Below are 60,948 nucleotides of genomic sequence, written 5' to 3' on the forward strand. Positions count from 1 at the left end.
TTTGAGTTGGAAACGCACCCAAACGGCCTTTTGTTAGGGAAACCATCACACCGTTAGCCCATTGACTGGGACGGGATGAGCACTGAAACACGGGAAGAGCCCACTTTCGATGGGGCTTTCCCAGCCTTCAACCCACCCCCTTCTGCTCTGCTTACACAGAAAACAGCCGCGCGTTACCTCTGCTGCTGTAATTCGAACGGCAGAGCTCCCAAGCGCAGATGCGTTTATGCCAGAATAAATGTGCTACAAAAATAGAGTTTTTTGACACGGGGACGAGAAGGAACATCGGGGGGCGAGACCCGCCTGCCCTTGGCCGGCCACGGGCACACGGCGCAGGGCAGGGGCAGCGCTGCGAGGTGCCTCGATGGGGGGAGATCGTCGTCCCCCTCGGCTCCAGGTGGCCCCAGCTCCGGACAAATTCGTCCCCAATTTCTCCAGGGCTGCCGTCGGACAGCGCTGCAGGTCCCCGCACACACGGCTCTGCTGTTGAAGCGCCGCGAACGCGGGTACCCGTGCTGCAGGAGGCAATCGAAAAGGAAAAAAAAAAAATGAAAAACGATTGCACCGAGCTGAAAATCGATATGTTAGCACCAAAGCAGCGTGCTGCCGAGGCTCGCTGTGCTCTCCTCCCGGCCGCTCACCCGCCGGCCGGCGTCACCGGGGCGAGCCCCGAGCCCCAATGGCCATCGCGCAGCGGTGTCCCCGGGCTCTGTGCGAGGGGAGGCGGCACCCGCCAGGCCGGGCCTTGACCGAGACAACGGGGGAACTCATCAAGAGAGCAAGAACCCACACCGAACTAAATAAGTATTTTACAAGGCAAAAAAAAAAAAAAAGAAAAAAAAAAAAAAAAAAACAAATCAAGCATATTTTCGTTTTCTTCTGACTTGTCGTGTGATTAAGAGGATTTTTTTTTTTTTCGCATCGGTGCAGATGCCCTGGGGGCAGTCAGTCAGCACACACATAACCCGTGGTGTGAGCAGCTCCTTCCAAAAGGAAAGTTTGTAATTAAAGTCGTTACTACTAAAAAAAAAAAGCGTTTATCGGCAAGCGGCTCCAAACATGGAGCCCGTTAATGTCGAGGTCACAGCACGGCGCTGGAGATACAAGGTTTTCATTCACACCGTGTTTATGTATCCAAAATCCTCCTCGCCCTTTGCTTACAAACACGGTGAGCGCATCCCGGGGCCGCCCGGCCGAGCCCTGCCCGGGGGGCTGAGGCTGGGGGGCTGCGGGCGCCTCCGTTCATCGCAGGAGGCGGCTCCCGGGCATCTGCTACCGGCTCCGCCGAGGCTTTTCGTGTCGTGGTCCACCGGAAAGGGAGAGAGAGGCATCCCCAGGGTTCCGCGGAGGAACCGCTGCGAGACCCCCGGGGGGAGACCCCCGGAGCCGGCGGGCACCAGAGGGCACCGGAGCCGGGCGGCGGCGGCCGAGGCGAGCCCAGCCCCGGGAGCCCCGGGAAGGGCCGCGGCCCCGCCAGGGAGCCGCTCCTGCCTTCCCTCCGCCTTGTCTGCAAGGGAAGAGTAAAATACGTTTTCTCATTCATGGTCTGTGAAAAACAATCACTTGTGCGCCACTTACTCAGATGGGGAAAGAAAATCTCGCTGTCCGTGGGTTTGCTTAGGGACTACGGTAGGGAGGTTATTACGGTACGGAGGTTGCATCGCGGCTGTAACAGCAATAAACTGACCCCAGCCGCTTCCGAAGCTCTGCTCAACACCGCTCGTCATCCCGGTAATTTGGGTAAACGCACCCGCGAATCTACCTCCTAATTAAGAGCGGCTGCTCCTTCCAAGCGCTGTGGGGCGGCCAGAGCCAACCGCCGGGAGCCGAAAGCCGCGGGGGACAAAGCCCAAGCTCCGCGCCGGCCGGCCCCTCGGCGGGCAGCCCTCCTCAAAACCGCCGTGCTCGCCCTGCCCAGCCCTAATCCCCATCCCCAGGTTAAATAAAACAGCTCGAACTATTTGTTTGTTTAAATCCAGAAGTCATTTTAGCATAAGAATATGAGCTGGCTTCCTGTTTGCTCGGCACGGGCCGCGTCCCGTGCTTACAAACACTCCATCGCTCATCCCGGGTTTATTTAACCCAGGGCACGGCTCCGCGAGCAGGAGCCGCCCTCAGCCCCCACCGAGCCGGGCCGCAGCGGAGAACCGGCCGAGAGGGACCCAGGGCTGCTTTTATTTTTTTAGGGCCGTTTAGGGCTTTTTACAGCACTTCGATGCCCTCAGCACCGTTCCTGCCCCACCGTCGTGCCGTTTAACGAGAAACGGCGGCATTACCGAAAGTTGGAGCTCGGTGTGGGCTCGTTTACCCGGCACGGACCCGCTGGCACCGGCACGGCACTGGGGACCCGGCCGCCACCGCCGCGGAAGCGGCCCTCCCCGCGGCCCCGGGGCACAGCCTGGGAAGGGCTCAGCCCGGCCCCCGACGGGACGAGAGGCAGCGACTGTACCCTGCACCCGCTGCAGGACCTCCCTTCAGCAGCCTTGCATTAATCACCGCCTTTAATTAATTGGGAGGCCCGGCCAATTAGCACCCCGCCGCTGGGGCTCAGCTCCGCAGCCGGGCTCCGCTGCCCCCGTCCTGCTCCCTCTTCCCTCCCCGCCGCCTCTCACCGCTTCCTGCGGCGCTTCTGGGTTTTGGTGGGCATTTTTTTTTTTTTTTTTTTTTTTTTTTTTTTTTTTTTTTTTTTTTTTTTTTTTTTGCACGATGATGATAATTGCACGTCTCTGTAGATGCTCTATAATTTGATACCTCAATGGAAAAAGTACAGCGAAGACCGAAAAAAAAAAAAAAAAAGCCACCGTTTCTTGCTACGTCGCCGCAATTAGCAAAGAGCCTCGGGAAAGGGGCCGTGACCCGAGGCAGAGGCGGGCAAGGAGCCGGGGCTGGGGAGCCGAGAGGGTCCCGTACCCGGCGTGCCGAGCCCCAAAGCCGCTCCAACCAGCAGCACTTCGTTCCCTGTTTGTACAGTGCGAAAGCATCGCCTCGCTCCTGCCCCGCTGCGCTCCAGCAAACCCGGGGGTGCTGCCCCCGACCGGGACAGGCGGCCTCGGGCCTCGCGTCTGAATCTCAGACAGATTAACTGCTGCCGAGGGAAAGAAAAAAAAATAATAGAAAAAAATAGGAAAAAAAAATAGGAAAAGCATGACGCTACTCAGAGCAATAGTTCATAAAATACTTTATTGAAATAAAGTAAATATCTTCGCATTAATAAAACTGATCGTAAAATGCAGTTTTCGAGTAACTAGGGGCACCACAGGGTTTCAGACAGCGAGCGGACGTGAAGGTGGGGTCCAGTGTCCTCCTCCTGGCCCCTCGGGGCCGTCGCACAGCGGGGGCCGGGGCGCAGCGCCCCGCGGGCGCGGAGAGGAGCGGCGGGGCTGGGGCCAGGGACGCGGCCGGGCCAAACGCTGGATTCGTCGGAAACCGAAGGCGACAGCAGTCCACGAACCGCTTGGTTCCCCCCTTCCAGCCCTCTTCCCCCTGGGTCGCTGCCGGCGGAGCGGGGAGGTGCGGGGCCGGTGGCTCCTCCCGGGGACCCCGGCCCGGGGCGGCGGCGGCGGCGCTCGGTGGCCGCGCTCCCGGCCGGGCGGAGCGGCTCGGGGCCGGCGGCGGTGGGGCCGGGCCGTGCCGGTCACTCCTCCTGGCTGACCTCAGCCGGCGAGCCCAGGCTCTCGGGCGGCTTCTCGGCGTCCCGGGCTCGTTCCTGCTCCGAGAGCTGCTCGCTGCTGGGGATGGAGTTCTTCTTGGGGCGGCCCTTGGGTTTGGTGGGGGACTCCAGGCCGCCCCCCTGCAGCACCTGCGAGGCGGGGAGGGAGCACAGGGGGGGACAGCCGAGTAAAAGCGGTTCTCGGGCGGCCCCGCTCGGGAGAAGCCTCCCGCGGCCCCGCTCCGAGCCGAGCCGAGCAGCCCGATGGGGGCGGCAGCAAAACCAGGAGGGCCCGGCCCGGGCGATGCTGGCCTCACAGACCGCGGGCACACAAATAGATCACTTTAAATATTAGAATAGAACTTTTTTCCCCCCCGTCGCATGCATTTTTGCCCTGGGCATGCAGAAGGCCGAGGCGGCAGAGCTGCCCCCGTACCGCGGCGGGGCGCGCAGAAGGGTCAGAGGCGGGCACTTACTATTTTCTTCCATTTCATGCGCCTGTTCTGGTACCAGGTTTTCACCTGGAGCTGGCTGAGCCCCAGCGATTCGGCCAGGTCTATTCTGCGGGAGAGAGACAGGCGGTGAGACCCAGTCCGGCCGGCCCGCGGCTCCTCTCCCTCCCCAGCAAAAACTCCCCCCGCGCCCTGCCCCGCTCCGGAGGGCCCGGCCTGCCCTACCTGTCGGGCGTGGAGAGGTATTTCTGCTTCTCGAAGCGCTTCTCAAGCCCCATGAGCTGCAGCTCGGTGAAGACGGTGCGGCTGCGGCGCCCCTTCTTGGCCTTGCCGCCCGGCTCGGGGGGGCCCGGCTCCAGCTTGCCGCGGAGGTGCAGCTCCAGCGGGAGATGGGGCGAGGCGGAGCCGCCCTGCAGCCCCGAGCCGGCGGCCAGCAGCGCCGAGCTCAGCCCCGAGCAGCCCAAGGGAGCCAGCGGGAACTTGAACACGGCCGCCGGCTCCGCCTTCAGCACGGCTGCGGGAGAGAGGGGCCGTGAGAGCCGGGCAGACCCCGCGGGGAGCCCGCACGCAGCCCCCCCGGGCCCGCCCGTCTCCCCGAGGACGCGGGGTCACACTTTGCCCTCCGGCCGGCAGCCGGTGATTACCGGGTGATTCCCGGCGTACAGGTGGAAACGCTTTAAAACGATTCCCAAAAGATTCCCAAGCGCTCCCCGCCGATGCTCCCGAGCAGCTGCCGCAGCCGCGGCCGCCAGCTCGGCTTCGCCCCCGACGTGCGGCCGGGGCCGGGCGGGCAGCCCCCCGCGGGTTTCCCTGCCCGGAGCCCCTCAGCGCGATTTCAGTCCCCGAACAATTGAATCGCATCTTCCCCCGGGCCCCGCAGCGCGATTTTAACCCGCAAACAATCGCATCTTCCTCCGGGACCCACAGCCCCCGGCTTGGCTGCGAAAACGCGCTCGGGAGCACGGCCGGCAGCTCCCTCGATGGCACCGAGCTGCGAGCCCACCCCAGGGCCGGCACAGAGCGGCTCAGGCCCCTCTCGGCCCCGGGAGAGCCCTGCAGGGCCCGGGGGCCCCGGCCCGGTCCCGCAGCCCCCAGCGGGTTCCGGGCGCGCCGGGTGCGGAGTCGCCCCCCGCGGACCCCCGGCCCTAAAAACCCGGCAGCAATCCCCACGGGTGGGCTGTAAGGAACTTCACTGCGGGTTCCTCCTCCTCGGCCGCAGCAGAAACCCCGCTGCTGCTCAAAGCCGCGTCTCGCCGCCCGGCAGCCTGAGAACTGCGTTTTAGCCGGACCGGTGCTTGAAACCGGTACTTAAAGCAACGCAGATTTCCGCATGTCCTAATCTATGTTGCTCCCTGACTGTGGGGCTCGACGGTTTCCAATTTCTCTTTTAAAAGGAAAAAAAAAAAAAAGAAATCGGGACGGTCCCGTTCCATTCGTTCGTACGGGTGAAAGAGCGGCCTTTCTGCGGTGGGACGGCTTTGGAAACGAAAGCTTCTGGCAGCGCACCGAAACACTCGCCTTTACAAAAACCAACGACCAAAAAAAAAAAAAAAAAGAGAGAAAAAGAAAACAGAAAAAATGAAAAAATGAAAAAATGAAAAAAAAAAAGAGAGAGAGATATGTCATTAACGTTCTGCATTTGTCCTAGATGCTGTAACAGAGGGGACAGATCGCGCTTTCCATCCATCGCCCTGTCTGTCTGTCCGTCCATCCGTCGGGCTTCCAGCTGACGCCGTGTCCGCGGGGCTCCCCGCAGCCCCCCGGCTGTGCCCGCCGCGCAGGGCCCCGGCACTTGCACCTCACCCGAACCCCCAAAATCCCCAAATCCTCGGGGCAGCCGCCCTCTGCCCGGGACCGTCAGTGGCAGCCACGCAAAGCTCCGCTTTAGGCCCCAAGCGCTACACCGCGGCGCCGGCCCCCAGCCTGCCCGGTGTGCAGGGAGCCCGGCGGCTGCTCGCTGCCCAAATTAACGGGGTTTGCTTCCGAGGAGCGGCTCGAAGCCGCGCTCTGCCCGCCAGCCCCGGGAGCCCAGCGGCGCCCCGATGCAGCGCGGTCCCGGCGAGCCGCAGCCCGGAGCCTGCTCCCTCCCCGGCCCCGGGACCCCTCGGGCCGCGGTGCCCGGAGCTCGGAGCCCGGATCCCGGAGGCGGCCCGGCCCCGCGGCAGCACGTACCTAGGTGGTTGTGGTAGGGCCGGGCCGAGAGCAGCGCCTGCACCCCGAACTTGAGGAGCTCCCCGGCCGGCGCCGCGCCCTTGGCGTCCGGGGGGTCGGTGAGGATCTCCTCGATCATGAAGCTGCGGTAGCGGTGCGAGCGGTGGTCGGGGAAGGCTTCGGCCGGGAAGTAGTGCGCGGCCCCCAGCTCCAGCGGGTGCTGCATCCTCGCCGCCCCCGGGGAGGGGGGGGGTGAGCCCCGGCCGCGGGGCCGAGGCTCCGCCGGGCCGCCCTAGCGCAGCCCCCCGGCCGGCACCGCTGGGAGCCGGGCAGGGGGGGCTCTGCCCATCGCCCCGCCGCCGCCCCCCGCCCTGTCCCTGCCCCTGCCCCTACCCCCGGGCAGGGCTCGGCTCGGCCCCCCCAGCTCGAACGGCTCGGCACCGGGCCGCGAGCGCTGCCTGCACCGGGGCGCGGCACCGGGCAGCGTTTCTCCGCCCCGGGCCGCGGGGCAGCCGCCTATATAGCGCCCGGCCCGGCGGGGCTGGCGGCGCGGCGGGGGAGGGCGCGGGAGGGGCCGCGGAGGAAGGAAGGGGCCGGGGCGGGCGAGTACCTGGAAGCGAGAGGTTAGGGCAGAGCATTTGATCCCCTGCCATAGAAAGCAAATTACCCACGGTTCTGCCTGCCCGCCGCGGGACAGCAGACACCCAAACAAGCGCCGGGCCCTTCCAGCGCGGCCCCGACCCCCCGACCCCCGGCCCCCGGCCCCGGGGCAGCCCCCGGGCGCCGCCCCGCCACCTGCCCGCCCCCCCGGGCCGGCTCCCCCCGGGGCTGAGCGGAGGAGGAGCCGCCGCCTCTTCCCCCCCCCACCCCCAGCCGCGGAGCCCGAGGCGACCCGGGGCCGGCCCCGACGCCCGCAGCGCGCTCGGGGGGCTCGGGGCTGTCGGGACCCCCGGGCTGGCCCCGCGGGGTCGCTCGGCGAGCAAGGGGAGAGGTTGGGAGGGTTTCCCCGCGGTCCTGGGGCCGCGGCCAAAATGCCCCCGCCACGTCCTTCCTCCGCCTTTCATTGCATGCGCCCAAAGCCAGGTGCTTCTTGAATTCGTTTCTGCTCGGTGCTTTTAGGACTTCCCGAGGTAACCTGTCCCATACCCTCGCTGCCACTTGTACCAGGCGGCTCCGCTTGGATTTGCTGCTTGCCCCGCGTCCCTTCAGCTCACAGCCGTGCCCCTCGTTCCTCGCAAACGCCGAAAGCCGCTGCCCCTGCCCTCCTTAGGGCCCCGGCTGCCGCTGCCGTGTCCCCTGCAGGCAGGGACGGGACGGGACCGACCGGCACCGACCCCCCGGGCCGCCCTCCGAGCTCGGCGGAGCCCAGCGCACCGGGACGGGACCCGCCCGGTTCCCTCCGCGGCCACTCGTCCGTCTGTCTGTATTTTGTCCGTCTTTATTTAGAGCAGGAGCTACTCTCACGCCAAGGTACCGATTTCTAACGGCCAAGGCAAAAGAGGCCGCTGGTGAATAACGAGAAGAATAATTTACGCGTAAACTGGGGAGAATTTGGGGCCCATTCAAGCGAGCGGACACATCCACAGCAGCCTGAACCAGCCTCCCCTCCGGGAGCGGCACACACAGCACACACCGCCGAGCACCCGTCCCCGTGCCGCACCTCGCTGCCCTTCCCTCAGCGCCCTGCGGGCTGGACGCGCTGCGCCCCGCAGCTCAGCGCCAGCCCCGCACCTCCCTGCTTTGCCCAGGGCGCAGCCTGCGGGACGTCGCTACCGAGCGGCAGAAATCCGCTGCGGAGCAAATCCTGCTGCTACGAGGACATCGGGCGGTGCTTTATTTTATTTTTTGTCAGTGATTCTTGAAAGGACCGAAATCGCCTAACTCCCTGCGCTCTTACACACGGGGTTTTGCACCCTGCGCCCTGCCCCGCCGCTCACACGGCCCCTCGGAGCCGCGCTGCCCCGAGCAGCATCACCTCGGAGCTCGGCGGGGTTTGGGGACGAAAGGGACGTTTCTGCAGGCCCCAAATTGTGTGCACTTCGTTTTCCATCTGCTAGAAGGGAATCACCTTTTTTCCTTAAAAGGAAAGAAAGAAGGGTTTATTTTGCTCGCACCAAGCAAAGGGTCTATCGAACTGTTAGAAATACAAATTATTTCGACAGTTACCCACTTTTTAGCATTTTTTTACGCACGTACGTCATTAGTTTCAGAACCTATCAATACCTCTGCCCTGTTCAGGAGCTCTCCCGATCTTTATTTTCTATAAACGCGGAGCGTTTGGAGCCTCCTTTTGCTCTCTTCTGCACTTGGGGCATCCCGGCAGCCGTCTGCTCGTCGGCCGGGGCTCGGGGCAGCGAAAGCCGCGCCCTGAAGGAGGAGAGGAGCCCGCTCAGCGCCCCCAAACCCTTCCCCTGGCCGGGGGCTTTCCCCTCGCCGACTGCTGCCCGTTTGGACGGGGAAAGATTTTTTCCGCCGCCTTTTCCACGCGACTTCTCGGGGCGTCCTTCTCCCCTGAGCCACAGCAAGGAGCAAAAGGACCAAATGCGCGCTCCCTGCCCCTTGCAGCCCGCAGCCAGCTCCCGGCACGGCGCCGTCACCCCGACGGCGATGCCCCGACGGGTGCCCCGGGCTGCGGGTTGAAGGACCGAGCACTGCCACACGCATCCCTCCCCGGGCGGTTTGCTGCAGCCACCCGGGCCGAGCAGACAGCCCGGCTGCTCCGGAGCCTCAAATCCTGCTCGGAGACAGCCGGAGGTCGGTGCCGGGGCTCCCCTGCGGGCACACAGCGACGGAGGGCACGAGCGGTGAGTAAGGGAGCACCGGGAGGGATGCTGAGCCTTCCTCTCTCTTTTCTCAGATAAATGGGACTTGTAAAAGAGGTTTTGGTTTGGTTTTGGTTTGGTTTTAGTCGCTGTTGTTTTTTTCTTTCAGCTTTCATTTTGCCTAGTCCCCAGGCAAGGGAAGCAATGCGTGGAAATGCAAACCAGGAGCTAAATGCAAACGGTGACAGATTTCAGGCCGGACATATTTCCTGTAACAGTGTCTCCTCTACAAACTGTCCTCTACTGAAGGCTTACAAAGGTCTGTAGGATCAGGGGCTCATTCACCAGCCCCCCAAAATGCTGTCCCAGCTAACAGACAGCTGCAATTCGCTTTCCCTCGTTGACAGTGTATTTATAACCCTCCTTCCACCTGGAGCTGCTGTCAAAACAAAACAACAACAAAACCCAACCAAAACCAAAAAACCCAACCACCCAAGAAAACCATCAGTGGAGTAACCCGTTGGTGGCATGAGGGAGTCTCCTGCAATACCCTTCTGGGGCCGTGGCCTTCCTTCGGAGCGAGAGCACCTCTGTGGCTTTTATAGGCACTGTGTCGATGGTGATGCGACGCTGCATGCAGCCCTTCCCTGTCACACACAAACCTGTGAACACATACACGTACAAAACAGGGTTTTGATGCACAGGTTCAGCACGGGAAGTGACAGCCCAGTCCTTCAGTGATGGGTGACAGTGAGCACAGGGCCCCAGGCTGCCGTTGACATAAACCCCACAGTCCAGGGCTTCGGAAAAGCCAAGCTGGGCTTTGAATCACACCAAAGCTGATCACACAGCACTGCTGTAACCACTCGTGGATGTGGAACTGAGCACACGAAGCTGCTGTTATCCGTGTTGGGACTACACTGCAAGCAACAAGTGTGGTTTGCAAATGGCAGGATATACATAAAAGGGTAAGTAAAAAGCAGGTACTTAAAAGTAGGTAGTTCAGTTAATACCTTCAACCTTCAACAGCAGCTACAGCTGAACTACCCATTTCTGGGCGCTAAACTACCTTCAGACAGAAATCAATGACTTGTCCTTATCACCCGCGTTTTAGTTTAAATTCAAGCAATCCCTGCATCTGTTGCAAAATTAGAGACGCCCTTAATGATATCACATTAGCCCCTGTGCTGTAAACACTTAAACGTGTGCTTAGGTTATTCACTGCGTACACAGTTGACTGACTGGACTAGGACTGTTTATAGTTCATAAAATTAAGTTAATGACTACATCTGTGTGGAGCTGGGGCCTTCAGTTTTTAAAAGTGAAGTGAAGAAACAGAATAAAATCCCTACATTCTTCAGGTTTACGGCTAGCCCGCAGTCAGTTTGGGTTTCTTGTTCTCAAGTGCTACGTCAGATCTGGATGGCTTGGGTTTATAGATCAGCAGGGAGATGTTTAAGTCATTTAACACAATAATGGCTAATTGAAACATTTTATTTTTAAAATAACAAGATGTTTTATACATATTAAAATCATATTAAAGCTGACTTCCCGGCCTCTCACGAGCACCACCACAGCTAGTTAAAAACCCTGTTAAGAGAGCCAATTACATAATTTAGCTTTCTTTAAGAGCCAAACAGTATAAAACAATTAAGCAACGAAGGGTTCCTTTCTGCCAGCTTATTTCTCAGACAAGCTTTTGATTTGTACGTGGATCTCGTTTCAAAGTCCAGGCACAGAGGCACCGAAGCGCCCCCGTGCCGGACGAGGGCCGGGATCTCCCCTCACTCCCGCAGAGGTGCAACCCCCTGGCACGGAAGGTGCCGCAGAGCGGGCTCAGTGAGACTTACCCAAAATTACCCCGACCAAAAACACCTCGGGAAAACAATCTTAAAGCGAGCAGCCAGGTGCCTGACACCTCCCAGACATCTTCTATTTTCAGACGCTGCCCAGTGCAGCACGGACTGCTGCACATACACCACCTGCCAGGGCAGCAGCACCGGCACCGAGCCTCCCGTGGGCTCCTCCTCTGGAACGAGGCCTGGAGCTCCGCCGGCAGAAGGCTGCACGTGGGGTCCCAGGCTTGGCACGCTCAGGAAGTGAGGACGATTTACCACCTCTGGCTAGAATATTTTTTTTTTCTTTTTGAATAACATTGTGCCACGTGGATTAGGATTTCTCTATGCTGTTTACATTCCTAAGAGCCTTTATCCGTTTTAATCTCTATAGCTTGGCCGAGACTCAACGGGTTCTTAAAAATGTAACTTTGGCTGCGGGAGGCTTGGTCATGAGTTGGGAGCCATGGGAGAACGGCCGGGGGTCAGCTCTGCAGGGTACCTGAGCGGGGGAACCTGGGCAGCCACTCAGGGGAGCCTTGTCCATAGGGAGCTGTGGGTGCCTCACTCTGGTGGGCTGAATTTAAACCCACCAAAAGCCCCAGGACATTGGCCATCATGCCTCTGGTTCAACCACGGCAGGACCTGGTTTAAGGGAACGTGATTTTCATGAGGCGGCAGGCAGCTGATGGCACCGGGTTGTCACAGACAGGTGGGGCTCACGGAAGGGTCATGTTTCCAGCAGCACGAGTGTCCTGCCAAAAGCACCTGCTAAGCTCTAAGGCCAGCCTGAGTAAAGTCCCTGTGCTTCCTCTGTGCACCTGCAGGAGAGATCTGCCAAAAACCTTTCAGGGCTTTGCTTTGTGCATCCCACTCTAAAGCTGATCCGGCTCACAGAGGACTGCAAGTAAAATCCAGCCCAACTCTGCCCCCAGCTCTGCCCCCAGCTGAGACCCTGTCCCCTGCAGCAACCCTCCTGGGCTCGCACAGCTGCCTTGGGACACAGAAACCACTGCCTGGGGGCCAACTAAGAGGCGATACTTACAGCCATGGGAAGGCTGTCCCGTGGGTTCACTTCAGTGGGGGTAAGAGAGGGAAAGTACAAATGTTTCTGCAGGGCTACCTTCCTCCTCCTGCATCCTGCTGCTAGGGGAATAACCATGTTTTTCTTGCTCCTATTAATGGATCCATCTAATTTAGAATGAAATAGGGGACTAGGAAGGTCAGACTTCAGCAAAATACTTTAAAAGGAGACATGTTAATAAAGGCCAATCGGTACACAGGAAATTCCCTTTTCCCTTGAAGGTGTGAGATTTTGGGAGATGAATTGCTTTGTCTTTCACACAAACACAACTATCTGTATGAGAAAAGTTAATTACTCTGTGCACAACAGGCCTCAGCGTAAACCCGGGGCCCATACACAGGCGCCACCACCACCTAGAAGGCTGCAGCGATCCTGCACATTCCCCTGTGCCAAAACAGACCTCCCCTGCCTTCTGGGAGGTGACTAACAGGGGTTGTAGGGCTTCCTAAAACTACTTTTGCGAACGAATGACGTTCCTACACCGCCGGGGGAAGCGTGACAGCCCCTGACCCCCTGCACGACCCTACGGGCCCTGCTCAGTCCAACCCTGCGCCGGGCTCCCCGTGCGCCCGGCCCGGCCCCGGCCCCGGCCCCGCGCCGCTGCTCGTGCCGCGGGTGCCCTCTGCCGGGCCTGGCCGGGCCTCGGCAACATCCCCTGAAGGAAACGGCGGGACAGAATGCTGGTAACGAGGACAAGAGGAATTAGGAACGGCCTCGCCCCCGGCCATCGCGTTTTCGCCTGTCGGGGAGCCCCGCAGAAGAGCGGACTGGCAGCAACGCCCCGGTGCTGGCAGGCAGCAGAAACGCTCAGCCGGGCCCCCCGGCAGCCAGCAGGTCTGTGGCAGGCGGGGACGGAGCGTTTTGTCTCCTCGTGGCTGTTCGGACAGCTGGGTGACCTCTTATCCAGAGCCGGATCAACCTAAAGACTCCCAAGCACGTGTACTAAGCCTTCAACACTGAGGACAAGTGAGGCTCTCACCTGGAAAGGGGCTTTTCGCTCTGAAATAAAAGATTAGTGTTAGGCTATGAGCACATTACTCAAACAAGGGACTCCAACCTCAAATTTAGAGGATCTCACTGCTTTCTTGTCCTCCTCAGGTCTCACAGGGACAGGCAGACCAGCACAGAGCCTGCTGCTGCGGGACCGAAGGGCAGCAGTTTTCCTGCCCCAGCCTGTCGGTGCTCCTGGAGGGAGCAGAGATGCAGAAACATCCCCTCCAGGTGCACAAGAGGAAGGACGAAGCTCTGAGAAGCAAGGCAGCATCTCCTTGGTACTGTATTTATACAACACTGAGCACCAAAGTAAACAGGAAAAAAGTGTAAGCACTCCAACATTGAAAACAGATTCAGCGGTACAACACTGGTAACAGAAATCTTTCCACTAGTTTTCATAAGATAATTGGGGCCTTAGCTTACTCAAAAAAAAAAAAAAAAAAAAAAAAAAAAAAAAAAAAAAGCTGTAGAATGCAGCTTATTCCCTTCAAATCACAAATGAAGTTTCAGCAAAATGCTTTCTAAGCTGTTAATATCACAAGATTTTCCAGCAAAAAGGGAAAGTTCCACTTTTGCTTTTCGTATTTTAGTTAAAAGCAACATGAAAAAACAAGATTTTCACCATGACTAATAAACGAGAGTCATTGTTTTGGAGAAGCTGCTGTGCGCAAGCAGCAGTAGCGATGCCTCCTCAAACAGCTGAGACCTCAGCACCAGCAGACCAGCAGCAGCCTCGGCAAAACAGCCGATGGGTGCGGAGCAGCCTCCCCCAGCGCTGACAGTCCCGTTCAACTTCGCAGACCTCGGTGCGCCCTGGCACTGAGAATTGATATTTCAGCTGTACCAGAAACAGGGTGCCAGAAGTACACAGGGGAGTCCCCGCACACCCGTTTCTGCTCCTTCTCCCTTACACAAATCTGCCGCTCCACTCACCAGCTAGTTCTCGCTGAAGCTCCAAACACTATTACCGCAGCATTCCCTCTCCGATTACTCTGTCTCTCTCACCCCACCTCCCAGCCACAGCAGTAATTTTGGTCCTCCTAACCCCTACTTCTGCCTCCGAAGGCTCTTTGAGATCTCTGTACAAGAGGCAATCCCAGGGAGCTCACATTTTTAACTGAGATAGTGGTTTCCTAAGTCTTTTGTTCTTATGCAGCTCCTGCGTAATCGTTCTTTTTCCCAAACCCACGCCATACACTCCAGCTATGCTCTTTGCTGATGCTTTATGTGATCACAGGGGAGGAAGCTGATCAGTCACTGCTGGGACTGGGATTGGGCCCAGCAACTTTGGAAGCTCTCCCGTCCTGCCCTCTGGGTGAGCATTGTCTTCCAGCACAGACTTTGACCTGCAGGCAAATGGCACAGAGGTGTGACAATCCTTGGTCTTTTATTCATTCCTCGTTTGTTGCCCTGCCAGCCTGTCTCTGGAAGAGCAACAGCTCAGCTGCAATGGAGAAGTTCACCTTTCAACACCTTGCAGCATCAGGCAGTTGCACTAATGCCAACTGCGTGTACTCGGAGCCATTTACCTGCTGGTTTCATACTGAGCTTCTAAGCAAAAAAACAAACAACAGAGTGACCAAATGCTACGGCCTGCAGAACTGAACCATCCCATAGCCATTTTCTGATCTTTCTAACCAAATTTCTCCTTTCTGTATGCTTACTGCTCATTCTCTTCTGAGGGATCAGACTAGTAACTCATGAGTGGAAAATCAGGATTACCTTTTCTCTCTGGAGGACTTCTTGAATGACTGGGCTTTGAGTGTTAAATGATAGCAATCCTCTAACAAGTTATGGAAGAGCCTTTGAGTTTGACGTTTTTATAAACACCAACCTTTTTATCCTCAATGTTTGTTGTTTAAGGAAATCCCTTCTAGCTCTTACGCATGTATAACATATAAAACAATTGAATTAATACCATATGAGGGTAGAGGGGTGAAAAATCATGTCTATAGCCAAAATAGTTCAGAAAAACTGTACAGCTGAGGTTTAAGATTGCCTATAGTGACTTTGTATTTTGTTTAGACATTGGTGTTAATTCTTCATATGGATTATGTGCAGATTACAACAGCATGTGCTGTGTGCTGTATAATTTATGAACTGTAAACTTCTTATGTTTTGGGGTTGTAAGTTATAACTGAACAGAATCTAAACTACCACCAAATGGAGCATTTTTTTCTTTTTCTGGATTAACGTAAAACTCTTTTGTGGGTTTGGGGCTGAGTGGAAAGCTCAAGGCCAAATACTTGCATACTCATTCTCAGCAAGCTGGTAGCTCAAGCTTTATAAATTTAAATATCTTTTATGCTCTTCACATGTATTATCTGTACTGGTAGAATTCCAAAGCAGGATCACCTGACTGGGTTTGTGCTGTACATGAGAGGAGGAAAACAGGAATGGAGGACGGCAGTAGGGAAACACTTCTGCTTGCTCTGAACTACTGGGATGCCGGAGGAAGGGCTTGTGGCTGTGTGGCAGAGCAACGTGGGTGCCTGAGTTCATAAAGGCCACAGGTAGCCCAGCAGCACTGACTACAGGTCTGTGTGAGCCTCAAAAACAGAGCTGAAGCATCTTAACAGGTTTTTAATAAAAATAAAAATCTCAATTAGACACCAGAAAACTTGTAACAGCCCAGGGCTCAGGGCAAGCCCAGCCTTAATGCTCACCCTGCTTCTTTTTATGCAGTCAAAAGGTCTTATAGCTGTCTCATCACAGTTCTCACACGCCAAGAGGCTACCCGATGCTAGACTGCCCCAGACAAAATTTCTCATGGAAACACCCCAAACCGTTTCAGTCCATGGCTGGCATAACCACAACCTTTCTGTCTGCCCCCGCTCTGCAGCAAGCCCCAGAAGCACCTGAGTGAGGGCTCCCACCCTGGGCGTTCAAACGACCGAGGAAAGCCGTGCTGCTTTGCTTGAGCTCTCGACAGTGAGTGATATTTCTCACTCCCATGCCTGGAGTTTACGCAGCAGAACTTAAACAAACAGCTTTACGGGAGAGGAAGAAGGAACCCAAATAAAGAGTAAACCTGGAAATCCTGCAGATGAACAGAAGGTGAGAATCCTGCCCTCTGGGCACGTTGGCAAAGGCTGTGAAGACAGTCCTGCTCCAGCTGTATGCAGCTGCTGAAGTAGCCAGCCACTGCCTGCTCCCTTGCCTGTATCTCACCCATCTATCGTCAGGGCTCAGAAAAAATCCAAGTCTTGGCCAGATCAGTCCTTTACTCCTCAGGGATATTCAGCATCTGGGGCTCTATCCAGCAGCTGAATCACCACAGGGACATTTACAAATTACACTTTTCAATAGATTGTATTTTACTTTGACACATTTTATTGTTTACAAGGTTTACTCGGGAGATAAAACAAAAGTTAATTACATCAACTGATACATCAGGCAAATGGATTGATTTGATATCCCCTCCAGATGGGCTTCCTTTGCGTGGCAGCACACATACCACATCTTAAGGAAGGGAGACAGAATACGTTAGGAAGGCACATTTGAGCCATCAGACTGACACTTCTTTATTACAGTGTATTTATTTTTTATCATGTGCTTTGACAGAAGTCTCATAAAGTGTTATGCTCCTTCTGTAGGGTCAAAGTCTTGTGACCTTCCATGATTTTAGAGAGAAGGAACATAATTTTAGAGGGCATGTTTATTATTTCTGTAAACAGTCTGTTTTCTATGCCAAGAGAACAGTTTTTCTGTATGTGCTCAGATGACAGCTCAACTTCACTGGCTTACTTTCCTGACTGAGTCTCGCCTGCCAAATGTTTTTGATCATAGTCTGGCAAACAAAACAATATTAATAGTAGAGCTGAGCAAATAATCTCCAGAAAACGGCTGATTTTTTTAAGCCTCTTTTTATTGCCCGCATAATATTCCTGAATCAAATGTGGTTTCCTCAAGTCTAACTACAATGCTAAGCACTCTATTTTTATTAAAAACAAAGTAAATCAAATCCGTGGAATTAGAAAAGCTGCTTGCAAAATGGTTAGCTGTGATAAAGCAGGTACATCTCTCTGTGCTGTTTACATCCCCTAAGAAGTGTCTGTGCCCTTCAAGCATGAGTGCCTGCGCTTGTCGATTTAAACTCTGGACACGTGGCTTCCAAAGCTGTTTTTACTGGCACAGACATTCACGGAAGGGGTGACAAGAACACAGCCAAAGCAAACGTGTTTTAAAATCTCACTGAGTAGTCCACTTCTGCCGTATATACTGTTTTCTGATAACTGCACTGACATAACTTATTTTCCCAGCGAGTGGTGAAGACAGACGTATTTCAAATTCACCTTTCTGAATGCCCTGCACTCAGGCATGCCTGGTTATGTGGTCATCATACACCACGTGCTCTAAACCCTTGCTCTACTGTGGCCCACAACAATACTCGCAGCACACTGCAGATGCTGTGAGCTTGAAGCAATCTGATGCCTCAGGTGGTTTGGTTTGGTTGATTTTTCTGAGTGGCACAGAGCTGGTAAAACACCTGTGTTGTCCCACTATCATGTCAAGAAAGGTAGAATTATGGACTGTACTTTTGACTGTTGTCTATGGAACAGCCTTCTGGATAACACTGCAGCTGAACGTACAAAAGCTTTAAGACACGATGATGGCACTTATGGCACTTACCACTTCATATCACGTTTTCACTCCTGTTCCCACAGAGAGAACAGCATAAGAGAGATGGAGAATCTGGCTCACTGCTGCCTCCAGGAGCATTCGAGTCCCTCTTACAGGGATGGGTTTATTCAGGGACTTGGACTGGAGTTACTGAAAGTGCTAGCTAAACGTATCACACAAATTCCCAGGCAGATGCACCTGGAACAACCCTTCGTCCAAGACAATCTGCAAGACAGCTCTCAAGCAATACTTCCATATCTACCTAGAGCTGTCCCCTCCCCTCTGGATACACAGCTCCAGGAGTGCTAGTGAGCTATATTCCTACAAATATCTGCAGTCCTTTTTGTCAAAGTCTAATCCTGAGGTCTCTGGGTTTTGTTTAATGCCTTAAAGATCATAAAACACAAGGTTTCACCTCTGCAGCTCAGTCTTCCTGATCTGCATTTTTTGTCTTCCCGCACAAATCTTGTGACAGGTTGCTCTGTTTTGGCAACTAAAAGACGCACACTGACTCACTGCTTGACTCTGCTCCTTGGCCATTCCAGATGGTTTATTAAGATGTAGTTCCTACTCCCTACCCTTCTTTCTTTTCCCAACTTTCTTTCCCAGGCTAACACAACCATAAAGGCCAAAGTGCATTTTTAAGGTCTTGAAGCTAACAAATGTAAAGTATATACAAAAAATCTGGAAAGATAAATAGATGGATACTCAATAACATCCCATACAAACACTCGATTAAAAGAGAAAACAAACAAACCAAAAAACAAAACAGTGAGAATAATAAACCAAACCCTACAGAATAGGAAGACCGGTAACATGACAGAGAAACAGTTGCACGTTTTTAAAAGGAATAGGAACCAAATCCAGATGAAACCGAGTGAAAGGACAAGAAATGGGTGAGACGGGAAGAAATGTGTCTGCTGCACTTGTCCTGCTCTGAAACAAAACCCACCCTGGCCCGAGGAGTTCCACCCTCAGGGTGCTGCACATCAGAGGATGGGAGGGAGGAGTGGGAGGTGTCACCAACACTCTGCCCAGGCAAAACGTCGTGGAAAACCTGTGGCAATAGTCATCATTGTCTGCTCCAGGAAAAAGTTGCAAGCCAAAAAGGTGAATGAGTTCCAAAAAAACATTCGCACGGTATCTAGGAGATACACTGGCTGCAATGGATCTGCAAACTTGCTCCTACTTAAGATCCACTCTCCAAACTAACAACAGCATTACCACATTCCACTGCGGACTGCTCTAACCTCAAAAGCGGCCTTTCCAGCTATTTTTTCTTGCTACTGGCATTGTTTCATTACATCTGCTGATTATCTCTGGCAGTCTTTTGTTCTCTTCCCATAACACTGATGCTCACTGCAAACAAGACAGACATTGTATAATCTGTGATACGCCTGCATAAACACTGCAAATGAGAGGCCTGTAGCGAAAACCTAAACCCTCTTTGTAAAGGCTGTGTTTATGCTGGAAAAGAACAGTGATATACCCAGTGAGCGAGTGGGACCTAAGAAAAAAAAAAAAAAAAAAAAAGAGGAATAATGTGTTTAAGTCCAGTGCTTGTGCCAGAGAGGTAAGGAGCAGGAATGATTTGGGTGCAGAAATCACAGTAAAAGTTTAAAGGCAGGCGCCCAGTATTCTTTGTGATGCTTTACTCTCCAGATTAACTAACTACAGCTAGCTGCTATGGCTCTGAATTGGAAAGTGCTCAGAAGGCCCTGCTGAAAAGCACACGTTATGTTGGCAGACCATGTGATCAAGGTACAAAATATCACCAAATTGAGTTTCCAACATATGCAGGAACTACTGAGATGAAGCAGAAGATCTTCTGCGATGAAACCCAGCTTGGCACCACAGCAATCTGAGCCCCAAAATACAAGGAATATAAAAAGAAGCAGTACCTTAATAAAGAAAGAAACTGTTGCAGAGCTGAGGGAAAGAGGAAAAAAAAAAAAAAAAAAAAAGGAAAAAAAAAAAAAAACACACACACAACAGATGCACGATGTTAATTTGCCACAAGGTGGCATGTGCTGATCTAAAATAAGTTCCAGCCAGGTAAAGTTTGTAAAATCTGAACAGCAGAACGCAGATCTGGGGTTGGTAGGTTTGGCTTCGCGGGAGTTACTCCATTTGTGTCAGGTTTGAACTGGGCCCTAGACTATTAGAGAATCAGTATGTACCTAGAAGTATCACCAAACCTGAATGCATGCCTCTTCCTGGGAAAACAAAAATTGCCCTTTTCCTTTTTTCACTCCTTATATTCTATGGAATTGCTCTAACTAACTAACCAAAATAACGTTTCCTTGTCTGTGTCTGAGAGCCCCCCACTCGTTCTTGGTGAGTTCTCTGCTCTCTTAGGCTCATTCTCTGCTGGAACACCCCTGTTTTTTGAAACCAGACATTTCTGAGCGCTCCTTCCTCACGGATCAGTGCTGAGAGGGGCCCTTCCCTGTGCAGCCTGCTGGGAAGCACAGAGACAGAGGCAGGCTTGTCCTGTGCACACACCGTTGTGCTGGCACAAGTGTTTGTGCAGCTGCACGACGAGCGGGATCAAGGGCGTGATGTGGAGAAAAACTGATCTTCTTTCCTCATTTCAGACAGAGGAGCAAAGCCAGTGGCTATTTTCAAAAAGCGTGGTATGCCTCTGTGGCTGTATCTTTACAACAAAACAAAGAAAACGTTATGCTTGCTTTTAGGAATAGTACGAACTTTATAAATTCTTTCTGAAGCATGCAGGAAGCGTGTTTATTCACGTAATTATGTAACGATAAACACAACTTTAGGGCACAGCTATCACACGGCACGCTCGCAGCCGCGCTCAGCACACAGCGAATTACAACTCGTGGCGAGGGCACACATCGCACACGCCCAGTAGCAGATAATTTAACAGATAATTTACAAACCGAAGCCTGTAAACGCCAGCTGCAGTTGCTGCTGCAGCAGGGGAAGCGCACTGGGTGTCTGAAGGGAGGCAGAGGTAGGGGCTGCACTCGCGGCGTTGCTTGTTGAGCGCCTACGGGTGCTGTAGGAAACGGGGAAGGTGAACGCTGCACGCACCGAGCCGCGCTGAAGCCGCCCCAGATTTACACAGCCTTCGGGCCCCGCCACCCCGAGCCGGGCCGGGCCGCCCCACGGCTGCCGCCCCCCCTCAGGCCCCGCGCCCTCCCCGCGGCCCAGCCCGCATGCGCGGGGCCCGGCGCCGCCTCCCCCGGGCCGGGCGGCGGCGGAGCGGCGGCGGCGGGACGCGGCGGGAGCCCGGCGGGTCCCAGGTGGGTCCCGCGCCCCCCTCCCGGCCCCGCGGGGAGCCCTCGGCCTGGGCCGCGGCCCCGCTTTCAGGCTCGGCGGCGGCCGCTGGCAGAAGCTCGGCCCCCCGGGGAGCTTCGCAGCGCCGCTCCCGGGGGGTGGTGGTTTACAGCCGCTGCCGGTGCTTTGGGCCGGAGGCTGAAGCCGCGCTCCTCGAGCAGCACCGAAAAGAAGAGGGTACCGCGAGTGTTAGCGACCCAGGCTTAAATGCTTCCCCTTTGTGTGCCTCCCTGGCTTCGCCCTTCTTAGAAAGAGCCGTGTTTCGGGGAGGCCTGCGCCTCAATTAGTGCAACGAAGCACCACGTCTGCGAAGTAATTAATCCCAAAAGATTACGCGCAACACAGACACGAGTACTTGCAGTTACGTGTGGCTGGAAAGCGTTTTTCTGTCTCTTTCTCATCAGTAGTTTACGTAAAGCATGCGCAGAGCCACATGTGTGGCAGCCCGAGTTCGGGGGCCGGTGCTAAGGGCGCTAGGGCAGGAGTCCCAGGGGTACGATCAGCAGCCTGATCCACGCCCTGCGTGACCGCTTCAGTGGCAGCATAAACCGCTCTGCAGGGCGCTTCTGCCCCGTGCCTGAGGAAACATTTCACTTAAGCATTGTAAATCAAACGATACCGCTGATACATGGTGTTATAATAGGAGTAAAGTTACACATGAGAGGAGCCACGGGTAGAAATCGTGAAATCTGAGTTGGGTGGAATTTCAGTGGCTGGGAAGGGGGGCTCTACAAACACGATGAGAAAATTAAATGGACTGCAAGTGCTCAGGTAAAGCACAGGGTGGTTTTACAGGTGGCAAAACACTCCCAGTTTCTGAATGCAGACTACAGCTTGCTGGCTTACTTTGATTTTGCTTCCTGCTAGTATATCACTCAGAATCACAGACAGGCTTGTTCAAAGATGCTCAGTCCAACAAGGCAAGGCACGTTTCCCCTTGCTTTGCAAGGCAACCCAGAAGAGCCCCAGGTGGGTGTTTTGTGCTGTGCTGCAGGGCTGTGCAGGGCTGGAGGGCTTGTGCTGACTGCCAGGCTCAAAGCACTCAGTGGCTGCACAGCGTAGGTAATTCCTGTAACTCCTTCAAACCAGTGCATTGCAACATGAAGTCTGCCCTCGCTGGTCACCACCACGTGCTGTTGGTGACCCGGTGCCTGACAGGTTATGGAGAGACCCTTCCCTCCCTCCGGGGCAAGGTGCTGCCTGAGCCACCGCAATTCCCCGCTCTTCCTCTGATACAACTACCCAGGCAGGGGTCTCACTAGGTTCACTGCTTTACAAAACAAGCTTCAGACTGCAGAATTGCTTAAGCGCATACACAACAATACCCAAGTAACTTCTAGCTTTGCATTCTGTGGTTAGTTTTCAAGAAAGCGTAAAAATTCCTAAGCATTTTTGCTCCTGATTTTGGGTAGTCTCTTAGTGTTGTAAATTAGAAAAGTACATTAAAAACATACCTGTTTTCTCTGCACTGGAGTGTTTCCTAGCCTTAATCCTATCACAGGAGCAAGAAGGAGGTAACACATCACTTGCAGGTGGCTGTGTCTCTCACCTGCACCTCTTGCCACTTTATTAACTTGCTTTGGTTCTTCGCCCAAACAGTCCCCTGTGCTACAGAGCTTGACCATTCTGTTCCTTAGGAAAAAGCACATGATAAAGTGCCTAAAAGGAGTGGCTACCTTAGATCTACTTCATTTTCTTAACATTTCCTCTTTACTGAATCTGCCATTTCTGAACACCTGAGCTTACCTGAGCTTTATCGTGCATATCCTCCACAACTGCTCTGCATGCTCACAGTAGGACCAGCGTTTCCTAGAAACCACACATACATTAAGCAGTGCTTTTGCAAGGGTCTTCACAAGTTGGTAGCTCTTCAGAAGTTACAAAATGTATGAAAGAAGGAATTATTTTCTTAATTTCTCTGTTTTCCAACTACCTGACATTTGCTGGCTATTTCAAAGACAGAGCTACTAACCCAAAGTATACTCGATGTGGGCTCTGCAGCCACCTGGGTGCCACTGTGTGATACAGCCAGAAAACAGGCCGTCTCACAAAGGAGAGCTAAACTGGGTTGCTCTAGCCCTATGACACCTCTCCTTTCCTTTTTAAATCTCTAGTTAAAGTCGCAATTTTTCTTTGATTTCAAAGCCTGAGGCTAAAAAGAGGTTCTAGGTTATTTCCCTGGGCTTGTTGTCACCTATTACATTGCCAGTCCACTGAAGGACCTTTAAGTAATGCTTGATGCAATTCCTCAGTTTCAGAACCGTCTTCTGAATTGAAATCTTCATATTATCATGTTGCTCCTTCGTAACACTTCACCACATTTCCATTTTATCTTATTATTGACAATTTTAACTGACAGTGGAACAGAACAGGAAAAGAATGAATGTAGGAAGTACAGGTGATGAAAGAGGGTGGGGATCATAGGTGGGCTGTTGCTCTGGGATCTCATTAAGGATCTAAACATGTATTTGTCTCGCACCTCTAACACTGCCGGTGTACTTGAGGTCTACAAATGAGAGGTTTTGATCCTGCTTTTGTGATTGATTTGCTGTGTGATACTGCATGGTGCTTAAGGGACAGAAAAAAAAAAAAAGTCTAAAAGCAAAGCTTCTAAAAAATCTTTAATAAAATTTCATACAGTTTTTAAGTTACACAAAACTAAAGCAGTCCCTGCACAAAGCTAAGGCATTCCGTACAGTGTTTTAATGCAAGTCAGAAATAATGCTTCATTAATTGATTTTTATTACCCAAACTACAAGAAGAGGAAAAAGCAAAGATGAAACAGAAAATGTACCAAGCCAGCTAGGAATCTAAATATGTAATTTGTGCTAAAGTAAAATTAAAAACAATTAAGTTTTATTAAAGCTTTAGGATAATTTAATGTTCTTATTCTATGTAGCAATGAAAACACTGCAGTCTAAACAATGATCAAACATCCCAATTGCATCCAGATCACTGTGAGACACTTTTCTACCTGCCTAATCTGATAAATTCATACCTAGGGTCACAGGACACGTGGATTCACCAAGTCCACTACAGAGTAGCCATGAGACAGCCCGAGAAATAAACTGCCAGAAGCCTGGCAACCCCATTCTACTTACCTAAAAAGCTCATTAATATCTTTAAAGAGCAATCATAGTTCAACAGAATTTTCCAGAGGATTTGGGATTCTTCAATTTAAGTAGGAAAATGCCAAACCTAGAGAGAGAGAGAAAGATTATTAGTTTAGTCACTAGCTTCCCACCTACTCTTTGTATTCTTTCTTTGGAAATGGCAAATTATTTCAGCCTAATGGTTAACTCCCCCAAAAAGTCATCCTCAGCTAGCACAAAGCCTTGTCTTGACAAAAATACGATGACAAGCCTGTTTGAACAAACATGTTTGGCACCAATTCCTGGAACTAGCTAAACTTCGCAGATCACTGGAAAAAAAATCAGTTCTTCAGCTGAATAAATTGCTGCTAGTACCCAGGAGTACAAATGCAGGAACAGCTAGAAGGGACAGCCAAGCGAATCTCTAACACCTACAGACGGACACAGCCAAGTGGCAGGCTGATGCACCAAGATCTGAAAGCATCCAAGACTGAGCCCTTTTCCAGAATCGCGTAGGTAAACAGTGCGGTGGTGTTAGCCACAGGAAAACAATCACCAAGTTATGTCAGAGACAGCCTCTCAAATGTGAGCATTTAGTAACTTTCCAAAAAAAAAAAAAAAGAGACTACACTTTTATTAAAAATTTCAGTTAATTAGTGCTCCTTAATTATTCTGAACTGCTCTTTGTTCTTTAGTCACCTAAAAAATCTGCTAACTTCCTCCGTTTACTCCTACAAAATATTTTACCAGATGCTCCACTTGTTGAACACATTTTTGTGTGCTAACACTTGAAAAATGTGTCCTCTTACTCCCAATTCTTAGATCAGGATTTCTAGAGCCACTTCTATAATGTGGACAGACAATGGGTGATGAAACCAAGAAGCGATGCTGCTGTTGGAGTGTTACTTGGGCAGGGCTCTTCAGAGAGGGAAACTGGCATTTCTTGGTCTGATCTGGACGTCAGCCCTGCCTTGAGCAGGCTGGATGACCTTCAAGTCTTTTTGACCTAAATTTTCCATGATTGTAACACAGCTTCCTTCCAAAACTCTCTATATCCCAGGAACTTCCCAGGCCTCTAAAGCAGTGACGTGCTTTGGTTTCTGCCTGGGTCCACAAGATACCAAAGTGAATGTGCAATTCCACGTGCTTACAGCCGGTCATTTAACTGCTGGAGGCCATGGGGCTGCTGGCTGGTTCTTGTCTGTAAGGACAGCGTTGGGAGGCTTGGAGCTCTCCTGTTCCACCTGCACGCCAGGGAGGCTGCGGGTGCTGCACCCGTGGGACTGAAACTGCTACCAGCCATTAAAGAAGTGAATGAGTAAAATTGTAGAATTTTGAAAACTTATTTTGTAGTGGAAGAAAACATTCTTTGTATTGGTTGTCGTTGAAGTGGCGAAACTCAGTTTTGCAGTATTTCAGATACAGCTCCCACGTTTCTAACCTTAAAGTTCAAATTAGTGAACTTCAAGTTTTTAGCAATACGCACTCACGTTATAGGTTACAGAAGCAGGAATGCGTGGCTACATAATATGCCTTAGTTAAAATAGTTACAGGCTGTTATTAAATAATTTTAAAATAGTCAATTACAAATAGTTATAGGTTTGTTTTTTAAAAAAGCATTTCCATTGTGTGCACGTATCATGCATTTTCAGCTACAAAAAGGAATATAAACACTTGGAAAAACTAAAAGAATATCATGCAGGTGGCACTGAGATCATCTTAGGTTCAATTAGCATTCATTTTGGGAGGTGAATCTGTTGAAAAATAAAACAGATTGAACATAGCACTACCTGGTTTCTTCATGAGGTAAAATTCCTCACGAAGCTTTGTAATTAAAAAATAAAACTGCAAGTAGAATTTCTTAATGACATACTTGGGCCTTGAAAAAAGCCTGTTTTCCCCAGGAAGATGCTTTTATGTGGCTTTTGTCTCATTTTACAGTCACATTTACATTCAAACATATGTAAATATTTCTAGTGTTTACAAAACATTGGTTTTGTAAAATAAATATGTAGCAAACAGTAAATGTAAACTCAAAAATCTAACTGAAGATAAGTGATCAGAGAATAATCGTCAACCATATTTTCTAAAGTACCTGTCCTGGTTTCAGTTAGGACGGACAGTACCCCAGTGGTTTCCAAAACTGCATACAAATCTTCTGAAGCCCCATTTTTAGTTAAGATTTTTTTTTTTTTCACAAACGCCCTTATATGTGTACATATATGATGTTTTCTCTTTAATAAAATTATAGTCTGCAGTTTATTTAATGCCCATGATTTTTTTTTGTCCCTGCAGCATTAGTAAGAAACTAGATGTGTAATCTTAAGGACTTTTAAATTCATTTCTCTCTATTCTCAGTACATTAATTTTTCTATACAAAAGTAGTCGGATTCTTTTTCATTCTGATTTTTGCTGCAATTATTACAACAATAACGGTGAGATTTTGCTATAAAATTATTTTTGAAAATTAATGAAACGTTATAGTCCTGTTATATGCCCTGTCTCTGCTGGCCAAAGTGAGGCAGGGGGTCAGTTCAAAGCACAAGTACGTTGGCATTAGTTGTCTCCTGCAGCTTGCTGTCCCTGCTTGTTTAAATAATACACACACCCCATTCACAGAAGCTTGCACTAGTACTTTCTTTTTCTCTAAGTAATTGGGAGGTATTTTTAATGACAAATAGTGAGTAAGCACTTAATTAACACTAGCCTTTTTTTTTTTTTTTTTTTTTTTAATGTGTAGGTAAGCTGTGGAAATAGACAAAAGCCTTTCTTGTCAGATAATATTTAGTAGTTGAAATTGTAGTAAAATAGAATATCATATCCTATTTTATTTATCTTGTTTTCTTACTTTATTTTAGCTCACCTTAGTTAAATCAACAAAGTCCTTGTGTGTGTGTGTGGTTTTGTTTGTTTGTTTGTTTGTTTGTTTTTGGTAGATCATATCCTCTCCATTCATAACTTATTTTTCTTCTTTTTGCTTATTTTTTTTTCTTTCTGCTTTTGAGGTGTTCATTTTAATACAGTTAATTTACACTCAATTTACATACTTTAATGATAGTATTTGAAAAATAGTAAGTTTTGTTCAGGGTGCAAACACAGGTACAAACAAAAGACAGTTTCTTTCCATGTTGTTATAAAATTACTGTATCAGTTTAACTGCAATTAAGGTACGTTCCCCAAATGATTTTTGTAACTGTGTGCTTAGTGGTCTGGCACATGTAGACACACATATTTACTTGTGGTTGATAACAGGAAAATTAGGTGAATGGAAAGGATGAAGCAGAACGATACGGAGGGTTCAGTTATTAAAACAGGTTGGTGTGGCCTGTTTGCCTCAATCCCTTTAAAATCAAGGCAGACACAGAAAGCAGTTTATGGGACGATTATCTGCATCGCCTGTAAGGCATTCCTCATACAGTCTTAAGTTAAGAAAAGATAGTTACAGGCTCCTCCCAGATTACCATCACGAATCCAATTAACTCCAGGAAATACTGTGGCAACACCATTCAGCATCTCTTCTGCAAAGGTGAATTCCCTACAATATATTTCTTGAAATTGATACAGCAGCAATGAAGGGATCAACACTAACTCACTCTTTTTGCAGGGTAACAGGTAAGATGTTCAACCGAAATTACTGAAATTCTATATTAAAGGTCACGTAAATTTGCTGGATTTGACTATCTGCAGTATAAAAATATTTTAAGTCGTAGAGTTCAGTTTTAAAACTTTTCCACTTATGAATGCTTTCAGTAGCATTCAGCTGTGCTGACAATATTTCATTCTTCTGTATGTAGTCTGACAAATCTACTAGTCTTAGTAAACATGATATTCATGATCCGTAATATCTGAGTCACTCATTTTTCTTTGTAGAACAGTTAATTTATTCATTTTTACACCATCTACTTTATAATTCTCAATAGTAATTACTGGTTGCCAACCTGTTCAAGGTAGTTTAAAATAACTTCTCTTAACTACTGCGTTAACACTATCACAGAAAGCTGACGTGACTTAATGAGATGAATCAAGTCAATTGGTAGACCTGTCCATCATCTTAGGTTGCAGTTTCTTGCTATTTATGTCAAAAAAACTATTAATAGCAAATACTGAATCACCAGAGCAACACCTACATAATTTTCTAACGGATTATATTCTTTTGTCTCTTTTGTACATGAAAGGAGCTGTAGTCCTTTGTAAATATCATGCTTAATGATTAAATGACATTCACCTTTAATTAAAACAGATGATGATTTTTTTTTTTTTTCCTAAAGGAAAAATAAAAGCAACAACCCAACTCGTGGAAATAACAAATTAGTTTTTGTTGCATTCCCAGTGAAATCACCAGAGTTTGACAACAGCTGTAGTATTGTTCTGCTGTATAAATTCCATATAGCTGAACAAGCATTCAAGTTATTACCTTATCTTCCCTTTGTCCTATATCTCTGTGTTTATTTTCTTTTTATGATTTTCTCATGTTTGCTCATAGGTAGTAAACCTTTCAAATTTCAAGCAAGCCTAGGGAAGTGAGGTGTGTGCCTATTGAAATAGGTGTGCTAACTGCCTTCAAGCCTTTTACTTGTAGCTAAAGTATTTGTGATATGGCTTATCAGTGATTTTTTTTTTTTTTTTTTTTTACTGCAATAAGTATTAGAACAAGAAACTGAATCATAATGATCAAGTTTAAGGAAAAAAGTTATCTACTATTTTTCTAAAACTTTAGAAATAAATGTTTTGTTATTTCTGGCAATGTTCAAAGTAGATAGTGTGTTGTACTTTTCAGTATGATTTCATTTACCAGTGCTTCTTGTAGAAGTCACTAACTACCCCTCAGTGTACTTAGATTTTTCTATCAAAAATGTTAATGATCTGCCTATATTATCAGATGTAAAACCTGAATTTAATGACCAAGTTATAATTTATTAGCTCTTAACCACTTTAGTATCTATAAAACAGTCCTCAGTACATGATCATATTTTTGCTTAATTACCTGAGTTATCTTTAGTTATGTAAAGTAATTAGTGCAGTTTTCATAACTTTGCATTTTGGCAATGAAACTTTATCCCATACAATCTTCCATTTCGACAAATACCCTGTTGACTTCTATGGGACTGCTCACAAAAGCAGAGCTACTGAAGATAAGTACTTACAGAATCAGGCCACAGAGTGAATTTTAATGATGTTTAATTTTAATGGTGGGCATAGGTGCTAAGCTAATATGGCCACTGCCTGCATCTGCAGTTGACTATCTTGCTTTAAAAATTGGCCACTGGTTAGTTACTTATATGTGAATACAACAGGGGAGAGAACAATTCATTTCAAAAGGCAAGAAAACAGTAAAAAACAATCCCCGCATTTTATATGACAAGCATAAGCATCAGCATTTACCTCTATTGCATGAATATATTTGAGGTTTAAAATAGCTTTTCTTATACACTGACATTAAAAAATTGAAAGCTTATCCAAGGTTTCTAATGTTAACATAAAAACTAATCTTTTGGAATATGTGGTTTGCTGTCATATTCTAGTTACCAAATCCATATAAATCTGAAGAAATGGGACTCCACTATTAGTAAACAGCTCCACAGAAATGCGGAGAGGATTCCTGTTTGTGCTGGCAGCTGAACTGGCACAACTGTAATCATTCCAGTCTCAACTACAAGCTCTTCTGTTTTGAAAACATGTTCTAAAGATAGTAATTGCATTTATTAAATAACCATATTAATTGCTAAGGTCAGCTGGGACCAGCCCTTGTCTTTGCACTTTTTGGCTTTTCTGGCTGCTAAAACATGAGACATTGGACATAGTTCCTTTCTTTCATTTCATTTTGGAGCAAAAAATCAGCCCAGTGACTGGAAACCACTGATTTCCAGGTCCTGACATTCTACGAAATAATCCTTTTTGCACGCTCTTGTGAACCAGGAAGGCATGCCTCCTGTATGCTCCTCCTGGCCAAGGCTGCCCACCAGTTGGTTGCAGATCCCTGATCTCTCCCTTGCCCTCCTTGCGGTGTGGCATTTTGCTGCTTAACCTGTATCTCCACAAAGAGAAGCCCTTTCATTCCAGAGGAAGTGGATGTAGCCCAGAGGCTGCATCACTCCCTAAAATGCACGTGGGAGCACAGACTGGCCTCACCAAAGGCACCACAGTGTGCCTATACTATTTCCTCTGCAAGAAATTCACCTCTGCGTAGATGATGCATATTTGACAGCTGTCATTTGTTACCAAATGCAACAGGTGAATCAGCAGTGCTACCAACAGACAACAAAAGCTGATCCATCCCTTCTGTTAGGGATCGGGCTGCTCAAAAACAGAGAAAAGAAACGAGGTAAAGAGACACCAAAACATGTAAAAAATCCATGCCTCAGAGGGACCTGTTGAAATATCCCCTGAGGGCTTGATATCTGATTTCAATGTACGCTTGTTTTCCTGGGCAATGGGGTTCTGCTGTTTACTTCAGTCAGCCATCATCAGTGTTATTTTTTCTACATTTTGGTTGCATTACCTGTGGCGTTTATGCAAGCTTAATGACATTGCTTCCCATGATAAAATATAAAGAGATGGAACATCACCTAAGACACCGTTCCATTTCTTAAATTGTGATAGCAGGATTAAAAGGCCAGCCTCTTTGCTGTCATGGCAATAGAAATGCATGTCACCCAGATAACAGAGGGGATCTGATTAAGGTGGTGTCATGATTGCCACAAGGCACGTGACCCAGTTCCCTCAGGGAGCTAATAAGGAACGTGACCTGGAATAACATTTGAGACTTGTTTTTTCTCTAGCATCTGTCAAGTGTTAACATGATGAACAAAATGCTGAAAAGGACCTTTTTAAAACTAAAAAATGTACAGAGAAAAAACAGGAGAGTTGTTTCTTTTACCCAACCACTATTTTAGCTTTTAATGCTGTTCTTATTTGCAGGACAGTAATAGCCCTCTCTGTAATAACAACACGGAAATAGTACTGCCTGTCCCAAAATAAAACTTTTTACCTTTGTTCAAGGGAGTGCATCATTTCTTTGTAAACTCTTATCACAATCTTACTTAACTTTTTGTTTGTTTGTTTCAGAAAAATATACAACAAAACAGAGAATTGGAATTGCCTGGTCATACAGAACAGGAAATAGAGATTTGGTCTACTAAAAAAATTTGAGAGAGGTCTAATTTGTTAAAAAAGAAAAACAAACAAACAAACAAACACATTGTTTACATCTGCCATTTTGAGCAATCTTGCTAGTATTTTGTATATTGTAGATATGTCGTCTGCATCTCTTCCCTCTTCTGTAAAGGCCTGAAATCTGGTTGAAAAAAAAAAAAAAAGAGGAAAGTAACTTTGATTAATAGTAATATCTGTACTGTTTCATCTCACTTCTTCAGTCTAACACTGGGTACAAGCAAATAGGAAAACTAACAGGCATACATAAATGTCTGTGAAATACAGTAACTAACAGATGATGTTCGGTTTCATTTATTGTTCCGAGTAGCCTTATTTTACCAGTAAGTTGCAGGTAATACTGCTGTAGCATGTAAGTCTTCATTTTTGAATGGAGACTTTCTATAATACAGTATTCATTCTGACACATCCTGCGATGTATGTCTGGAAAACTCGGTCTCTATTTAAATAACATTCATATTCTTTATTCCATATTTCAAGAAAATTATTTGCATTTACTGTTAAGGATATTGTTCAGACAGGTGCAGCACAAATATTACACGAGTCTGTAGTCTGTGCTGAGCAACCTATTAGTTTGTGATTAAATAACTCTGTAGTAAATTCACTTATATTTTCAAACAAGTCACAGTGAGCTGTTTCACTTCTTGCAACACAGACTATGGAAAAATATTAAAAAAGCAATGATTTCATGGAACTATAGATTCAGAAAGAGTTGCCTGAACTCAGTCCTAGCATACATAAGAAAACACTGCCTCCGATAAAAGCTCAAGAAATCAAATTCTATTTCCAACAATTTCATGAAGTGCTGTATACTGCATATCCAAAACTTTGTTAAAAAAATGTGGTACTTTGTAAATTCAACTACAAATGTTAGAAATGCCAGATTTCCAACTTAGCTTGAAGCTTGAATTCTGGAACATTTTAGGGAAAGATGATGGCCTTTTCAGGATACAGGTGTTTCACCCACATTCCTTCCCATGGGGGAATCATGCAGAGAAGCTTGAGCTGTGTCCTGGGTTAGTGGGGCACAGCCTTACTGGACTGGGTTTTCTCTGGCAGCTACCGTTCATTGTCAGAACAGCGTGACTGGTGGTGATCCTGCTGCCTGTATGATTACATCGGACTTTTTCAAATGCTTGTATGTTATCTGGAAAAGCTATTAAGATTTTTGAGAGAAATTTCCGAGAAATAGAAATATTTCTTTAGCTGCTGAGTTTCCTCTGATCGTGAAAGCCATCTATTACTGATTTCAAAGTCCATTGGGGAGGGAAAAAAAGAAAAAAAAAGAAAAAGGTAATTAAGGTAATTAGAGCTCAAAATAGAATGCAAGTTGTGCCTGTATTCCTGCTTACTTATTAAAGGCATTGACTTGTAAAAGTGCAGCCAGATGGTCAAGTAGCTGAGTAGAAAATGTTCAGGATACCCTTTAGTCTAGTGTAAGATTCATCTGAAAGATCTGAATGAATATTCTTAATAATATACAGATGTATATTAGAAATGCATTCCTTAACTTCACTTAAATTTTGAAAGGCCTCTTGGCTTTCACAAACACACACAATTCTTGTATTTTTGAGGCCACTGATGTAGCGGTATTAAAAGGCTATTAATGGGCATGTATATTCAGTTCCCACCTTCAAGCATCTCGAAAAGGACAGAGTTGTACTAGGTGACTTTGATATGGAATAAAATCCATAAGCATGGTTGGAAGAATAATTTCAATTTATTCAACCATGTGGCAGATAGTGTAATATGAATTAATGAAATTTTATGTGCCCCTATTCAGATACTTAAAATAATTATGCAGTATTATAGATAAAGAGTGGACAGTAAGCAGCAAGCAGTTAATACCTCTTTTCAACACAGCACTGGATTGTTTACCACATAATCCCTGCATTACTTTTTATTATTTTTTTTTTTTCCAATATTTTTAGTAAATCTGTTAAATGCTATTTATGCTGCTAAATTCTGACACTGGTTTTCCAAAACATGGCACAGAAGGTTCGTCTATATAGAAAAGTTTCAATCGTTACAGCAGAGACCTACTTAACTTGGTATAATCTTTATTTATTTTTAACATTACATTTGCAACTATTTTACTATTGAGATAAGAGGAAGAGATCTTTTAACGGGTAAAAATTTTCAGTTAGCATCCATGTAGTTGGTTTACTTACACATCACAGTGACTGATGTGTTTCTGTTTACAGCCTTCCTTTAGTTCTCTTTGTCAGACACAGTCTCTTCAGAAAATGACTTGCTTTGTATCAGAAATTGTATTAAAATGTGTTTTCTGCTTAGACAAAGTCTTGGGTTCACTTTTGTTTTTAGAAGAGAATCTTCATATATGTGATTTCAAACTTGCCATCATACCAGAAACAAAGAGTGGAGGGAGGAGAGCAGAGAAAGCACGTACCTTGTGGATAGTCTGTTGGGCAAGCATCAGCTAAAAGTATGAATGGTATGATTTAGAAATAGTGCTGCCATTCTGGTATCATTAGATTTGCTGGAACTGCCCCTTGGAAGGTTCCAGTTAGACGTACAGTTGTATGGTTACCTTTACAAATTTGAGAAAATCAAGATGGAGGCATCTAGGTGAGTGCCTCCTGTCCATATAAAGCACACACTTTGAAGTACACAGTCAGCCAGACTCTGGAGCTGGAAATACACAATTAACTAAACTTCAAATTGCTGGGGCAGACAGTGAAGCAGGTGAACTTTAAGATGACTGCACATCAAAACCCAAGTACCGTCCATGTCTGACTGCCCCAGTCTTAAGCTTGGGGCAACTTACAACCACGTGTCAGGTACTCAACTTTAACTCAGCTTTATTTTGCCTTTTTTTAATGTATTGTAGATTTACAATGAACACACTACTGTTTCAACAGGTACTGCAATGGCTGCAGGAGTTTTGCTACAAAATGAACTCCCATATTCTTCATTGCTAGAGAGCAGCGTACATCTTGCAAATATGAGTTCAGGTAATAACTTCCTCTGATAATGCCATTCATAAAAAGTGCTTAAAGAAATTATGATTTTTTTTTCCATAGAGAAAAGATGCATTATCAAATTATAATCTTAAAAATGTCTCTAACAAAAACAAACTGTGTAACATTATCACCGTGATGTGTTTTTAAGCTTTTATGTTACTTCCATATTGTCAAGTCTCTTAATTAAAGAACCTGTGTCATTTCCATGTTCAGAAACCGCCTTGCTCTCTGAAAGTATAAACAACTCTTCAACAAAAAGAATTCTATAATAAAATATCTTAAGTCTTACTTTGGGTGAGTATTTGCAAATCATGGTAGATTCAATGGAAAAATATGGTGTGCAGCATTTTATCTTGCTCATTTCTGACTCCATCATTTAATATATCCTGAAGAAAAGATTCTGAGAAGAGAAAGAATAAGAATTAAATATAAGAAAGCCATATAATTAACTGGAAAGCATTTTTTTTTGCATTTGCTGGATATAGGTAGCACTTGAAGTAGCCTCTTTTTCTCCTTCCTTCTTCTTCAACCTAACACGCCATATGAAAACACATTCAAATATTTTCTTATCTCCTAATATCAGCTTTATTAGAATACTCAGATCTTTGAAACGACAGCTAACAGTCAGCTTTAACGTTTTCCTTTTCTCATACCACATCACTACCGACAATTAATGCCTGGTATCTACAGAAAACCTTACCATGTCTGAAGAGCTGGGGAGCAGTATTCAAAATTCAGTCACTCTGTTCCTGTTCAGTACCTAGGAGAAAACAGTACATGTTTACCTGAGGAATGTTTATCAAGAGAGCTTTCTCATACGCAATTCCTCTTTAAGAATTCCTGGTTTCATAATACAAAAGAAAAAATCAAACACTGACTGACGATAGTATATATCCTTAGGAAAATGCAACAGCATTTATTTGTCAGGTGACCAAAGCTGTGGTGACTTTTCTTCATTATTTCCCCAGGCTTTCTCCTTTAACATCCAGTCTAATGCACAAACAATGGGAAGGTTTATTTTATTTTATTTTAATTTTTTTTAAACATTTCTGTAGTTTGTTCTCCACATAGTTGCATAACAATTTTGTGCTTTTGAAAACAACAGTCCTGTTTTCGAGCAGTCCTTCTGGCCAGCTCGTTCTTACCACGCTAGAAGCAAAGAGGGAGGCAATTTGCCACCTAATATCTACCTTCATAAGCCTAAAGCACTCAACCAATGCATCTTCTCCTCCCCATAATCTGCTTTATCTCAGTCTGTAGGGCTAACAGCTTTGGTTAATAAAAGAGCTGTGCCCTGAAAAAAAATAAGCCTTTTGTTTTGAATAACAAATTGTGTTTTGTTGAAGATATGAATGGTCCAGAGCGAACAGTCTACAATTCATCATGTACTGAGCCATTTCAGTAGGAACACACTAATCCCAATCATTACAGAGCTAATGATGCATTTTGGAGCAACTAAGCGGAGGGAGAGAGGTGGTTGTGGAATGTTAACCCAAGAGGTGGGGGAGTATAATGTACTTACAGATTTCTCAGGAAGCAGAGCCCCCAACTGCATTCTGATTGTTCTTTTGAATATACTATTTTGTGTCTTAGCAAGTTCTGAATGTGTGTTATTTATGACCAACTAAAATACTCACATTGTTTACGGAAAATGTTTTGGTTGTTCCCCGTCCATTTCCAAAATTATCTGCTTGAAATGCAACTATTTTCATCGGCGGCGGAACAGCTTGTCCCAACCAGAACCAGCCCCTACAGCATCTCGCTGCCTCGGGGCTGGCTGCGAGTTACTATGGTGACAGCTCAGCCCCTGCCTTCTGGCTGCCGGAGCAGGCGGGAGGATGCTGCACATCCCTGCAACTTCGGCACAGAACAACTGGGGTGTTCGATCAGCGCGTCCTCAGCACCCTGCCACACTGTCACTGGGGCCAGGCAGTCATGCAGGGCTCACCCCGGAGGCGTTCAGCTGCGAGTATTTTTAGCAACTTTTTCCAGGGCCGGAGGCATTCGTCCTCCGATCCCCTTCTCCGCATAATCCAGAGGCGCCGGAGCTCGGTGGTGGAGGTACTGTCATCATCAACTCAGCGCGTTATGGTGGCGATATCATCTCTGAGCCCCGAGGAGCTGGATGCAACTTTTCCTGAAAAAAAGAGTAAAGTAGTTTTCATTCAAACTGTTGGCAGTTCTGGTTTTGTTGCTGTTCTTGTTGTCCAATTCAAATGCTTTTGCTCTGTTGACTGTATTACATATAGATGCATAAAATACTGTTTAAAATATTTTTTTTCTGTATTTTATATTTCATTCATAGATTCGTATTTGAGTATTAATACATGCTTTTCACTCTAACAGCTCAATTACAGAGAACAGATAAAACAGAAGCACACCTTCATACATATACCAAGTACACGACTAACTATTTTTGATTTTAGGTGGAAGATGACAGTGACATTTGTTCTGCTGCACAGGTTATCACACACCTATAACTTCATCAGAAAAAACAAATTTGCTATGAGAAAAAGCAACTTTTTGCTTGTAAAAAGCTTTTTAAATCAATGTTTTTTTTCCCTTAGAATCCTTAAAGTCCATGTTTAAAAATGAGTTGTAAATTTACATATTTCATATCTGTATGCTCTTTGTAACTTTGTTGACGTAAGGCTGAACAGATGCTTTTAAGGTGGAAATGAATTTGAAAGCCACCTTACTAACTACTTTTGCTTGTGTTATAGGAAGTTCAAGGCGTCCAACAGCAAAATACACTAAAGTCGGGGAGCGCCTTCGCCATGTCATTCCTGGTCACATGCAGTGCTCCATGGCGTGCGGTGGACGTGCTTGCAAGTATGAGAACCCAGCTCGATGGAGTGACCAGGAGCAAGCCATTAAAGGGCTCTACTCTTCTTGGTAGTATGCAGCATTTACTGTCACTAAATGTAACTGGATCCAGTATATTTATTAAACGAGAGAATCATACTTAAGATTTTTTTTTTTCAAATCAACCACTTCCAAGTTAAGTATAAAACATAATGATAGCGTGGTTCAAAATTACAAATTAACAGTAAACCATAATAGCCATTGTACATAGCCCAGTAAAAGTGATGAAAGACTTCTGTGTATTTCCAATAGGTTTGGTTCAGATCCCAAAGAATAAATACCTATCTGTCATGAACTATATATATATATATATATATATGCACACACACACACATATATATACATATTCTGGGTTACAGACATTTCTGGCTAAGATTTAAAATGCAAATTAATTAAAATGTGGTCATAATAGAATTTCAAAGTAAAAACAGTTACTGGAGATGAAATAATGTGTGTTCAAAAAAGCATATCCATATACAGTATTACTTATGTGAAAAATATCTTTTAAATTTTTAACAGTAACAGTGAATGCTATTAAGAAGCATACAAGCCTTAAAGGGACAAACAGGGATCAGTCCAGATTTTTATTCAAAGGAATTTTTTAATGTGTTAATTGGACTGGCATTTAAATAGTTGAAGTAATGGTCTTTTGATATGTAATACCTGTATTAGTTTAATAGGATTTACCACTAACGGTGTATGATAGTAGAATTCTTTGAAAAATCATTTCTATTTAATCAACAATGTTTCTGTCCTTCTTAAAAATCACATAGTAATCTAATCATAGCAAATTCATACCGGGGAAGTTATTAATAATATCATTATCATCTTTATTAGCGTACCAGTAATAAAAACTACTACTTTTTTAATTTCTTAGGATAACAGATAACATACTGGCTATGGCTCGACCCTCAACAGAATTAATTGAAAAGTACAACATTATTGAGCAGTTCGAAAGGTAACAAAATTTACTCATTATTTATTGTAGGTATTACTCATGTAATTCCCAATCCATTTTCTCTTTCAACACAGATTTGGATAGTTGCTAAAGATCCTCTCATTTTCCTGATGCAACAGTATAAAGATTTTTTCTCCCCTAAGAATAAATGTGTGTTTCAGAAAATAAGGGATAATAAGATTTTGGTTGCATATAATGCTTAGACTCATCTATTCCTTCCTTAAGATGTGGCATAAAAACCATAATTAACCTTCAGCGTCCTGGGGAGCATGCGAGCTGTGGGAATCCATTGGAACAAGAAAGTGGTTTCACTTACCTTCCTGAAGCTTTCATGGAGGCTGGAAGTAAGTTCAATCCTGCTGCCATTCCTCATTAATTATTCACTTCAGCACCAGATATTTTTACTTGAATTCTCATGTATTAAAAGCAGCTATATAAGAAATGTTGTACAAAAGAGGGTGTAAACATAAAACTTGGCAAATAAAACTGAGAGTGAATAACACATTATCCAATACTGTATATATGTAGAGTGATATTAGAGGGTTTACATTCAGGTATTTAGAATAAAGAAAGGACAACAGCTGTGTTTTTTGCTTTTTTTTTTTTTTTTTTTCTTCTGAGTTCCCAAACATATAAAACATTAATGTTGTTTCAAGATCTGGTATAACTCAGGTTTTCTTACCTAGGCTATAGAATGGTTTTTGATTAAAGGACATTTGTAATGACAGTATTTTTATATTTTCAAATGCTGAGATGAGGAAAAGTGCTTCTGTGTAAGAAACAGCTTTGGACTGAAGCGGTGCTTTTATTTCTAAAAAGAAAAGATTATGTTCTACCTATGTATAGCTCAGTAATTTTTGTATGAATCACTCCGCTTTGTTATATCTTTCACATTCCAGCTGAATTTGAGTTTGACAAATCTTTGCTAGCGTCACGTATTTATCAAAGTGAAACAGCAAAAGTACTCTGAAATAGGAAAATAATCTCTTGCAAACAATAAGTAGTCATATTCTCCTAAGATTCTTTATGCGTTTTTAATACTATCATTTATTAGTCATCTCTCCCCTGCATTTAGTACTGAAAATTTCACATTCAGTAAAGCAAATAACTCTCTCTCTTTTCATTTTAGTTTATTTTTATAATTTTGGATGGAAGGATTATGGAGTGGCATCTCTCACTACTATACTTGATATGGTAAAAGTCATGGCTTTTGCGTTGCAGGAAGGAAGGGTAGCTGTTCACTGTCATGCAGGACTGGGTCGGACAGGTAAGTGTGCTCTACTGCAAGATCAACAGCATTGTTTTTCTGAAGATGCAAACCCCCTATTGTCATAATTTGTTAACGATTTAAATTCTATATCATCGAAAGATGTATATCTATAAAGTGGTTAAAAATGCTAAACAAATTGGTGAAAATGGTCAGTCAGCAGTGGAAGAGATCAGTTTTAATATATAAACACAGAAACCTGTAAGGTTTGAAGATTTTTGAATCTGTATAATGATGCACTGTTACATTCATATGGGGCAGCTATCTTTTGATGGGAAAAATTCACCTAAAATTTCAATTACTCCTGGCTCTTTCAAGACTCGTTTGCCTGAGTTGTTCCTGTAGAAGGCACCATCGCTCCCGTGTTCACTTATGATGCAACTCCTAGAAATGCTGTGGTGAGAAACTAGCTCTCACTTCAAGTGTAGTGAGAGTGGGTTTACTGTATCTTGTGGTCCAAGGAAAGCAACTATACTTGCCTAACAGCATCAGGTAATAAAGGGCACAAAACCTCTATCTGTACCTACGTTCACTTTTACCCCATGGTTCTTCTGAATGTTTGTTTCAGTTTGATAGTTCTTCAGCTAATTTTTGTGTTTATATTTCCCAGGTGTTCTAGTAGCTTGCTACTTAGTTTTTGCAACAAGAATGACAGCTGACCAAGCAATTCTTTTTGTCAGAGCAAAAAGGCCTAATTCTATTCAGACTAGAGGGCAGTTACTATGCATCAGAGAATTCACTCAGTTTTTGATTCCTCTGAGAAATGTGTTTGCATGCTGCGAACCCAAGGCACACACGGTGACACTGTCCCAGTACCTGACCCGCCAAAGACACCTGCTCCATGGCTACGAGAGCAGGCATCTCAAACACGTGCCAAAACTCATTCATCTAGTTTGCAAACTGTTGCTAGACTTGGCAGAAAATAGACAAGTGATAGAAGCAGAACTGTTAGATATACCAGATCTCTCAGCTGAAATTGAAAAGACTGTTTCTCAGCTGGTGTCTGCACAGCTAGATAAAGAACTGGCAAGGCAAGACAGCGACACATCGGACTCCTCCCACGCCCACTCGGCCCCCTTTGAGACCCAGGATTCTCTTTTCTCCCTGGCACACGAATGCGATCCTCTTTGGAAAAGAAGGAACATCGACTGCCTTCAGCCTCTCACTCATGTGAAAAGGCGTCTTAGCTATAGTGAGTCAGATTTAAGGAGAACCGAGTTCCTCTTAGAACAAGCAGAAACTGCGTGGACAGTACCTGCTCAGATATTACAGTGCAACAAACTTAAGCAGAACAGTGGTGAGGAGTGTTCTGCCAAAGATGACCAAAAGCCACAGCTGGATATAAACAAAGAAGCGTTAGTGCGTAATACATGTACGATTTGGAGTCAGACTAAATTTAATTTGGATGGGCGAAAAGATGGATCTTCAGTTCATCATAGAAGGAACTCTACCAAAGAAGTACAACGCAGCAGAACATTTTCTTCAGGTCTATCATCTATCCACACTTCCAGGGAAACTAGAACACCAAGGCAAAATTTTGCCAATGAGATTGGTCACAGGAAAGAACGCATGACTAATATGTACAGCAGAAAAGTCTATGTCTCCGAGGACTCTGATTCTTCTTCTTCTTCTAAAGTGAACTTTTCCATTGGATGCGAAAGCCAAGGTAGCAAAGATCCATCAGAGGCAATTCCACACATTGTTCTGCAGTCAGAACTAAGTTTGGAAGGCCGAAGGGTTTTGGCAGCAAAAGCACTTGCAAATATAAATGAATTTCTGGAAGAGGATGAAGTGAAGCAGAAGGTAGAAATGTGGCAGGTAATTTTTAATTTGACTCAGTGTTGTATATTCTGCAATGTTTCACCTAGGTTAATTCCTAGAATGGCAAAAATGCTACCATGTGCTTTGAAAGAGCTGAGACACAGATTTATGCTCTGGTTAAGAAAATAATTGTATTTGTCAGTTATCACCAGCTCTTTCAGTAGGAAACAAAGTGAACCTACAAATTTTGTTATCTAACTGGAGGTTAGAACATTGTTTCTGGTTGCGTTCATTCATTTTACAAACTAATGAAAATTGATGCTATTATCTGTAGCTTAACTTAATATCTGTAGTACTTTTATGCTATCAGCAATGAAGTTAGAGCTATGTTGTTTTTAATCAGCGCTTTCTCGGACCTAATCGGAGGATTCTGTGTGTAAAAGTATTTCGTAGAAACTTAATTGCTTATTCTCAAAACCAAATCCTCCTACCAACATTTGTTTTAAAGTAGGAATTCAAAGCTATTTTACATGTTCTAGGAGATAACTGGGAGAGTCAGAGCTGCACTACTTATGTCATCCTTCTGTTTTAAAGAATCACTTGTATTACTGCTGATTAATGTTGATGCTTTAGAAAAAGAAAAAATATATTTTTTTTGGAACTGTTAAGTCTTCTGTTCATGTTGGAATGTAAGCAGCCAAGTACTGCTACAATCAAAGAGAATGCCAGTAAAAGTAAATAGATGATTCATTTTCACCCTCTTCCCCCCCTCCTCCTTTTTTTTTTCCCCCTAAAGAAAGAACTGAATTCTCGAGATGGAGCTTGGGATAAAATCTGTACTGAGAGAGATCCTTTCATCCTCTGTAGCTTGATGTGGTCCTGGATCGAGCAACTGAAAGAACCTATTATATCCAAAGATGATATTGACATGTTGGCAAAAAATTGCATAGAATCACAAGATGCACTTAACTTGCTGAGAAAGGTAGATATTATTTATGTCAATCCATTATTTTACTGTTAAGTATATTTTGTTAATACATGCTGAACCATTCATTTATTGCCTTTAGACACAGAAACTGTACTCTCTAAAGGCAACTCCAATCTCTTTAAAAATCAAAACGAGGATTATTTTTATATTCAATAGTATGAGCTGTAATCAATAATACTACCATGATGAATATTATAAGAAAAGTCTGAGTTATCTTTGGAACTTATTTGGTAGAAGCCCAACTGCATTTGCATGCCTGCAAATTCTCCAGTTGGAGATCCAGGGGCAAAGACAAGAAACTTGCCTTTTGTATGGCTTTTGTTAATGTCAAATCTGTCAGCTGTGCTTAACAGTCGTCATATTTGCTGTGCAAACATCATACTCCATCAGTTTCAGAAGAACTGGACAAGGAATAGGAAGAATTTGCCAATTGAAGGATACAGAAGGCAGGCCAAAATCCTTTACTTAATTCAGAACTGTGACCATTTGAACTCTGAAATGAGAAACAGGTACTTATGATCCACAATCACTTAACTGTGCTTACCCCAAAGAGCTAGATGCAGGGTAAATAAAACAAAACAAAACAAACCCACTTCTATTCTTGACCTCTTAATTATGCAAACTCATTTCGTAATTCTTTGGGAATTGCTTCCAAAGTATTTGCGAAAAAGATAGGGCCCCTTTTAATAACCTCTAGATACCCAAGAATACAGCTTCTAAACAGTAGGTGGGCAGACTTTGTGTGCAGTGACCACTTTAATGACATGACATTCAGAATTCTTCATCTCAAAATGTCATGTTTCTTCCTGACGCATTCTTCCACCCTATCGAGTTTTAAGTTTCTGTTTGTATCAAAATAAAGAACACTTTTAATCTATCAAAATAGAAACCTATAATCCCATCCAAAGGGATGGGAATTAGCAGCTCCAAGGATACTTTGCTCCATTTATATACATCCTAGTCTCTCTGCAAGCTTCTTTTCATGGTGAAGGATACTTGGTAGGGCAGAAGGAGATGTAGATCATGCTACATTAGCTGGGGAAAGGGCTAACGTGCATAGCATTTGAGACTGAAAAGATCTAATCTCACTTTTTCTATGCTACCTCACGTGAGTGTTGCACTTTTTGTGTTGGGAACCTTGAAATGCCAGGTCTCCAGAAGAATGCCTGACCTTGTTGAAATTTCCAGAATAGTCTGAGATACACAAGAGAAGAGTTTCTCCCATCATGACTGAAACAATTACATAGAAACTCTTAAGGCTTGTAAAAATTCTCTCCCCAACTCCTACACCTGAAGGTTTCAATACAGAAAGGCGCGGTCTGATATTTGAACAGCAATTAACAAAAATGGAAAGTTAAATGTTTTTCTTGAAAAGATTTCTTCTAACGAGCTGCTGTTCCTTTTTACCCACCAGGAACAGTGTCAGACTATCCTTTGTATTTTACACTGTGTGGTGAACTTGCAAATGCTACCAGCTGATGTGGAGGAGGCCTTACTTACTCGTGCTATTAAAGCTTTCACTAAGGCAAGTAACCATTTGTCCAAGACATCGTATTTATTTGTTGTAAATCATGTAGGGTAAATCAACAGAGCAGTCCTCTGTGTTAAAAATTACAGTAATTCCTTCACACTTCGTGTACTCATTCTATTTCAGAGTTTATATTTTATAATAACCAGCCTACATAAAAGATAGGAAATACTCTCAATAAAATTACATTCTGTCACTACAGCCTCAGTCCTTCAGTCGCATTTTTCCATTTCTGGCTCAAGTCCAATTCATGAACTTCTTCATGTTAGGGAAAAGATAATTTCTACGGGGTGAGATCAAGTAGGCATTGGGAGTAGCCTTTACTACTTGGACTCTTATCATCAGATTAAATTATTTTCTAAAATTACATTGCAGTTCAGCAAGTGAAATTATTTGAAAAGAAAGTTAATTGCTTCCTAATCTTTTGTAAATCTACAGACATGCCACCTGTTAAAACAATCATGACATTTCTCCTCTCCTCTGGTTAGCTTGTTTTAATGTTTAGTCAGCAAAAAATTGTAAATACTCAGTATTAAGTATGCCATAACACAACACGTATTTTCTTTGATAAATCTGAAAACTGATTTAAAAAATGTTGGTCATCTACTTTGCATTTTGCTATATTTTCTTCCTTTTATTAGACAAGCTTCGATTCTGAAGACGGACCCTATGTTTACAATACCTTGAAAAAAGTATTTAAACAAACACTGGAAGAAAAAAGAAAAAAGCTTAAGGAAGGAACAGAAAATCCCTCTTGATTTCTGCATGGCAATGCTGAAGAATTAGATGGGTCTACCAAATTATTTTGCATTTTCCAGCTACTGTATTTTGTGCTATTTGGTATGATTTACTTAACTTCAGGTGACAGTAGTTTTTAACAAAACGTTTTATTTTTTTAGAGGCAGTTTTAGTGACAATTGTTCCATCTACATGGTTCTAAGGAACAGCTCCTGCGTGACCGTACTGTAGCATTTTGGTTTCAAGTACAATGCTTTTATTTTGTGAACTGTTCTCTTTTCTTCAGATGTATTTAATGATTTAGACTCCTCTGTCATTGGCAAGCTATGCTATTTTCAAGTTACAAGGTTGCCATAAATTCAGTGCCATGGTACATGAAGGTTTAATGGATTGAGTTTATGTATTAACATTAAATATGTTTACATTAATGTTACTTGATATTATTTTGCAGAAAAATAAAAACTGGCTGAACTTACAAAACTTTTGCTTTTAGAAAATTTAGAAAATAGTGAACAGAGCTTAGGGTCTACTGTTAGCAGCAGATAATTTTTTTTCTTGTAGATACCTTAAATAATTTTCACCAATGTATTTCTAAGAGGTGTTGCAGAAGAGAAATACATTAAATGTATTGAGTATGAAGTTATAAAGGTCTGAAGTTAGATTTTTTTTTTTTAATGGAAGATAGGCTGTGTCATCTTAAATGCTTTGAATACAAGCAAAGTTTTACCTTACTAGTTAAATTTTTATAGACCTTATTTTAAGTGGAAAAAATATGTAATCATCAAACATTTAAAAAGATATAATTCTCTCTGTACTTATATTCAGCAAAAACTTATACAGAAATGTAACAGAATAACACTCAAAAATAATCAATGAAAATCTTATCTACGGTACACTTTGTTGCGGCATTTTCATCTAATAGGACAGAACAACGGGGATATCATCATACTGAGTTTTTGATGACAGCCTTAGGATTCAGACTGGAATGTGATTTTGGAGATTAACAGTTTATCCAGTTTGATATGTTTTAGTGGTTAAATAAGAATTAGTCCATTTCCAAAATATTTTTATTTCGCCCTGTAAATGAATAATATTTAGAGTTAAAAACAGACCAGTTTTATATATTTAAATTATACCTACTTGATCTGTTAGATGGTGATACACCAAATTCAGAGCCAAACGAGTACTTTGGTAGAATCATCTCGAAGTAAGCACACTTGAAATTAAAATATCACATACGAATCACATACACGAAAGCAGCTTTGTAAAGAGCCTGTGCAACACAGCATGTAGTTCAGCTTTAACCAGCGTATCATAGCAGTTAGACTTGGGAAAATTGAGATGCATTTGCAGGTATCATAAATTCCCAAGGAATTATTTCAACATTTCAACTGTAGCGAATCCAGAGTTGAACAGTTCCAAATAGCTCGCATGCTCACAGCATAGAGACCAGCTCAGAATTGTTTAAACCAGGATAATTAAGAAGGACTGCATATCATTAAAACTAGCTAGAATAATCTTTCTGAAGTTAATGTCAAGTGTTCACATTTGAAAAATTACCTACCGGCTGTCCATGCAGATGGATATTGCAGAACTGGGTGCTTTTTCACTTAGTACGTTTTTTGGTTCACTGACAAATGTGGTGTAATTACCACCAAACCAACCCCTCCATCTGATTGAAGCCACTATGGGGAAAAAAACAACAGCCCATCTAAATGAAATAGCAAACTCACAAACAGCAGCATCCTATTAATTAATTTCTCACCTGGGTGATGTAAATGCTTAAATTGCAAACAGGCTTTTTCCACATCATTTCCTGATGCAGTAAACCTGACTCACAGATTTGTGTGACAGCCTCCCAGCTGTGGGTTATGTGTGGGCAGATTTCTCTTTGTGCTTGTCACTGCCTGGTCATGCTGACAATCCGTGACCTCATCCCACTGCAGCAAAATGGCCAGGAGCTAGTGACAGCGTGGGACAGGAGGACCCTGACTAGCATTTCCAGACTCCGCTGTTCTTTTGTGATCTTTTCTCTCCCCTGTCCATCAGTGAACTGGCATGAGGGGACTGCAGCAATAGCAGCTTCCTCTGACCCCAGCAATGCCAAAGGCCTCCTTCTACAACGTCTGCTTGTGCTCTGCCACCTCATACGGCAGTGCACCAGGCAAAGCTGCAGCCACCTACGTCTGGTGTGTCTTATTTTACTGAAGCTACAAGGGATTCATACAGTGCAGCAGCTGCCCAAGGAGCAAACACACCCTCAGCAGCCGGAGGTAGAAAAGCCTGGGTGGGATTTTGTCCCCACACCAGGCCTAGGTTGGTTCTACGGGGAGTTCCCACGTCATCAAAGGGTGATGAGAATTTTCATTTTGGGGGTGGGGTGGGTGGAAGTGGGGGAGATGCAAGGAGGAGTTTTTTTTATGTACAAGTCAGCTCCAGTCTACAACTATGAGTCTGTCCCATCAAGCATCATGTTGCTGTAATTGGTAAAATGTCCCTGAAAGCACACTGCAGAGGAAGATGTAATTGGTCCAAGTGGTTTACAGCAGCCTGGAGTAGAAGTTGCATTAACTTTAGTGCCTGAGAGTGTCTGATCCCTCCACTACCACAAATCCAGTCAAAATGAAGGACTCACCTGCTTCTGCACAACTCATCCTGCTCCGGCAGCGAGCTGGCTGACTGTCGGCACTGCCTTCTCCACTGGCTTTGGGCAAGTCCTGGTCTGCTGGTGAGGTTTTTTTGGCTCTTTTCTCCAGCCATATAAAGGGAAAATGGAAATACTCTGTAAAACACCATGCCAGCTGTCAATGAGGGCTGGAGTGTTCCTCTCAAAGCAATTAATCCCTGCAAGCCATCACATGGTCCTTGTTAATATGCTTTAACTTTTGGTTAGCCCTGCAGTGGTCAGGCAGTGGACTAGATCATCTCTGAAGTTCCCTTGCAGCTGAACTAATCTATTGGTATTCTTTCAGCTACAGGTTGGTTCTAAGCGTTACATGCTAAGGCAACATGGAACACGCACACAGACACAGACACAGACACACACACACACACACACACATTTCTACCTGTTAATTTTCCATACAGAGACAGCACTCACTTTGGATGTTAATTTCTATCAATTTTTAATTGTAAATGTTTATTCTGCATCTTTGTGAAAACAATTGAGAGTCTCCTCCTGTGAAAAATACGTGACCTTTTGTTCATTTTGACTCCTGGATGAAGACAAATCTTTAACTACCAGATAAATTCCTCTTGCCACTTCTTTCACTTGGCTCCACGTGTCTCTTGAGAACAGAGTGCTGCTCTGAGGCAAATGCTTGATTTTTTTCTCTCTCCACCCACACAGAATAGTGCAGGAACAAAGAGCTGAGATTTTCCTGTGGCTCTTGGATCAAAATCTATTTATTCCAGGCCTGGGTCTGTCAGCATGTCAACTGTGCATAGCTGACTGCTGACAAAGATTTCTTCTGCATTACCCTGCCTAGTTTCGGGTGTAGATAGTTCACGCATACCTAGCTACTTTATAAAGCATTTTGAGAAGGGAAAGGGATCTTAAGTCTCTGATGGCCAGTGACTTCAGGATGCAGTATTTGCTTCATTCTTGTGCTTTCAGGTTGCTGTATAATCAGTAAAAGGCCATCTAGAAACAATAAATTGAGATTTATTGCTGTTCCTCCTTTTCCCTCTCCTGCCATACTGCACAGAGCCGAAGAAAAGCAATGGGCAATGACAGCAGCTCCCACACGAGCACAATGCGTGGCACATTCTCACTAAAATCAGTAGTAGAGGTTAAAATGAATTCCCTTTGTTTCAGTGACATGGCATAAGAGGTTTCAGTGGCACTACCTGGTCTGCTTTGCACATCTGTTTTCTACAGATGACCGTGCAGTCAAATTACTTTTGATTTATGACATATGATAGGGTAGCAGCTTAATAATAATAATAATTAAAAAAAAAAAAGAAAGGACATGCTTTCAACAAAGTAACTTAGCAAGAGATGATTCCCATGTTTGCCAAATGAAAAGTTGCTCTCCAGACAGGAGGCTGGAGACCTGATGGAGATCAGAAGTCCTACAGGACCAATTCTGAGAGGTTTGTGTCCAACCTGATCAATATTCCCTTTTAAACAATCGCAGAATTATAGAAAGCAAAGCAAGCTCCCTGCTTCAAGCTTCGTACTCTTTAGAGTGAGTACCTGTAAAGGGCCATTCCTCATTAATGGCATGGAGATGTGTCTGGGAGGTTCAGACTGGGTGTTAGGAAAAGGTTCTTCACTGGTGGCTGGGCACTGGCACGGGCTCCCCAGGCAAGTCATGGCCCTGAGCCTGCCAGAGTTCAAGAAATGCTTGGACAATGCTCTCAGACACGTGGTCTGATTTTGGGGTGGTCCTGTGTGGAACCCGGAGTTGGACTCCATGATTCTTGTGGATATTCCATGATTCTGTCAGCCAACACAAGAGATACTAAAATATGAAAGTATTTTAAAAAAGAACCTGACATTCAGAAGGAGACATGTGAGACACTAGTTGGATATTTGAAGCTGGAAACTGAGGTAGAAGTCAAGATCCAAAAGTAGCACACAGGCTGGGAAGGAATTCCATGGAACAGGTTACTGCCTTACCTGTGAACCAGCAAAACAAAAATCAGGCCGAGTTTTTCTGAGCCTATACATCTACCAGTGAGAAAATTCACCGTGCCAGCAGTTTTGCATCTAGGAAGGCAGAAGAGAGACACAGTATTGCAGAGGTCTTTTTCTGTGCAGCTGTGACTTAGAAGCATGAGAAAACGTATCACCACAACCCTTTGTGACAGCTCCGCACTGCCCGACAGAACAGCCTGTGCTGGAAACGCCACACAGACACAGCAGCAAGTGCCTCCTGCTAAAACCCTGCAGCGAGCCTGGGACAGGCTGGTGGCAGGGGGGAAAGTGCTAAATGCTGCCAAGCGTCAGTGCTTCATGCTAGCACAACACAACACCGGGGAGCTGCTAGCATCCTGAGCCTGGCCAAGTACAGGGGAGTCTCAGTGCCAACAGGGGTGCGAGGCCACCCCGCTGTCGCAGGCATTTCGGTTTGTGGAATTTCTGCACTGCTGCCTTGGACAAGTTTTGACTCCCACTTTGTTTTTCCTAGATCTTTATTACAAGATCTCAGCATATCCTCTGAACTGTCACAGCAGAATTAGTGAGAGCTTTAGATTAAACAGTTAATCTTCATGACTGCTGAGAGGTCCTGAGTCAGCTGCTGAATCCTCCGCATCACCTGGCTGTGGCCAGCAGCGTCCCTCCTCCAGGGTCAGGGAGCAAAGCCATGCACCCGCACACAAACATTTCATGTGCCCTACCGCCAAGGACAGTAAGGAAACAGACCACTCCTGGGTTTAACTTGTGTCTGAAGGCCTTTGTTCAAAGATGTTTGTCCCTCCACCAGCATTTCCTCACCAGCCCCACCTTCAGTGACAGCAAAGAAGGAAAATAGGATCCCATAAGGGAGAAACCTCTTCCTATTACCTCATCTTCTGCTGTCCAAGGTCTCACCAACCATGGTCCTGACAAGGCTTCAATCTCATCATTACCTTCAGTGAGGCTTTTGCTTCAGCTGATAGAGGTGACGCTGTCAGGGCAGCTACAGCCACGGGACAGCAGGCAGCCTGGAGGTGCTCCATCTCCTACAGCACCCGGGCTGGCAACCTGTGAGACAGCAGGAAAAGACCAACCCTCTTCCAGTGGCTTCTGGAGGAGAGTGGATAGGGACCCATGTATTACAAACAGTGGACTAAATAGACTTATTCACGGGACACAATAAAACAACCTATTTTTTTCTCCCCTACTTTAATTAAACTCACAGCTTCTATGCTCCCTCTGCCGGTTACGGACAAGTGCCAGCTGCAGTACACTGCTGAATTATAAACTCCAGTTTCCAATACAGCCTAAGGCTTGGGACTAATCTTTAGAACACCTTAGAATCCTTAAAAATAGGTTCCTACACCTACTCAGCTATTTTACAGTTACACTTTTAGTAATAAACATTGAGTCAAATTATCTGTATACAGACACACAAAAACAAGAAATCTACCACCCATACCCATTTTGCAAGGGATCTATTCAGTTCCAGATAGGCTCAAGAAATTGTGTAGATACAGTTTGTTCACCCTTTAAACTGACTCAAAATAGCACCCAATCTAAAAACAATCAGCAACAAAAAAAAAAAAACCACCCATCAAACCAACCAAAAAAACAAAACAAAACAAACAAACAAAAAACAACAGGCAAGCCCAAATCCCCAAATGAACACACACAAAAAGAGAAAAGAATATGAACATCATTGACACAATCCCATCCTGTCCATCCTGACTGATCTACCCTAGTGCGCACTAATATGGCCATATTTCTCAGCAAAATTACCACTAGTCCATTTTCCTCCCCTGCTTCAGTAACACCAGTCCTGCCTTTTAAGAAAACACTGGACCATTTACGAGGAGATCAGAGATCTCACATGTCTCTGCACCCTCGTACTAACCAACTAGTAGAAGACTTAACGTAAAAAGCCACAGCAACCTACTTTGTCTGCCAGCCAGAACTTGGAAAACTCCTTTGAGATACCCTACATACCACAAAGCCAACACACAGAGTACTGCCCTGGGGTCTCAAAGCATCTTTGCTGAACTTGTGCTTGTGTACTGGAAGACACACTGTGATTATACCCACCCCAGTGGTCAGGCAGAGGAGGATACCCACATATTAGCACAATATGGCTTTTGACAGTGCTGATAACTGTTTATTGTGGCATTTATTGCATGCCATAATATTGCACTAGAGATTTAATATTTATTCTAAGAGAATGACACAACTGTACTAATTAGATTTGAATGTAAGGCAAGCTGCCCTTCCGCAGCCAACAGAAACTTCCAAATAGATTTAGGATGTCTCACTGATAATAACTTTATCAGTGGTACAAGTAACCATGGAATTATGGTTGAGTTCTGAGAAAGAGTTACCTGAGCTCAAGAAGATTCTTCTAGCTCTTTAGGTAGATCTATTCTCAATCCTTATATACTTTTAAAGATTAAACGTACACTGAGTTACTCAAAAAAGTAAGTGTTCTGTGTTGCAGGCGAAGTGCGTGGTTATGGGAAGGGCTTCTGTGTAGGCCAGCAGGTAAAGGCCTCTTTTTCAAAAGTTACCCCAACCGTGGGCAGCATAAGGGATGGGTTTAAATAGCCTGACTCCAAAGTCTCAAAAGGAAAAATCCGCTCAGACAGCAAATAATTGGTGTTAAAAATTCCATTGCCAAGAAGGGTTTCATGTCTCAGAAATTAGTAGGTGGCAAGCTATTAAAAATGAGTGGATGTTAAAATACTACTCATCTATGACAGCCATACCTATGTATGTGTGTCTTGAAAGGCACAGTTTCCATTTAAGTACTCCAATGAACATTTTGTCATAGCATGTAATTTTTTCCCCCAAAGTTTTACTTAGTTTGCCAAAAAATTACCTTTTATACATCCATTAAGGAGGATATGACCTCAATAGCTATCTTTTTTAATTACATCTGATTTCCATTCTATTGGACAAGTGAAAAATGACCTGGTTCCATCGAAATGTTAGTCCCGTCCAAAACTCAGCTCATATTTGTGATTCCCTCTATGTACCAGAGAAGGCAACATCATCCAGCTCTTTGCCCTGGCACGCTGCCACCAGGCGTGTTTCAGCACCACATTTTGGCCTGTGCTTACATAGTGAAGGACACAACACAAATGCTGTGGCTATCAGGTTAGCTCCATAAACCAGCAGCAGCGTGGGACTGTTACCTGCCCTGCCTGATCTATCCAAGCGATCTGACCTCTGTGCTATCGTAAGAGTTAGCCAATGTCAGCCAGGAATTAGTAAGTTGTATCCTGGACTTCCATAAGTGAGTTTCCTTACATTGCAATGAATTCTACCAGTTTCAGTGATAATTTGCATGCAGGCAGTGAATGGCTTCCAAAGACTGAAATGGTAAAGACAATGAATGAAAAAATGCCATAGCTTGAAACAGAAAACTGGCTCTGATTCAGCTCTAACTCATCAAACACCAAACAGTGAATATATCTCCTTGAATCCTGGTTGCATTGCAGCCCCACTACACACTAAGAAAAGGGCTCTACTGACAGAAAAACTTATTCCACACTAATTTAGAGTACAGAAAATTCAAAGAGAATGTCCTACATAATAACATGAAGCAAAAAACCGCTCAGTGTTGGCAGTAACATTGGCTGACTGCAGTACATGATGCAAAGAACACTGTACTTCCCACACAAGGTTTCCACACGCTCTTATTGATACTTCCCCTCACATGCCTATTTTTACACCTGCACAGCCCGTCTCCGTTACAGAGCACACCTCCCTAGAGCATCCTCTGCTAGTCTGCACCACGCAATACAAGGACACACAGATTATGGAAAAGGAGAAGGCCTAGAGATGAGAGTAGCAACAGGCTGCTGTTGGAAAACAGGGATTACAAATCATTTGCAAAATGCACCAGTGACTAGAAAGCTCTGATGAGGTTACAACCAGACGGGACGTTCAAGCAGGCATTTTGTCTTCAATTCCTAGCATGGTGCCTCACCTTTTATTCCCCTTGGTTTCTCTGGGAAAGGTTTGAATGAGAAGGATGGGGGAAAATAACTCTCCTTAACTACTGCACTGAGGTTTTCTGGCTGCACTCCTAATTTCTATGTAATTCACATGGGTTTGCTACATACAAATTTATGTATGTCACAGACTTCAGTGCCAAATCTTCACTCCTGTGTAGGACGACTGTCCAAAGTAAGCAAAGCCAGCTCTGCCCCAGAGTTTCAATCAGGCCCACAGATAACTGTGGGTTGGGCTAGAGATGACAAAAGATCAAACACAATTCCTCTAACAGTCAGGTATTAACATCCCAAAGAAGCTATGTCCGATCAGCGTGCGTGCACACAGGCACTCTACCCACCTGTTTATGGCTATACCTCTTCGTTTATCTTGATTTTTTTTAGTCATTAAACTATTAATTCTGATTTCCTAGATACTGTGCAACATACGACATACTTAACAGTAAATGAGAAATGTCTTATGTGATTTCTACATCCATCTGAAAGCAGTGAGACTAGTGTCTTGATAAATATGCTGCTCTTACTGACGCCTGGGGTTATGCCTGTTGGAGACTTAACACCAGGCACAGAATCCATTAATGCATTTCAGTATCTGCCAGTAAATCCCCAGGAACCAGTTACTGGAATGTTCCTCACCCAGATGCCATGTTAGCTTTCAGTGTCATGTGGGATTCCGTTCTCTAAAACACGTTTTAAAGAGGTTAGTGATAAAAAAGAAATGTTGCTAATGAGGTGTAGGCTGACTTTCTGAAGAAGCTTTCAGCACAAGGTAATGAAAATGTGAATTGCAATGACTGAACAAAAGACCCAATTCTACATGAAAACATATAGGCAATAAAATAATTGACCACCCCAAGGAACTTGTCTTGCACTGAGATTCAAAACTCTTAATCGGAGCAACAGATGCCGGCCTGTTTCAACACCTCTGCGTGTTAAACACCCAAGAGAGTGCTTACATCAAGACCAAGGTGTTCCTACAGGAAGGAGCACATCCTGGTGAAAAAGAGTGACTTTGCGCACGGGCTCGGTGAGATCAGAGATGCAGAAGATCCAATTAAACTGTCAGCGTGTCAAAGAAGGGAGCTGCTGCTGCCATGGAGATGTTACTACAGAGACTGGGGCTGATTCTAGAATGCCAGTGCCAGGCTGCCAGAATAGAGGGGCTGCAGCAGCAGCCAAGAAAGGTCTTCCTCATGTGGTGAAACACCATCATGGAAGCCTTAAGAGAGGCGCTCTTGTGCCCCGTGTGTCTGGAGCTGTTCACCCCTCCAGTCCTGGTCCTGTCCTGCGCACACAACTTCTGCAAGCAATGCCTGGAGAAGATCCTAATTCACCAGAACTGCCACCACGTCAATGGCCATTTCCACTGCCCTCTGTGCCGCAAAGTAAGTAGGGGAGAGCTCTGGGGCAGCTGGGACCTCTTGTAGTTAGGAGACTTTTGTTGTGGTTTGAAGTGGGAGGTACGCCCCAGCTCTTCATCGGAGGGCCACAGTTCTTGCAAGGAATACCGTGCCACACCACAGCGAAAGGAAAGGAGCAGGTCACTCCCCTGTTCCCTAACAGTGTGGCACCCGTGTCACTGGTCCCTTCAATAGCATCAACTATACTCAGAGGCAAAGTGTGGGCAGGTGATACTTGGGAGCCTCAGAGCTAAAATATACATCTTTGAATGAAATGGGCACGTAGGTATTTCTGTACTAGTTCACTGTGGTCCAAAACCACGTGTACAGAATGTCATAAACATTACAGAATGTAATAAATAAATAGATGTGATGCGTCTTTCTGTGTTATACCAAATTATCAAAGCAACAAGCCATTCCTGTGTCCCTCAATCTATTTTACAATTTTTCTCATCTGAAGGTAATTTATCTGAGAGGCAGAGGAATCGTCGGCCTGCTAAGAAATAGCCTAGTTGAAAGTATCCTGGAGAAATTCAAAGATGAACTTGAAAAAAACTGTGTGCAGGAGAAAAAACAGTTGTCCCAAACGTGTGAAGAACATGGGGAAAACGTGAACTTGGTATGAATTTTTCTCTACTCTTTTTACTTTCAGGAATTTGCACGCTTTCTGTCCTGGATGTATCAAGTACATGCTAAATAAAAAATATATATTTACTGGAAGTTTTAGTGGACAACCAATACTTAATGAAGGCCTTAAACATAAAGTCCTTACAATATCAAAATATATAATATTAATCTATCTCAATTTATTCCAATATAGAAAAATCAGTGAATACCGACTATTGTTAAGATTTCCTTACCCAGAATAATTTTATCCACCCCACTAATTGTAAGCTTTCTGCAGCCACTCACAAGCAGCTTCGTAAACTCCAAAAGAGCTGTAACCTTTCTTGAAAATCAAGCTCAGCCTTCTAGACTGAGTAACTGCAGAACTGAATCTACTCCTATTGAGGATGACCGAGTGGTGTGTCATCTTTGCCTTTTCTAAGCAACATACCAAAATGATTAAAAAGGGCCAGAATTCCCTTCCATAATTCATACCCAATACTCTATTTCCCTGTTATCTACTAATGAAGTTAGCTGCAGAAGCTAAAGTTGCATGGCTAGAGGTTAGCACAGGCGTAGTCCCACTGAAATCAAATCTCTGAGAGGCCAAGCTCTCATTCCTCAAGTCAAATAGTTCGGTCACTCTACTGCCGCTGCAGCACTGTCACTCAAGCTTCTCATTCACATACTACAAATAATGTAAAGTATGTCTGCCTCTTGCTTGCTCTTCATTCTTACATTGCCATGCCAGTATCCCCTGCTGCTCCACCAGTGGAGCCATCGCTCATCGCTTTTCACACAGGTCTCTGCCTTTATCATGCATGATAACGCATGAAAAGCACTTCCTGAACTAACCCACGGTTTTGTTTTCCCTATAAAACACATCTTGTGTGTGCTGGTAGCAAAATTCACAACACAGCGGAAGGCAGTACATTTTTTTTTGGACAGCAAGCAAGTGGCATGTAGTTTGGCAAAATGTGTATCATCTGTGCTGTCCTGCAAATATCAGTGGAACAAACGCAGCGTAACAGCAGTCTGTGTTTGCAAGACAAACACTGCAGCACCACCAGCAATACTCGGTTCTGGCAGTTCTAACAGCAGCTAATAGCAGGCGAACCACCAAGCTACTTGACTCATATCGCTTTTCTATAGCTACTAACTCTCCTCGTGTATTTTTTTCCTCTCAGATGTGTCTGACTGACGACGAACCAATATGTGCCATCTGTAAACTCTTTGGAAAACACAAAGACCACAACGTTGCTAAAGTATCAGAAGCTTACCAGGGAAGAAAAAAAGAATTTATACAAAAATTACACTTAATTCACAAGAAATCTGAAGATGCCAGGAAGGTACAAGTGACATTAGCCATAACACTAGCAAAATCACATGCTCCCTGGGTAGATTAGAGCCACGTTTGAGGATTTTAGAATGGAATTGAATAGTTCAATTGGAAGGGACATACAAAGACATTGAGTCCCCTGCCTGAGCAATGCAGAGCCAACCCAAAGAACGTATTTTAATCTAACGATAGATTTTGGCCCTGGCCAGACAACGCCTCTTGGGCTCTCCTTCACCTAGCTATAACGTGAGATACGCTTACCAAAGCTCTTCCCATGTCTTCAGAACTTGGTTGGGTTCATTACGTGGATGGAGAAACATGGATGCTTTACTAGGATGTATTTACTAGTGTACTAGGATGTATTACTGAATGTGGGGTTGCAAATTTAAACTGCTGTTCTCTGCAAGGGACGTGCAGTACGTGCCATGTACCATCCCAAACACCTGCATTTAAGTAACACCTGTACGGAGCTCAGGTATTCCTCTGGGATGCCTTGCCTCCGATGTCCTTCCTGGGGAAGTAGGCTCACAATAAGGTACTTCAGAGCTGGGCTGGTGGAAAAACCTGCCACCTTGTTACCCTTTGAACTTCATCCAAAGGTATCTTGAGCTTGAATAGTGCCTAAGCCTCAAAGCAAGTAGCTTATTTGAGTGAAAAATACAGAATCACCCCCAGTTGGAAGCAACCCACAAGGATCATTGGGTCCAACTCCTGGCTCTGCACAGGACCACCAAAAATCAGACCCTGTGTCTGAGAGCACTGTGCAAATGTTTCTTGAACTCTGGCAGGCTCAGGGCTGTGACCACTACCCTGGGGAGCCTGTGCCAGTGCCTGATCACCTCTGGGTGAAGAACCTTTTCCTAACACCCAGCCTGACCCTCCTCTGTCGCAGCTCCATGCTGTTGCCATGGATCCTGACGTTTCAAAAGGCATTTACAATTATTTGTATTTTCATTTGGCTTTGAGCACTAGTGGGTGCCATAATTGCTAAGCTTTTAGAGCAGAGAACCCACAAGGGGTATTGTATTTTGAAAGTTAATAATGCACTTGACTATTCTAAACATGACTGCTCAGAGACATGACTATGATGCAACAGAACTTTTCATCAATTTATTTCACTCAGGAATGTGAAAAGCTGATTAGTGAATTAACAGCTGATGCTACTGACACCAAGGTAATGATTGACACGGTTGGAACTGGTCTGCTGAAGGGCATATTGTACAGGATGGCTGAGCTGCGCTCCAAGTTACGCAAAGACTATTCTACGAAACTGGAGACACTGCAAGTAATCTCAAAAGAAGCTGAAGCTCCCGGACAGCTTTGTCATCAAATGGAAGCCCTCCTGGAACAGCATGTAAATTCTGTACAATTTCTGCAGGAGGACAAAAAGCTCAAGGAAAGAATTGAGAAAACGCTAGAAGGAAAAGCTTTATATCAGGATCAACCAACATACAAAATTTCAGTGAAGCAGTATTTTGAAGAGCTCATCAAAGGAATTAACATCAAGGATTACCTCTCCAGTGCATGCCAGGAGACGTTAAAAAGTACCACTGACATAGCCAAGACATGCAGATCGGAATACCCTGCCTTTGTTTTTTCAGGTCAGAGTCCTGATCAATCCTTCTGCAAACAACTACTGCAACTATTTGAGAAGTCAAATAAGATCAACCAAGATAATTTTGAAAACGCAGCTCCATCCACACTGCAGCACTGCAGTGAACACCAGCACTGAAAAGTTAGCTTTTACAGATTTGCTGAAAGGATGAATTAAAACACTATCTCCTAACATTTAGCTTTCATTTCCCAGTCATATGTGCTGCCTATGTATTCCACCAAACAACTGAAAATCACCTTGAAATGTGAACAGAATGAGAGGTATCTAATGTCAGTCTGCGCTCTGCTGCATTCTTTCTTGTTCCACCACAAATTAGAAACTGGTTGGAAGGTGGCAGTAGAAGAGTAGCCTCAGACAGTAACACAGGCTGCCTAAGAACGTGGATTTAGAGCTGGCAGACAGGAGACTGTGCCCAACACCTCCTGTGAATCAAGCCTCCTTCTTGTGACTCTGACAGCTGCAAATGTTTCGAGTTTATTAAAAATGTAATTCACATCCCAAGCCCTAAATTTGAGCTTTAAACCACAAACAAACACAGTTAATTCCTTATAAACCTACCTACTAAGGTAAGCTATAACTTCCATACGGGAATTCCAAAGTAATTTACAGTTGTTTACTTCTATAAGGCAATTACAAAGGAATTTGAAATTGTTTTAAAATGATAAACGCTAGGCTACTACACTTCATGTATTTGATTATCTTCCTGATTATTTTTTCCAGTGATGAAGCAAAGAAGAATTAACGATAGCTTCATTTAAATTCACTTTTTAAACCGCAGGTATGGGACCTATCTACCCCTTTTTTTCCTTACATCACTTCTCTACATTCCTTTCCTAATTTATACAAAAGCATTTCTGCTTCTCAGGGTAATTTCTGCCCAATTTCTACACATTTTAACTTTGGAAAAATGAAAAGTTATCAGATTGATTTTCCCTTGACTCTTCTGGTAGTATCAGAACTACTTTTTGGAAATCTAACAACCACAGGACATGTCAAATGCTATTTCTACTATCAGAAAAGAAATCCACAGGGCTCTGGAGATCATTATGCTGTACACCTGGACGATTTCCTTCTAAAATGTCCTTTCAAATCAGGCCCAGGGCTGGTACTGATCGCAGCCCTGACCCTGAGGGCTCACAGATCAGCCCTGCGTGCCCACACCCAGTCCCAAACCTCCTTGTGCACGCACAGATGTTGCTAGTGAGGGTGAATGATGAGACTGAGTCGAACTGCGAGAAAAGCTTCAGTTGTTCCTTGTACATATCTAATGTAATAGATAATGTCAATGTGATAATGGAAAATCCAGAAACAAACCGAAAACAGGTTTCACTAGATCCAGTGCTCTGTGACCATTCACTTCTACATTAGGCCCAAGTGCTTCCCCAGCCTCAACATTGCCAGGTCTTCTGATGCCTTTTTCACTTCTGCTACTCTGACTGTCTTCGCATTTCATGTAATTTGCACAGGCATGTGAACCAGCATTTTTTCTTTCATGTCACAGAATGAATAGAACTGGGACCAACCACAAATTTTATCAAGCTTTCATCTCTTGCTTCTCACTTAGACCCTGACAAGGTGCTTCCCCAAGGTGCTCCTCAGGTGCTGCTTAACTGTAATGTATACTGTGTTTAAAAGGTAAACTGAGCTTCACAAGACTAAGGTTACAGCTTGTAATCACTTGCTGCTGCCATCAAGCAGTGCTTTACAAGTCAAGCGTTTAGAATAATGTCACTGTCATTCCTGATCTTTTACATGTAGCTTAACAAAAGCTCACTTACCATATGAGGAAATCCTCAGCGGCCAGTGGCATGGCACCAGCTGCCTACTGCCTCTACCAGCCAGGGCCACAACTTAGGCTTTTTACATCATCTCTTTTCCAAAGAACTTTATTTATCAAATTTGTCATAACAAGTGGTTTATACACCTGAATTCCTTTCTTTTGTACTCATACCAACTGTGTTTGTCCATACTGTTTGCTGTCAATATTCTGTACACTGTGGTCCACTTTCGGCTGGGGAAAAGACTTCAAACTCTCCAATTACTATCTGTGGTAAAGAAACAGAGAGTAAGGTGAGCAGACCTGTTTGGCACTACTTTGCAAAATCAAAAATTCTTCCTAGAATATTACACTGCAGGACACATAGTTTCAATGTCCCTTAATCAACTTCAAAATAACTACCACAATTGAAAGTCACCCCCTAGTCCAAAGCTATGTGCATTCCAGTAAAACACATAGACTGGCATTTCTTGTTAACATACAAGACATCAGTTTCTCAAAAAGTGATAAAATGATTCACTTTCTGAAGAAAAAATGCCGCTTCAACAACTGTCTGGTGTTTGATTGGATACGCTGTAGAATTGTTCTGGTTTCTAAGCCAAAAACAATGTCACTTCCCAATTATGGGTATAATGAACAACGGCCACCCATGAATCAGCTTGCATCTGGCAAAGCGGCAGGCCTGAAAGAACACCATCAGGCAGTAAGTATTTCCTGCTCTGAAAATAAATGTGTCATCTATAGAACGTTTCATTTTTGAAAAATGCTTCTGTATCCCTTCTTGTTTATCTAACAGCTGGAATCAACTTCCTTATTGTAGCACTTTGCTCTGCTAGCAAATCCTGTTCTGTCCAGCAATCCTCACTACAGACAGCATAATCTGTAAATTACTAGAAGCGTGCATTTGAGTTTACATAACGCCTCTTAGAACCTTTCTGAACATAACTCCTGAAAAATAAAACTCCATAATGACTACTTCTTGTAATTTTTTTGTCTCTGCAAGAACAAGAATTATTACAGTGCCTGGTTATAATACAATGGTAAAATAGCATTTCACTGTGGAATGTTTTAATCGGACACTCATCTTTTCTGGGTGTTCCTACCCCATCTTGTGACCTAGCGTGGAAGTGCAGGAGCTACAAAAAAGACCCTCGTGCCCGGTTAGAGACCCGATAGAAGGTTCTCACCTTAACAGGGGCTGCAGCTTCCGTATTCATAGAAAATGAGTCAAATTTCTCCTAAAAATAAAAAATTAAAAAGTAATTTAGCATCTGGCAGAATTTATGTGTCAAAGTTTTACCTGAACAAGGATGAAAGCTGCATTTGGGTTTGCCTATTAACTGTTGAGGCATCAGTACTTCGTTTTTTCCAGAC

The 60,948-nt window shown here is 44.8% G+C and overlaps 3 protein-coding genes and 1 long non-coding RNA gene across 9 annotated transcripts; 2 read left to right on the plus strand and 2 right to left on the minus strand.

The window, feature by feature from the left end:
• Nucleotides 1-3,634: 3,634 nt before the first annotated feature.
• BARX1 (BARX homeobox 1) lies at nucleotides 3,635-6,478 on the minus strand. The gene is made up of 4 exons (XM_032193830.1): nucleotides 6,274-6,478; nucleotides 4,327-4,615; nucleotides 4,126-4,210; nucleotides 3,635-3,799 (listed from the first exon to the last, which is right to left on the minus strand). The coding sequence occupies exons 1-4, from the start codon at nucleotides 6,476-6,478 to the stop codon at nucleotides 3,635-3,637; spliced, it is 744 nt and encodes a 247-aa protein (XP_032049721.1).
• A 14,027-nt stretch (nucleotides 6,479-20,505) lies between these two features.
• PTPDC1 (protein tyrosine phosphatase domain containing 1) lies at nucleotides 20,506-44,631 on the plus strand. 6 transcript variants are annotated; one of them, XM_032193810.1, is made up of 10 exons: nucleotides 20,506-20,526; nucleotides 33,997-34,089; nucleotides 36,822-36,993; nucleotides 37,841-37,921; nucleotides 38,147-38,265; nucleotides 39,051-39,188; nucleotides 39,799-41,006; nucleotides 41,746-41,931; nucleotides 43,352-43,462; nucleotides 44,107-44,631. In XM_032193810.1, the coding sequence occupies exons 2-10, from the start codon at nucleotides 34,005-34,007 to the stop codon at nucleotides 44,221-44,223; spliced, it is 2,217 nt and encodes a 738-aa protein (XP_032049701.1). In that variant the 5' UTR covers nucleotides 20,506-20,526; nucleotides 33,997-34,004; the 3' UTR covers nucleotides 44,224-44,631. The 6 variants fall into 6 exon arrangements, with proteins under 6 accessions (XP_032049701.1, XP_032049698.1, XP_032049700.1 ...); XM_032193807.1 differs by lacking the exons at nucleotides 20,506-20,526; nucleotides 33,997-34,089; nucleotides 44,107-44,631 and adding exons at nucleotides 35,899-36,247; nucleotides 42,328-42,446 and having other exon boundaries at nucleotides 43,352-43,456; XM_032193809.1 differs by lacking the exons at nucleotides 20,506-20,526; nucleotides 33,997-34,089; nucleotides 44,107-44,631 and adding exons at nucleotides 35,899-36,247; nucleotides 42,278-42,446 and having other exon boundaries at nucleotides 43,352-43,411.
• LOC116492864 lies at nucleotides 31,107-35,370 on the minus strand. The gene is made up of 4 exons (XR_004253685.1): nucleotides 35,289-35,370; nucleotides 34,799-34,858; nucleotides 34,388-34,498; nucleotides 31,107-31,238 (listed from the first exon to the last, which is right to left on the minus strand). It is a non-coding gene; the product is annotated as an uncharacterized LOC116492864 (long non-coding RNA).
• A 9,417-nt stretch (nucleotides 44,632-54,048) lies between the features above and the next one.
• On the plus strand, nucleotides 54,049-57,914 carry LOC116493080 (E3 ubiquitin-protein ligase TRIM63). The gene is made up of 4 exons (XM_032194222.1): nucleotides 54,049-54,222; nucleotides 54,698-54,856; nucleotides 56,031-56,192; nucleotides 57,306-57,914. The coding sequence occupies exons 1-4, from the start codon at nucleotides 54,049-54,051 to the stop codon at nucleotides 57,912-57,914; spliced, it is 1,104 nt and encodes a 367-aa protein (XP_032050113.1).
• Nucleotides 57,915-60,948: the final 3,034 nt, after the last annotated feature.

This window comes from Aythya fuligula, chromosome 10, assembly GCF_009819795.1.
Source record: "Aythya fuligula isolate bAytFul2 chromosome 10, bAytFul2.pri, whole genome shotgun sequence".
Classification (NCBI taxonomy): domain Eukaryota; kingdom Metazoa; phylum Chordata; class Aves; order Anseriformes; family Anatidae; genus Aythya; species Aythya fuligula.

Excerpts from the sequence above, each read along its gene's own strand:
- BARX1 (XM_032193830.1), bottom strand. The coding sequence starts at position 6,478 with ATGCAGCACCCGCTGGAGCTGGGGGCCGCGCACTACTTCCCGGCCGAA. Across the intron at positions 4,211-4,326 it reads TACCTCTCCACGCCCGACAG|AATAGACCTGGCCGAATCGC; the intron begins GTAGGGCAGGCC and ends TCTCTCCCGCAG. Across the intron at positions 3,800-4,125 it reads GCATGAAATGGAAGAAAATA|GTGCTGCAGGGGGGCGGCCT; the intron begins GTAAGTGCCCGC and ends CCCGCCTCGCAG.
- PTPDC1 (XM_032193806.1), top strand. The coding sequence starts at position 36,034 with ATGCAGGGCTCACCCCGGAGGCGTTCAGCTGCGAGTATTTTTAGCAAC. Across the intron at positions 36,248-36,821 it reads AACTTTTCCTGAAAAAAAGA|GAAGTTCAAGGCGTCCAACA; the intron begins GTAAAGTAGTTT and ends CTTGTGTTATAG. Across the intron at positions 41,007-41,745 it reads AGAAGGTAGAAATGTGGCAG|AAAGAACTGAATTCTCGAGA; the intron begins GTAATTTTTAAT and ends TTCCCCCTAAAG.
- LOC116493080 (XM_032194222.1), top strand. The coding sequence starts at position 54,049 with ATGGAAGCCTTAAGAGAGGCGCTCTTGTGCCCCGTGTGTCTGGAGCTG. Across the intron at positions 54,223-54,697 it reads ACTGCCCTCTGTGCCGCAAA|GTAATTTATCTGAGAGGCAG; the intron begins GTAAGTAGGGGA and ends TCTCATCTGAAG. Across the intron at positions 54,857-56,030 it reads ATGGGGAAAACGTGAACTTG|ATGTGTCTGACTGACGACGA; the intron begins GTATGAATTTTT and ends TTTTCCTCTCAG.